Source organism: Hypanus sabinus, chromosome 3, assembly GCF_030144855.1.
Source record: "Hypanus sabinus isolate sHypSab1 chromosome 3, sHypSab1.hap1, whole genome shotgun sequence".
NCBI lineage: Eukaryota > Metazoa > Chordata > Chondrichthyes > Myliobatiformes > Dasyatidae > Hypanus > Hypanus sabinus.
The window spans coordinates 63,894,952-63,952,632 of record NC_082708.1 but is presented as its reverse complement, the minus strand read 5'-3'; the positions used below and the strand labels follow the sequence as shown (position 1 = coordinate 63,952,632).

The window sequence follows — 57,681 nt, the reverse complement described above, 5'->3', positions numbered from 1 at the left end:
TGAGATTTGAAAGTGGTGGAAACACTCTGAAAAAATTCAATCTGTGGAGAGAAAAATAGAATTAATACTTCAGGTCAATAGCCTTTCCCCAGGGTGCCCGACCTGAAAATCTGTTTAGCTCACTCATTAGATGCTGCCTGATTTGCCAAGTATTTCATCCTTTTACTTCTCATCTGCCTATTACTTTTCCCTGGGTCCTCTCCTCCCCTTTCTCCTACGGTCTGCTCCCCTCTCCTTTCAGATTCTTTCTTCTCCAGCCCTTGACCTTCCTCACCCACTTGGCTTCACCTGTCACCTTCCAGTTAGCCTCTTTCCCCTCCCCCCACATCTTTATTCTGGCATCTTCCCCTTCTCAGTCCTGATGAAGGGTCTCTGCCTGAAACATCGGCTCTTTATTTATTTCCATAGATGTTGCCTGGCCTGCTGAGTTCCTCCAGCAGTTCGTATCGCTCTGGATTTCCAGCATGTGCAGCCTTTCTTGTGCTTTCCACCTTTTATTGTTTTTATTTTGGATTTAAGGTTGCTGCAGTATTTTACTTGCAAATTTTTCTGTGACTTGACAGAACCAAAGTTTGTGGGGGAAGTACACGTAAACAAATGAACTGTTTGGATCTGTTTAACATAACACACACAGTCCTGCCGAAGGGTTTCGGACCAAAATGTCAACTGTACTCTTTTCCATAGATGCTGCCTGGCCTGCTGAGTTCCTCCAGCAATTTGCGTGTGTTGCTCGGATTTCCAGTGTCTGCAGATTTTCTCTTGTTTGGGATCTGTTCAGTGACTTCATTTGGAAACAAAGATGGTGTTTTTTCTGTGTTCAGACAATTGGCCTGATAAAAGCAAAAAAATATATAACAATGCCAGTGGTCAGGATGTAAAGTAGCTTTTCTGGAGTCTTACTGCATATATCCACCTTCAATAATACCTGCCCAATATCAGAGCCATAATTCATTTTAAAACTCTTCCTACTAAGTTGCAAACAAGCTTATAAATATATAACTCATATAAAAATTATCTAGAGATTCTAACAAAGAATTGAAAGTGCTTTAAACACCATATAACCTATGTTACTAGGGAGTAAGCTTACAGAGATGCAGGTGGATGCTCCACTAGTGTCCTGGATTGAGGACTACCTGTCCAGTTGTGAGACTGCAGAGCTGTGTATCAGACACTCTGGTTACAGGGGCACCTCAGGGGACTGTCCTGTCCCCCATCCACACCTCAGAGTTCAGATACAACTCAGAGCCCTGACACCTGCAGAAATTTTCAGATGATTGGGCATTGTGAGCTGTATCAGCCGGGGTCAAGAGGCTGAGTACAGGAGAGTGGTGTACAACTTTATTGAGTGGTGTGGGGTGAATCACCTTAACATCACTAAGACCAAGGAGTTGGTGGTGGACTTCAGGAAGGTGAAAACACCCGGCATTCCCATCTCTATCAAGGGAACGGCTGTGGAAATCGTCTCGGACTACGAATACCTGGGAACTCACTTAGACAATAAACTGGACAGGACTAAAATTACAGGCTCAGTACAAGAAGGGACAGAGCCAAGTGTACTTCCTGGGAAGGCTCCAGTGATTCAATGTCTGCAGTACTGTGCTGCAGGTGTTCTAGCACTCAGTGGTGGCCAGTATTCTGTTCTACGCTGTGGTCTGCTGGGGCAGCAGAGTGAGAGCAGCTGACACAAGAAGATCAATAAGCTCATCGGGAGGGCTGGTTCTGCTCTGGGGTGGAACTGGACTCCCTGGTGGTTGTGTCTGAGAGGAGGATGAGGCAGAAGCCACAAAACATTATGGGCAATCCCTCTCACCCCCTCCATGACATATGGGACAAGCAGAGAACCTTTAGTAACAGACTGAGTCCACCGAGGTGCACCACTGAATGTCACAGGAGATCCTTTCCCCCTGTGGCTTAAGACTCTACAATTCCTCCTCATGAAGTATAAAGTATATGCTTTCATTGCACATCTGTATTTTGCACTATTACTTTTTATTGCACATTTTGAATTTTTTTGTATTTTAAATTATATTTCGTGCAACAATAATTTCCTTTAAGTTTTATCATATCTTAAAGAGGGAAGAACATTTTTCTTTGAAATTTTTAAGTTTTTCTTGGAACTGAAGCCTCTCGTACTCCAATATGCAATGGGCCATACACTCAGTAGCCACTTTATTAGGTAGCTTCTGTACCTAAAAGTGGCCTCCGGGAGTACATTCTTGGACTTCTGCTGCTGCTGTTTGATGTGTTGTGAATTCGGAGATGCTCTTCTGCACACCACTGTTATAACACGTGGTTACTGCCATCTTCCTGTCAGCTTGAACTAGTCTGGCCATTCTCCTTTGATCTCTCTCATTAACAAGTCATATTCACTTACAGAACTGCCCCTCACTGGATGCTTTATTTTTTCACAACATTCTCTGTAAAATTCCCAGGTAACTGCAGTTTCTAAAGATTGTCAAAATCCTCTGTCTGGCACCAACAATCACTCCATGGTCAAAGTCACTTAGGTCACATTTCTTCCCCATTCTGAAGTTTGGTCTGAACAACTGAACCTCTTGACCATATCTGCATGCTTTTTTGCATTGATTTGTTGCGATGTGATTGGCTGGTTAGATTTTGCATTAAATGAGAAAGTGTACCTAATAAACTGGTCTCTGAGTGTATTTGGAACAGACATCCTAAAAGCTGATCCTAATGAAAAGCGTATCTCTTTTGTAAAATGCATAACATTAATACAGGTATGAGGAAGAAATTAGAGCAAACCTCTAGATACAAAAAATAAACAATGCCAACATAATATCCATAAAGGTGTGTTTATTTAATAAAAAGTAGAGTTAGTAGTTCAAAAGCAGATTGCTAAAGAATCTCTAAACTGGTAAGGACTTTAAAAATTTGTCTAATTATCCCGTCAAATAAGTAAGAACTCTGGCAACCGTACACTATGTTTTAAATAAGGACACCTTAGTACTAGTTGATTGGTAGCATCTTAAAATAACTTAGGCTGTAAATAAATGTATTGCCAATGTATGTATCTAAAATTATAATTTGGAATTAGTTAAAGTAGAACAGCTTTCACAAGAGCTGCATTAACTCATGACCTGGATTATCAGCTTGTGGAAAAAGCACGCGCCTGCTCCTCAACTGACTAATGGAATAATCATTCATTCAATAGAATATTCTTTTTCAATCCCCCTCTTTATTGTCCCTCACAGACAGCTTTTGGAAAATTGTCAATATATGTGATTTATTGCTAGAAATCTTACCTATGCCAAAAGATTGTAAGATTCTGTCCCACTCCAGATGTACTTGGTTCTGTACTTAGTGGCATGCAAATATTCGGGCACCCCGGTCAAAATTTGTTATTGTGAATAGTTAAGTGAGTAGAAGATTAACTTTGACTTTTGGAGATCAGTTCAAGATGAAACATTTGTTTCAACATTTTAAGCAAGATTAGTGTATTATTTTTGTTTTGTACAATTTTAGAGTGAAAAAAAAGGAAAGCACCATGCAAAAGTTTGGGCACCCCAAGAGATTTGAGCTCTCAGATAACTTTTACCAAGGTCTCAGACCTTAATTAGCTTGTTAGGGCTATGGCTTGTTCACAGTGTTACGTACCCATGACATGTGACAGTGGTGTACTTGTCAAGTGACAGGTGTTGAAGCTATACTGGACTTGAGGTAATGGTCTTGTGATGGTGGAGTGATGTCATTTTCCCACCAGTAGAGGTCATGTGACAGGTTTTTTTTTTACAGGGTATAAAAGGAGGACCCCTCCCTGTGAGGAGGGGCAGTTTGTGGCTGGATTTGCCATGTTGACTTCATGCCACTGCCTGATTTAATATTATGATGCAGTGTGGTTGGAAGATGGAGTTTTATTTAATGCCTAAAGTTTAAAAGGTCATTGCCAGCAGTTTCTTTATAATACTGCTAGTTGAGATTCAGTGGAGAGTGAAAATCAGAGTTCGGGAGTTAAAAGATCGAGGAAAGTCGATTTTGACAGTGAAACAGGTTCAACTTTGTTTGATTCTCATTTGGAAGGAATTCGCTGACTGTCGCCATGTTAATCCCTGTGAATAGCAGAAAGGATTGGGAACAGTTTTGTAAAGGAAAGGTCAGTGCCTTTAAGCCGTTTCATTTTTCACCTTCGTAAATTCTTCGTGGGAAAAGTAGTTCGACTGGGAACCAAAGCAAGACGACGTGAAAGAGAATTTAAATCGTCTTAAAAAGTCTCTCCCTTAAATGGACTGTAAGCATTTTGAACTTTTGCAATACCACTTTGAAGAACTGTTTTTGCAACATTGCTTTAAGAACTGTTTAAGCTGCTGCACAGCAATTGATTTCCAGTTACGTGAGTGGTTTGTTTACTTTTGGGGGTTTGTTTTTCAGTGTTTAATAAACGTGTTATTTGTTTATAAAAACCCCTGCCTCACTCATATTTATTGTTGCTGAATCTGTAACAACAGTCATCGTTAGGAAACGCCAGGTGATGCAAATTTCAAAGCTTTATAAACACCCTAACCCCTCAAACCCTGTCTCAAAAATCAGCAGCCATGGGCTCCTCTAAGCAGCTGCCTAGCACTCTGAAAATTAAAATAAATTATGCCCACAAAGCAGGAGAAGGCTATAAGAAGATAGCAAAGCATTTTCAGGTAGCTGTTTCCTCAGTTTGTAATGTAATTAAGAAATGGCAGTTAACAGGAATAGACAATAGGTGCAGAAGTAGACCGTTCGGCCCTTCGAGCCTGCACCGCCATTTTGAGATCATGGCTGATCAATTACTATCAATACCCTGTTCCTGCCTTGTCCCCATAGCCCTTGATTCCCCTATCCATAAGATACCTATCTAGCTCCTTCTTGAAAGCATCCAGAGAATTGACCTCCACTGCCTTCCGAGGCAGTGCATTCCAGACCCCCACAACTCTCTGGGAGAAGAAGTTTTTCCTTAACTCTGTCCTAAATGACCTACCCCTTATTCTCAAACCATGCCCTCTGGTACTGGACTCTCCCAGCATCTGGAACATATTTCCTGCCTCTATCTTGTCCAATCCCTTAATAATCTTATATGTTTCAATCAGATCCCCTCTCAATCTCCTTAATTCCAGCGTGTACAAGCCCAGTCACTCTAACCTTTCTGCATAAGACAGTCCAGACATCCCAGGAATTAACCTTGCGAATCTACGCGGCACTTCCTGTACAGCCAGGATGTCCTTCCTTAACCCTGGAGACCAAAACTGTACACAATACTCCAGGTGTGGTCTCACCAGGGCTCTCTACAAATGCAAGAGGATTTCCTTGCTCTTGTACTCAATTCCCTTTGTAATAAAGGCCAATATTCCATTAGCCTTCTTCACTGCCTACTGCACCTGCTCATTCACCTTCAGTGACTGATGAACAAGGACTCCGAGATCTCTTTGTATTTCTCCCTTACCCAACTCTACACCATTCAGATGTAAATCTGCCTTCCTGTTCTTATTCCCAAAGTGTATAACCTCACACTTATTCACATTAAACGTCATCTGCCAAGTATCTGCCCACTCACCCAGCCTACCCAAGTCACCCTGAATACTCCTAACATCCTCATCACATGTCACACTGCCACCCAGCTTAGTATCATCAGCAAATTTGCTGATGTTATTTTTTATGCCTTCATCTAAATCGTTAACGTAAATGGTAAATAGCTGTGGTCCCAATACTGAGCCCTGTGGTACCCCACTAGTCACCACCTGCCATTCAGAGAAACACCCATTCACTGCTACCCTTTGCTTTCCTATCTGCCAACCAGTTTTCTATCCATGTCAATGCCTTCCCCCTGATGCCCTGAGCTTTGATTTTACCCACCAATCTTCTATGTGGGACCTTATCAAATGCCTTCTGAAAATCGAAGTACACTACATCCACTGGATCTCCCTTGTCTAACTTCCTGGTTACATCCTCAAAAAACTCCAACAGATTAGTCAAGCCTGATTTACCCTTGGTAAATCCATGCTGGCTCGGCCCAATCCTATCACTGCTATCTAGATATGCCACTATTTCATCTTTAATAATGGACTCTAGCATCTTTCCCACCACCGATGTCAGGCTGACAGGTTGATAGCTCTCTGTTTTCTTCCTCCTTTTTTAAAAAGTGGGATAACATTAGCCAATCCTCAGGAACTGATCCTGAATCTAAGGAACATTGGAAAATGATTACCAATGCATCCACAATTTCCAGGGCCACCTCCTTTAGTACCCTAGGGTGCAGACCATCTGGACCTGGGGATTTGTCAGCCTTCAGTCCCATCAGTCTTCTCATCACCGTTTCCTTCCGAATGTCAATCTGTTTCATTTCCTCTGTTACCCTATGTCCTTGGCCCATCCATACATCTGGGAGATTGCTTGTGTCTTCCTTAGTGAAAACAGATCTAAAGTACTCATTAAATTCTTCTGCCATTTCTCTGTTTCCCATAATAATTTCACCCAATTCATTCTTCAAGGGCCCAACATTGTTCTTAACTATCTTCTTTCTCTTCACATACCTAAAAAAGCTTTTGCTATCTTCCTTTATATTTCTGGCTATCTTGCGTTCGTACCTCATTTTTTCCTCTCCATATTGTCTTTTTAATTAAGTTCTGTTGTTCCTTAAAAACTTCCCAATCATCTGTCCTCCCACTCACTTTAGCTCTATCATATTTCCTGTTTTTTAATGCTATGCAATCTCTGACTTCCTTTGTCAACCACTGTGGCCCCTTCCCCCCACCCCCTTGAATCCTTCCTTCTCTGGGGAATGAACTGATTTTGCACCTTGTGCATTATTCCCAAGAATACCTGCCATTGCTATTCCACTGTCTTTTCTGCTAGGATATCAGTTCAGTTAACTTTGGCCAGCTCCTCCCTCATGGCTCCATAGCTTCCCCTGTTCATCTGCAACACTGACACCTCCGAGCTACCCTTATCCTTCTCAAATTGCAGATAAAAGCTTATCATATTGTGATCACTACCTCTTGTACAAGCTGTTCCAAGAATGCATCCCGTAGGCACTCTACAAACTCCCTATCCTGTCGTCCAGCACCAACCTGATTCTCTCAGTTCACCTGCATATTGAAATCCCCCATAACTACTGTGACATTACCTTTGCCACATGCCAATGTTAACTTCCTATTCAACTTGCACCCAATATCCATACTACTGTTTGGTGGCCTGTAGACAACACCCATTTGGGTCCTTTTGCCCTTACTGTTCCTCAGTTCTATCCACACAGACTCTACTTCTCCTGATCCTATGTCCCCCCTTGCAAAGGACTCAATCTCATTCCTCACCAACAGGGCCACCCCACCCCCTCTGCCCACATTTCTGTCCCTACGATAGCACGTATACCCTTGTACATTCATTTCCCAGGTCTGATCTCCCTGCAGCCATGTCTTCGTTATCCCAACAACATCATAGTTACCCATTCACACCTGGGCTTCAAGCTCATCTGCCTTATTTCTGACACTTCGTGCATTCAGATATAGAATTTTTAACCCATTTCTCTTCTCTCTGTTTGAGTCGCTGCCTATTGTGCTTAACCCAGCTCCCTGAACTCCCATCGGGCTATACGCCCCTAGAATTTTGTTGTCCTTTCTAAATTTACTTATTCTTTCAACACATTTAACTCCATGTTCCGTCAGACCATCCCTCTGTACATGAGTCCTCCTTATCACTTGTTCCGCCCCACCTTCCTCTACTACACACTTAATATTTCGGAACCGTGTAGTCCCCACCTGTCCTTTATTCTTCTTCTCGCTATCCTCCCTCACATTCTGGATCCCCGCCCCCTGCAAATTTATTTTAAACCCCACCAAGAAGCACTAGCAAACTTCCCTGCAAGAATGTTAGTACCGCTCCAGTTCAGGTGTAAACCGTCCCTTCGGAACAGATCCCACCTTCCCTGGAACAAAGCCCAATTATCTACAAACCTGAAGCCCTCCCTCCTGCACCATCCTCTCAGACACGTTGAGGTCAATTTGAGGTCTGGAAGACCAAGAAAACTTACTGAGAGAACTGCTCATAGGATTGCTAGAAAGGCAAATCAAAACCCCTGTTTGACTGCAAAAGACCTTCAGGAAGATTTAGCAGACTCTGGAGTGGTGGTGCACTGTTCTACTGTGTAGCAACATCTGCACAAATATGACCTTCATGGAAGAATCATCAGAAGAAAACCTTTCCTGTGTCCTCACCACAAAACTCAGCATCAGAAGTTTGCAAAGGAACATCTAAATAAGCCTGGTGTATTTTGGAAACACGTCCTGTGGATTGATGAAGTTAAAATAGAACTTTTTGGCTGCAATGAGCAAAGGTATGTTTGGAGAAAAAAGGGTGCAGAATTTCATGAAAAGAACACCTCTCTAACTGTTAAGCAGAGGGGTGGATTGATCATGCTTTGGGCTTGTGTTGCAGCCAGTGGCACGGGGAACATTTCACTGGTAGAGGGAAGAAGGAATTCAATTAAATACCAGCAAATTCTGGAAGCAAACCGTCTGTAAAAAAGCTGAAGATGAAAAGGGGATGGCTTCTACAACAGGATAATGATCCTAAACACACCTCAAATTCCACAATGGACTTCCTCAAGAGGCACAAGCTGAAGGTTTTGCCATGGCCCTCACAGTCCCCCGACCTAAACATCATCGAAAATCTGTGGATAGACCTCAAAGAGCAGTGCATGCAAGATAGACCAAGAATCTCACAGAACTAGAAGCCTTTTGCAAGGAAAAATGGGAAAAATTCCCCAAACAAGAATTGAAAGACTCTTAGCTGGCTACAGAAAGCATTTACAAGCTGTGATACTTGCCAAAGGGGGTGTTACTAAGTACTGACCATGCAGGGTGCCCAAACTTTTGCTTCGGGCCTTTTTCCTTTTGTGTTATTTTGAAACTGTAAAAGATGGAAATAAAAAAGTAATCTTGCTTAAAATATTAAAGAAATGTGTCATCTTTAACTTAATGCCTTTTGGAAATCAGGACATCTTTTACTCGCTTAGCTATTCACAGTAACAGAAATTTTGACCAGGGGTGCCCAAACTTTTGCATGCCACTGTAAGTGCTAGTCCTGAAGGTGTCTGTGTTGAAATTTGATTCCTTGGTGCTATATTTTGAAGAGAACTGGACAGGAGACCAGCCTCAGCAAATCTCAAGGGCTGCTCTGATGCTGCATGCAGAAGCCAGTACTGGTCAACAGGTGTCACTGTAGAACAGATTAAAAGTTCTGAATTTCCAATTACATATTTAACCTGTTTGTGTAACCTTACCTGTTGCATAATTTTCCTCCACACCCTCAGCCAGCTGAGTTCATGGATCAGTCCCTGAGGTGACTGTTAAAGCAATCCCTTCTGTCTCGAGCTGTCTGCAATTAGGGCACAAGGCACCTGCGTCTCTTTCTAAAAACATTAATATTGTGACTATGAAAGTGTCACAATATTCCTCTTTCAGTTCTCCTCCCAAGGCCCCTTCATCCTCCCTTCTCCATCTCTTCCTCCCCCATTTCTGCACTTTTATTCTTCCTTGTATCCATTCTCCCTGTTTGTTTCCTCATCTTACCAGTAGAATCTGTAAATGAGAACCAACCAGAAACATTCAGCCCAAACAAAATATTTTGAAGATGCATTTAAAATTACAGCATTGAAGTTATGAAGTAAAGCATTACAGTAGATATGATCATTAAATTGGTAAAAGTGTAGATTTAGCTATTTTCATCATTGTTATTATATTATGCATATATAAATCTGAAATTATGCCATTTATTCTGTATCCAAATTGAAAAGTTAATATTTACCACAATTCACTGTGCTGACTCATTAGGTTCACACAACAATTGTGTAGCCTGACACAGAAATAATGCTTCAATTATTTTTAAACTCTAATATAAATTATCCAAGCCATGGTAAAATTCAGGATTTAGTAATTTCTGAGGTGAAAAATAGGGTGTAATTTAATCCAGCCTTTAATCTGGAGTTGACAATAACCTTGAGCCAATGGAAGATAATTGGGTGGAAGGGGAGTGCTTGCTGGGGTGTTGCTGTCTGTGGTTTAAGCTGCTCCTATCAGGAATGCATCGCACAAACACGCCTCCACTGCTCAGCATCTGTTTATTCTTTAATGCTTTTCTCCCTTTAAATGGTTCTTCAATATTTTCTTCCTACAGAAGGAAAAGGAAATGATTCAAGCTGGACATAGATAACATGGTATAATTTGTAATGATCATTTCTAATAAATATTGGTGAAGAAAGTAAAGACAAAGACCTCATCAACAGATAGAAGAACCTGGAACTGTTATCAAGCAGGAGCCTCTTGATATATAGTTGACTCCTAATACTCACAAGCTGGCGTCATAGAATGGTCAGCACAGAGGAGAAGGCCATTGTGTCAATGCTAGCTCTCTACCAAAAAGCAAATTTGTTCCTTTTTGTTTGGGAAAAAAAACTATAAAATTCAGAAAACTCCATCCCAAGCAACTCAGCAAAGTCCTCAGATCTGAGACAGGATCCATTAAGGGGGAGCTGTCCCTCAGATTATGCAACCAAAGGTTGACTGTCACATTGAAATATGTATCAAGCAACAAATTGGACACATCCATCAGCATTCTGTCAAGCGAGTAGATTGCAAGGATCCAATGCAAATATATTCATAGAGAAATTGTGTGATGTGCAAATAATGATTCAAGAACATCAAGCAGCATCGAGGACAGAATGAAGTAAAAGAAAATCAAATCCACTTTCTGGCAGGCACCAAACTTCAAAGCACATTTTATTATTAGAGTACATATATGTCATCATATGCAACTCAGATTCATTTTCTTGAGGGTATACTCAGCAAATCTATAGAATAGCAACTATAATCATGATCAACCAGAGTGCAGAAGACAAAAAACTGCAAATGCAAATATAAATAAATAGCAATAATGAGATAAGAGTCCTTAAAATCTCAGAAGCCTTGCTCTTTAGCCTCTGCCTGTATACAGGTAGGAGGAGGTCATCTCAGTGATTCTAGTTGGAATGCAGTCTGGGCAAACAACGGCAGGTATTTCTCATCTTAGTAAAGCAGAGGTCTGGTGATAATTGGAATTTTACTAGGTATTGATACAGCAAAAGATTTAGAGAAACCTGGACTGTGCAGGAGTTGAAATTTGCAAAGAGAAGGCATAAAGAAATGAAATAATGGAAATCCTAAAGACGTCATAAATATATGGGAGAGCAAGAGGAATAGAGAATAGGGAATAGAGACTGTCACAAACAAAAAGACAATGAAGGCAAAAATAGATGGGAAGAGTGTGGTAGTGTGGTTGGTGGCCCTAGTAACAATAGGCATTGAGAGAACACTGGCTAAGCTTATACATCGAATCGTGTGGGTGTTGGAGGTCAATTACCTTAGCCCAAAGACATCACTCAAGGATCCCTTAAAGTGATGTCCTAGGCCTAACTATCATCAGCTTCGTCACTACATGTTCCTTCCATCACAAGTTCAGAACCAGGATGTCCAGTAATGATCACACTACTCTCCATTCATTTCACAACTCCTTAACAAATTAAATAAACATGCCTAGAGAATATTCTAGAGAAGACAGGATGGGAAGAGGTATAATCAAGATAGCCGTGGAAATCAGTAGGTCCATAAAAGTTGTCAGTAGACAGTTTGTCTTCAGAGATGAAATCAGAGAGGTTGAGAAAGGGGAGGGAGGGAACATAAATGGAATAAGTAAATTTAACAGCAGGGTGGAAGTTGGAGGCAAAGCTGATGAAATTGACAAGCTCAGCATGGGCGCAAGAAGCAGCACCAATGTAGTTGTCAATGGAGCACAGGAAGAATTGGGGAGCATTACCAGGGAAGGCCTGGATCATGGACTGTTCCGCACAGCCATTGAAAAGGGAAGTAATGCCAGTGGATACACCTTGAGTTTTGAGAAAGCTGGAGATGCCCAAGGAGAAATCATTCAGAGGGAGGACTGTTTCTGCTAGATGGCAGAGGGTGGTGTTGGAGTGGAACTGGTTTGTTCTTTAGTTGAGAAAGAAGTGGAAAGCTTTAAAGCTTACTTGATAGGGATATAAATGTATAGGGACTGGACATCCATGGTGAAGATGAAGTGGTCAGTTCCAGGGAATTGAAAGTTTTTGAGGAGATCAAGAGCATGTTAAGTGTCATAGATGTTGGCAGGAAGGGGCGAACCACCTACATCGAGGTATGCAGACGAGTTCAGTGGGACAGGAGCAGGCAGAGACAATGGGCAGATTTGTGGTATCAAAGTAGATTGCGAGGTAAACAGCATCTTGGAAGTAAATAAGTTACCAGCCCCAGATGAAACATATATCAAGCAAGGAAAGAGACAATGGATTCACTAACCACTATTTCCATGAGTGCTGTGGTAAAGGATCAGTGCTATGTAGGAATGGAAAAGCATAGTATTACATACTGTAGGTGTAGCACAGCCATTGTACTGGTGGATTATAAGATCTAGAAGAGGTGAGAAGCAGAGAGCTTACCAATCAAATCTGGAATCAAACAAGGCTTGTGTTTTTTTTAATTATGTGTTATCATGAGAAAGACATGAAAATAAGCAGAGTGACAATTCCTGGTTGCAGATCCACTTTAGTCAAATCCTTCCTGCACACGGACGACAGCACTGCATTTTGCTGAGAGCATGGTGGGTCCACAGATGGTTGGTATATGTGTCCAGCTTGAAGCAGCCTCAGTGAATCAGAGTCAATCATAACTTGAGTGAGGCCACGTCCTTTCACATCAGGCCCAGCTCTTTGATTACCTGTGGGTGCTGGGAAGTCAGTTTGGAGGAGTTGGGACATGCAGCAAGAATTAGCTAGAGCAGATAATCAAGGTGAAGCAAAAGTTTGGAATGTGTTGGAGGCAGGGAAAGTAATGCTCGGAGGAACTTAATTATCAGGAGTAAGGTGCTGTCAGTGTTGCTGCACATGGCACAGGTGAGGACCAAACTCCACTCCTGCAGCATGGCAGTCATCCAAGCTATCCTCTATTTCACCTGGCAATCAAAAATGTATCTTTTCTGTAGGTAGGTAAGGTACATACCTCCAGAGAAAGAGGGAAGAAGCTTACCAAACTCAGCCCTCATTTTGGTGGCCACTTGTGTGTGAGGCTGCATCCAGATGGGCTGAAGGCCAGGAAAAGTGTCACAATGTACCAAATTTGACTCGTGCTCAGTGTTTTAAGGGATGGGCCGCTGAAAATTTCAATCTGCTAGACCACGGCACACCGCCATTCCCTCAAAGATATTTCTGTGAGAAAACAGTGGCACCAGTGGTGAAGCAGTTCCAGTGACCAGGGTTCCATCCAGACCTGCAGCCATTGGTATGGAGTTTATACTTTCTCCGTGTCAGTATGGGTTTCTTCCCGCTGCTTCATTTTCCTCCCACATCCTAAAGCCATGCAGACTGTTCACTGTAAATAGCCCCAGAATTTGGGGAGCCTTTGGGAATGTGTGGAGAAAAAATAAATGTAGAATTAATATAAAATCAGAGCTTCACAATTGGTACTGACTCAGAGGGATGAAGGCCCACCATGCTTTATGACTCGATATCTCCATGGAAAGTGAGAGGCTATACCCAGTGCAACAGCCCTTCACACTTTACACGGATGGCAGGATTGGGGATGAAGCATTAGGGACATTGACATTTTGTCAGTGAACCTATTGAATTATCGGTGTAGACATGCCCCAAGGGTATCATTATAGATTTTATGGATTAAAAACATGAAGTATACTTTTGGAAAAGAATATAGAGAGGAAAATCAGCACTGGAAAAAGGACAGAGATTTTCAAAGATGTTATCAGTCTGAAATATTACAGCGACAAAAATTTACTTAGTCTAAGGTTGCTTTCACTAAAATGAGGAGAGATTAAGTTGTGTCAAATTATAAGGCACCTGGTTATAGTGAATGAGGAGATGGTGAAAGCTGCAGTCTCCATCATGGTCACAACTCAGTCTTAGGTGGTTTCTTTTTTTGTTCATAGGGATCGCTCTTAGGACAAAGTGGGGCTGCCCCAGTACATCCTTGTTAACACAAATGTCACATTTCAGTGTATTTTTCAATATACATGAGATATACAAATCTGAATCTGCTTACACTAAGCAGACAATGTCAGCAGTTCCAGGCTTTGGCTCAGAGAACAGAGACACGTTGAGAAGGTATTTCACCCATAAGTGAAGGTTATCTGGAACTTGCTGCCTAAAAGGGTGGTAGAGGAAAAAGAACATCCTGCGTTAGAAAGTATTTGAAAGTGTACTTCCTGTGTTGGAATGAAAAGGCTACAGGCCAACTTGTTAGGCTGAAGAGCTCTTTTGACCAACATGGATATAGGAGTTAAATAGTCTCTATGATACAAATTCTCATGACTATATTGTGAAGTTCTTCCACATCTGGTGAGAATGGAAATGAACGGTAACAGCAGGAAGAAAGTAACAAAACCATTATCATTCACGATGAACCCAAGCAAACAACTTGGATGACAACTTTGTCCAGGTGACAGAAATGCTTTTCGTCACCTCCATAATCTGCCTAAAAAAGAGGGGGGGGGGGGGGAATCACAAGAACATGCTTGAGTTGTGAAAAGCAGAGCACTGCAGCTCCCTTTCCTCTCTCTGCTCCTTAAAATGTGTGTGTTTAGTTGCATTTCCAGTTCAAACAGTCATCAACCTGAAATGTAAACTGTCCCTCTCCCTTCCCCCTCCCTCCCATTCCTCCACCTTCCCTACAGATGGTGCCCAACTTGCTGAGCATCCCCAGCATTTTCTGTTTTTGATTTCAGATTTCCAAGACCTGCAATCTTTTCCTTCTCAGTTCCTCTGTTGGCTTAGGTTCTGCCTAAACCTCTTGCCTCCCTGTCTCGTGACAGCCTCAGTTCAGAAGTGAATGGAGGTACTGAGTGCTAGAGAAGAGATGAGAGTGATTGTGGAATATTCCCTGGGTTCACTGCTAAAATTAAATGTTCTTTGCCAAAAATTGAAAATCCAGGATTCTTCAATCACGATGAGTCAATCAACCCACTCACCACAGAACTGCTGGCAATCTTCATCTTCTCCAAACATCGATTCAAATGACAGATTTCAGTGTGGCAGTCGTCAAGTTGATACTCCAACTTCTCGCGTCGTAGACGTTCGTACTCCAGTTGTGCCCGCAGTTCCTGCAGTAGCCTGGACAAAGGCAAGTTACATCAACACACCATTTAAAGTGCTGCTCCACACCCAACATCCAGGAGTGTGTTCTGGCACGTCCTTAGAGTTACAGGAGAAGTAACTTTGCTGAAAAGCCCACAACAACCGTGTGAACTGTAAACTCTAAGCAAGTGTCGCTGTGCAATCGTGGGCAGAAGGCCTGACTGATTTTCCTTATTGATGTCATCTAACACAGCACAAAACGTCCGTGCCTTGTAGAGGAAAATGACGACAGGAAGAATGGGAAGTGTGGACGAATCTCAAATCCAAGACCCCAAATACAACTGGTCATAGATTACAAACACAAGAAAGTCTGCAGATGATGCACAAAATGCTGGTGGAACGCAGCAGGCCAGGCAGCATCTATAGGAAGAAGCGCTGTCAACGTTTCGGGCCGAGACCTTTCGTCAGGACTAACTGAAAGATAGTAAGAGATTTGAAAGTAGGAGGGGGAGGGGGAAATCCAAAATGATAGGAGACGACCGGAGGGGGTGAGGTGAAGCTAAGAGCTGGAAAGGTGATTGGCAAAAGTGATACAGAGCTGGAGAAGGGAAAGGACCATGGGATGGGGGACCTAGGGAGAAAGAAAGGGGGAGGGGGGCACAAGAGGGAGATGGAGAACAGGCAAGGAGTGAAGGGCAGAAAGAGAGAAAAAAAAAGGAGGGGGAGAAATAAATCAGGGATGGGGTAAGAAGGGGAGAAGGGGCAGTAACGGAAGTTAGAGAAAGTCTGCAGATACTGGAAGTCCAAAGCAACACACACAAAAGTTGATGTTTTGGGCTGAGGTGGGGGGAGGGGTGAAACACAAAGGTGAGAGGTGAATCCAGGTGGATAGGAGGGGTCAAGGGCTGAAGTGTAAGGAATCCTATAGGAGTGTGAACCATAGGAGTAGGAGAAAGTGTAGACCCAGGGAGAGGTGATAGCCATATGAGAAGAGATAAGAAGCCAGAGAGCGGAATAGAAGAAGGGAGGAGGGAAATATTCACTGGAAGCACAAATCAATATTCATGCCATCCGGTTGGAGATGTCGAAACAAAATGGGGATCAGAATTAGAATGCTTTGCCATCAGGAAATTCTGCCTTTGGCAGGTGGAGAGGAGGTGCTCAGTGAAGCAGCCCCCCCCCCCCCCAATTTCCGATAGGTCTCACCGATGTAGAGGAGGCAGCAGCGGGAGTGCAGGATGCAACTGGCGACCCCAGCAGACTCGCAAGGGAAGTTCTGACTCACCTGGAAGGACCGTTTTGGGCCCTGAACGGAGGTGAGGGAGGAGGTGACTTGGCAGGTGTAGTACTTGGGCCACTTGCAGGGATAAGTGCTGCTAGGGAGATTAGTGGGGAAGGGTGAATGGACAAGGGAATCGTGGAGGGAGCGATCCCTGTGGAATGTTGGGGGGGGGCAGGTAAAGATTATGTTTGGTGGTTGGATCCCTTTGGTTATGGCGGAGGGTGACGTGGTGGATGCTGAGGCTCATGGGGTGGTAGGTAAGAACAAGAGGACCTCTATCACTGTTAAGGCAGAGGGAAGATGGGGTGAGCGTGGACATGCAGGGAATGGAGGAGATATGGGTGAGGGCAGTATCAATAGTGGAGGAAGGGAAACACCATTCTTTGAAGGAGGTGGTCATCTCTGATGATCTGGAATGCAAAGCCAAATCCCGAGAACAATGCAGCGGAGACAAAGGAACTGAGAAAAGGGAATAGCATTTTCACTTTGAGACAGTGTGGAAAGAGCTACAGTCAAGACAGCCGTGGGAATTGGTAGGTTTATAAAAGAGGTCATAAATCAGTTTAATTGCTCACTCTAAGAAAACATCAAAATGCACCTTGTTTTGAGAACAGGGCTAGATTGTAATCTTCCCATAACCCTAAGAACAGCATTCTTGCATTATGAATTTATACTTAAGTGAATTCAATTTAGCATTTTCAAAAGTATGGGATTATCTGATGACTAACGTAGTTCTGTCCAACAGAAATGTGATAATAATGTTTCCCAGCCTCTTTACACAGCAGTGATTTGTAGCACTGCCAAATGACACTAACTGGGTCCAGTTTCTGCTAAAGCACTTTTTAAACACATTAATGACTAAATGATCTGTCCTTTAACTAAAAAGATGTTGATTGGGACAATTAAGTCTTCCACAAAGTGAGATCATATTGTACCAGAGGGTCCACACTGTCATACCTTAAGCACTTAGGCCACGTCAAATGTTAGTTTAGGTTACTTTGAAGAACAGAGGCACCATTTCCACACATTTCGATACGAGGGGTGATTGATAAGTTCATGGCCTCAGGTAGAAGGAGTCAATTTTAGAAAACGTAGCACATTTATTTTTCCTACATTTACACACTTAGTCCAGCAGTCGTGGAGCATACGGATCCCTTCTTTGTAGAAGTCAGTGTTTAGAACCTCCAGAAGTGGTCCACAGCATGGGGTGATTGATAAGTTCATGGCCTAAGGTAGAAGGAGATGAGATATTAACATAAAACTTTCTGCATTTTCACTCAGAGTTGAACTACATGTAACGAGAGCTGTATGACTCATCTCCCTCCACCTTAGGCCATGAACTTATCAATCACCCCTGCTGTGGACCACCTAGAGGTCCGGGACGCTCTCATTACATACACGTGCAGTTCAACTCTGAGTGACAATGCAGAAAGCTTGAAGTTAATAACTCATCTCCTTCTACCTTAGGCCACAAACTTATCAATCAGCCCTGCTGTGGACCACTTCTACAAAGAAGGGATCTATATGCTCCACGACCACTGGACTAAGTGTGTGAATATAGGAGGGGTCTATGTTGAAAAGTAAATGTGCTAGGTTTTTTTAAATTGACTCCTTCTACCTTAGGCCACAAACTTATCAATCCCCTCTCGTATTTTGGTTTAAAATTAATCTAGTACATTAGAATTGTCTGTTGCCAAAATAACAGTAGCTGACACTTTGTTTCTAAAAATCCTAAAACAAAGGTTTCATTCTTTCCAGAATAATCATTAACTCAATTATTGCTTAAGATCTACAGTACTTTTGGTTAGATTCTGTGGACAGAAAACCTCACTGCAGGTTTTCCAAAATCTAAAAACTTACAAAATCTGAAGTGTTTTTTAGCACTGTCATAGTGTCACAAGTGGAAAATTCCACAAGACACTGGGAAGTTCTGAGAAATGACCTCACATATGCAAAGAACAAAACTCAAGGGGAAAATAGAAGAACACTGCATAAAGCGAAAAGTGAAGCTCTCAATCGTGTATTGAAAAAGTGGTTTCATCAGCATTGGAGTGAACATAAGCTGCTTAACAGTATGCTGATCATGAAACAGGCAAAGATCTATCATGATGAACTGAAATTGAATGTAATTGTGAATAGTAAGGAGGCTGCTGCAGAAATTTAGGAGAAAGCACAGCATTAATTTTTTAAGTACTTGTGGTGATAAAGCGTATGCTGATCATGAAGCAGCAGGGAAATTCATTGATGGGTTTGCCACGATCATTGCTGATAAATCTGACATGCTGTACAGCTGCATCAGTACATATGTGTGCTGGACAAGTGCAAGCCAAAGACCGTTCACCAGTAGCACATAAATTTCGTATCAGGAATGACGGTGATGCCAAACAGCCACTGATGTCCACCTGGGCAGCCGAGGTAGTGATAGCTTACCTTTCTGATGGTTCAATGTACACATTACTGCTTCATGCACAAAATTATTTAAAATATTATGTAATGCCCTGGTCCGTATGTTTACTGTTATGCTGTATGTATTTCATTTAGCAGCTCTGTAAGAGCAGTCTGTTCTGTTTTCAGCTTGTCTGGTTATTGTTGAAGATAAGGGATGAGGAGAAACGTGTGCCATCCAATTAGGATGGTCGGGTTAAGGGGAAGCTTCTCTGGTGAGGGGATACCAAGACTGGGCTTGGGGCTTTTGTTCAAGAGGAGATGAAGAGGGTAGACACAGAAGAGGTTTTAGGATTCAACCCGGAACTGGACCATGATTTAACGAAGTCAGGGGCGAGATCGACTGAGAATCAGTGAGAATCTATTTCACTGTTTCATTAAAATGGGCCTTTTTTTTGTTCTTTTCTTTACTAACCATTTAGTCAAATTAAGATTCATAAATATAATCTTTTAATTGTATGCGGTGTACTGTCTGTTATTTTGTGGCACTAATGCCGGAGGTTGTCTTCCTTAGACTTATGCAGCCAAGGAAACCAACGGGTTTCAATTATATAGAAGCACCTTCAGAATGCACGTATATGCTGTATATGTAATGAAAATAGATGTTGTGCTAAGACTTGGGTCCCATTCCCATGGTATCTCATTACAGTTACAAATATTCCAAAATCTGAAAAATTTCCTGCCCCAAGCATTTCAAATATGGGTTGCTCAACCAGTATTAAATTTTCCAAATAGTAATTTCATTGGGCAATTCAGATCCAGCATAGCTTTCTGGTACTGATACTGAGTGACATTATCCACTGACAGTGGCAGTTCAAATATTAATACTAACACAAGTACCTTTCAGCTTCTTTTTTCTCCTTTTGTTGGAGCTGATCCTCTTCCAGCATACCTCCAAGTTGCTTGTAGTTACTTTTGGCGATTTGCAATAACCGCTCAAATTTCTCAATCTTCTTGTATGCCCTCACTGCATTATAAACATGAGTTATTGATTATTAGAAAAAAACAATATTTTTCTAGAGTGTTTTACTACAGGAATATAAAATGGGACAACACTGGAAATAGAGCTTAAAATACCAATATTTAAGAAAAATAAATAGAAGAGATTTCATCCTGTGCTTTTAGCACTTCAAGTATAATATATTGAAGGCTACATATTACACTCAGCTACCAAAATTAATTTCTATTAAAAGATAACAGAGCCAGATTCTAATAGCAAAGCTCAAAAAACATACACTAATGTGGCACATTTTCAGTGTATTCTGCTAAGGGTGTGTTTCAATAGGTATATTTTATGTCAGAGAAACGTATACAATATACATCCTGAAATTCCTTTCCCTCACAAACATCCAGGAAAACAAAGGAGTGCCCCAAAGAATGAATGAGCTAAGATGTTAGAACCCCACAGCCCCCTCCCCATGCAGAAACAACAGCAAGGCAATGATCCACCACCCCCACCAGCAAAAAAGCATCAGCACCTTCCACCCAGCGCTCAAGTGTCTGACCCTTATGAACTGTATTTTCACTATTGGGATTTCTCACTACAGAAAAGAAATGGCACAGTGAAGAGTTCATTAGTGCCACTGTGTATTGTATGATGCTGTTTTACTGCTCTTCTCATGTTTCTTCTGCTTGAACCAAAACAGGGATGTGCATCATGTTGACAGTCAATTCAACTCTTGTGTTACATTAAAATAGCATTGAATTAACTGCACCAGTACCCACAAACATGGACAGAAGATGCTAACTGAAAGAACTCAAATCTCATGATCGTTTGGAAGTTTAAATTCAGTTAATTAAACGGGTCTTGAAGGAGAAAATTAAGATGAAAACTGGGACCATGAAGTTGCTGTCAGAGCAACTGATTTTGTTCACCCACTTCAGTATATGATTCAAATCTTCAGACCAAAGTGGGTGACTCTTAAATTCATTCTGAAGTTGCCTAACAAGTTACTCCAGAGCAACTAGAGATGGGAACTCAATGCTAAGCTTGATGGTGATGTCCAAGTCGCAGGAATGAGTAAAAATAATCAGGGTCCTCATCACCTGGGTGTTTGTTCTGTGGAGAGTTAAACTGGATCTTGCTGGAGCTATTTCAGGATCTAAGACAAGAAGTGGGTATGAGAAGAAGGTAGAGGAGGATATATAACCTGCAGAAAATATTTTGTGGCCTTTGTTACAAAGTTGGCCAAAACTGCTTATACACCTTTTTTTATTTTCTCCCTGTTCAACACTCATTTTAGCTACCGTCTACCTCTTCAACAGAACTTGGAGAACAACAATCTGTGCAGAACTGTATCTCCTTCTGTTCTTGTTGCCATGCACTGTGCAGATTTATCCACTGCTTAATACAAAACACACAAACTTACTTCGAGCTTCCCTTCTCTGAGAAGGACAGTGGTTAATGCTGTCTTGATTATCCGTACTCCTCTCACTGCCATGTTGGTCAAAGAAACTGGGATTGTCTTTATTCAGCTCTTCATCTGAGACATCGTCTATGCCTCCTCCCAAGAGTTTAACAGCAGCCAGTTGGGAAAATCTACAATGTTCAAGTTAAGTGGTTAGTTTGTGCTGAATTGGCCCCAGTAGACAGGAGTGAATTTCATGTACCATGCTAAGCTCGTCAAATTTATCAACTTTGCCTCCAACTTCCACCCTCCCCTTAAATTCTCTAGGTCCATCTCTGACATCTCTTACTCCTTTCTCGATCTCTCTGTCTCCATCTCTGATTGACTAGCATCTGTTATAACCTACTGATTCCCATGGATATCTTAACTATACCTTTTCCCATTTTTCTCCTGAAAAAAATGCTACTCCTTTTCTCAGTTCCCTCGTCTTTGCGGAATCTGTTCCCAGGATGAGGTGGAGACAAAGGAACTGAGAAAAGGCAGTAACATTCGTACAGGAAACAGGGATTAGAGAAGTCCTCCTTAACAGGGATAGAGTTCCCCTTGTCCTCACCCACCACCTCCTGAGCCTCCACGTCCAACACATCATTCTCTGCAACTTCCGCCATCTTTAATAGGATCCAACCACCAAACCACAGGCAAGAGAAAATCTGCAGATGTTTGAAATCCGAGCAATACACACAAAATGCTGGAGGAGCTCAGCAGGCCAGGCAGCATCTATGGGAAAAAGAGTATAGTCGATGTTTTAAGCCAAGACCCTTCAGCAGGACTGCAGAAAATAAAGCTGAGGAGTGGATTTAAAAGGTGGGGGGAGAGGATAGAGAACAACCAGGTGGTAGGTGAAACCTGGAGCAGGAGGGATGAAGTAAAGAGCTGGGGAGCTGATTGGTGAAACGGACAGAAGACTGTGGAAGAAAGAAAAGGGGGAAGGAGCACCAGAGGGAGCTGATGAGCAGGCAAGGAGATGTGAGAGAGGGAAAAGGGGATGGGAAATGGAGAAGGGGGGGCGGGGTTGGAGGGCATTAACAGAAGTGTGAGAAATTGATGTTCATGCCATCAGGTTGGAGGCTACCGAAACGGAATACAAGGTGTTGTTCCTCCAACCCAAGTGTGGCCTCAACCCAACAGTGGAGGAGGACGGACATATCGGAATGGGAATGGGAAGTGGAATTAAAATGGGTGGCGTCTGGGAGATCCCGCTTGTTCTGGTGGATAGAGCTCAGATGCTTAGTGAAGTGGTCTCCTAATCTACGCCAGTCTTACCGATGTACAGGAGGCCACACCAGGAGCACCGAAAATGACCGCGACAGACTCACAGGAGAAGTGTCACTTCACCCGGAAGGACTGTTTAGGGCACTGGATGGTAGTGAGGGAGGTTTAGGGCAGGTGTAGCACTTGTTCTGCTTGCAAAGGTAAGTACCGGAGGTGATCTGTGGGTGGGAGGGGAAATGAATGGACAAGGGAGACGCATAGGGAGCGATCCCTGCAGAAAGCAGAAAGTGGGGGAATTGGAGAGGAAGATGTGCTTGATGGTGGGATCCTGTTGGAGGTGGTGGAAGTGTGGAGAATTATGTGCTGGACGCGGAGGCTGGTGTGGTGGCAGGTGACCAGCAAACGTAGCCTTACATACCCCTCCCCCCACTCTCAGCTTTCTGCAGTGATCACTCTCCCTGTGATTCCCTTATCCATTCATCTCTCCCCACTAATCTCCATCCTGACAGAACTACTGCAGCTGCCCATTCACCTCCTCCCTCACCTCCATTGAGGGCCCTAAACAATCCTTCCAGGTGAGGCAACACTCCACCTGAAAATCTGTTGGTGTTGTCTACTGTATCCAGTACTCCTGATGCAGCCTCCTCTATATTGGTAAGACCCATTGTAAATTGCGGGACTGCTTTGTCGAGCACCTCTGCTCCATCCTCCAAAAAAAAAATGAATTTGCTGGTGGCCAATCATTTTAATTTCTATCTCCGTTCCTCGTATTCCATTTGGATAGCTTCCACCTGATGGCATGTATATCGATTTCTCCTTCCGGTATTTTCTTTTCTTTTTTTCCCCACTTTGGCCTCTTACCTCTCTCCTCAGCTGCCCCCAAATGCCCCTCCTTCTTCTGTGATTCACTCTCCTCTCCTATCAGTTTCCTTCTGTTCCAGCCCTTTACCTTTCCCATCCACCTGACTTCACCTATCACTTCTAGCTTGTGCTCCTTCCCCTCTCCCAGTCCTACCCTTATATACTGTTGTCTTCCCCCTTCCAGTCCTAATGAAATGCCCTGGCATTTATTTATTCACTTCCATAGATGCTACCTGTCGCACTGAACTCCTCCAACATTCTGTGTGTGTTGCTCTGGATTTCCAGTATCTGACAAGTCCCTGCGTTTTAGAGAATTTCACCTGCAGTAAATGTACAACCGAATGCAACATAAATCTGTTATTAGATACACACTTTTAAAATAAGGACCAAGAACAGATCTAAGGTCAGTAGAACCATAAAATCTGTTTCTAATTTCAGCTGGCTCTCTGAAATATTCAGAGATTTTTTTTCCAACAAGGTAAATGTTCGGATTTGGGATATTCCCCTTTTACCTTCAGATCAATTCAATTTACATTTCACAAAACAGTTGCTGGAACAAAAGAAGTTTACTGTGAGTGCTTTTAAATGGATTTTATATTAGAGGGAAATCCACACAGGCTCAACTTGCATCAGAAGACTGGCAGTAAGGAGATGATTATTTGTTTTACATAAAAACACAGGCTTAATGAGCAGCCCATTCCCTGTGCGTAACCTCAGCTGTTTCTTTCATTGACTGTATCCAGGGCAACAATCCCTTTAGCAGCACCATGAGGCTAACAACCTGGGGTCCTGCCAGAAATCCCAGTTCAAAATAACAACCCTTAATTATCTTGTCTGCAATGAACACCTGCCACTGTCAGCGTCTGGAAAGGTCTACCTGAAAGTGGCTTTCTCCAGGTAGAAAGGGGGAGTGTTTCCCTGGAGACCAGGCGTCATTCCCTGTTCTGTTTGGCCATACATTTAAAAATACATCTGGGATCCAGAGCAACGACTTACTGAATGAACACCCCAGCTGCTGGGTGGCAGCACAGTGTTGTTGGGGTGCAGAGGAAAGCATAGTGGTGCAGCAGAGACTCTTTTGACCCCGATGTTGAGTACTTTCTGTGTGGAGTTTAAACATCCACTCTGTGGCTGCATGGGTTTCCTCTGTGTGCTCTTGTTTCCTTCAACATCTCAAAGAATGCAGGTTGATAGGGAAATTGTCCCTACTGCATAGGCTGAGTGGTAAAATATGAGGGAAAATGATGAGAACATGGGCAGAATGAAAATAAGGAACTAAGGCTGGTTTAGTGTAAATGCATGGTTGATGGCTGGCACAGATTCAGTGGGCCAAAGGGCCTGTTTCCAGGATCTACATCTCCATAACTACTGGCCAGGTTTGGTCTCCGCTGAACATATGATGGGTTATAGTGAAGGCTACAAACCACTCGCATTTCCATTCTCAGCATCATGTTGTTCCCTTAAAATGGCTCTGTTTGGTAAAGCAGAGGTTCCATTCCCTTAACGTTTCCTGAAAGCACGAGTTTTAACTATTTCTATATCTCCCCTCTTACATTATGCTAGAATCTTACGGTATTAACCATGGATTTTCAGAGTTAAGGTCTACAATCATTTGAAATCCCATTTACAAAGACAGTACTAATGTATAATTTTAATTATATATAATTTTTCCAGATATAACTCAAGCCACTTTTTACTATGTTGTCTTTCATGGTGAAAGTTTTTCTATTAATTTGCAAAAATACTGGTGTAAAACAAAAATATTGAAAGCAACACACACAAAATGCTGGAGGGACTCAGGTCAGACGGCATCTATAGAAATGAATAAACAGTCAACATATCAGGCTGAGGCCCTTCATCAGGACAAAATTTTGAAATGTGCTTCATGTGGTAACAAATAATTCCACACACTATTTGTGTATTTTCTCATTTCCATTTTAACTATGTAGCAGATTGTGCTTGCTCTATAACTACCGTCAATGCGGTATGTTAGCAGACTGCAATATACCACATTTCCTTTGAAATTTTGAACATAATAGACAACACACTAATAAATCAAACTGACTAAATATCCCATCTGTGATACCTTCTGCAATATGGATGCTCCATTTGCAAGTCCAACCACAGCTCCAATTGCTGCTGTTAGACAGAAGTTGCAGCTGGATGCACTTCTGTCAGGAATTGTCATTACGGACATTGGAAATGTCCCTCTTCTCTCACATTGTGCAGGAATTATATTCTACTACCCTAACTCCCAGATCCTTCACTGCCAGTTTAATATGAAGAGATAATAAAATTTAACTGAGCACTACTCATCCTCCACACCAAAACCATGTTGAATAACGTGGCCATTCCCAAGGTGACCATTCTCAATGTACCCGATACTCCATTTATACCCACTCTCAGCAATGCCACAGCTGCTGCTCGTCCTGTTGCTGCCTCGAGGCAGAGCAGATTCAGACTTCTCACAGTCACTCTTTTCATACTGTACCTCACTCTTAACGATCCCAGAAGATCACTTCCCAAATTATTTGTACTTGTACTTGTTTACTACATAATATTTGTTTCTCACTATATTGCCTCTTCTAATTAGGGAGAATTAAATGCAGGTCATCTATGCTCATCCAACAAGAGTTAAACAGAACTTGCTGCAGCTTCAATTCTCTACACCACTTTACCTCCCCTTCACATCCTATGCTATTCCAAAGAAGGAACTACCCCTGATCCTTACCTTAGGAACATTATGGCATCCATCCTCCACACCAAGTTCAACAACTACAGCTAAGGATTCTGCTATGGCCATTTACATCTCCTCCAACCCAATTTTTGTGGGTTTTTTTTACTTCTCCCAATGCTTGCACTAATATTTTTCACCTAATTTCTTAGATGGTTTGAAAGAGAGGTTAAAGAAGCTACCTATGTCAAACTGGAAAACCCATCCCTAAACAGAGGGGTGGGGTACGACACCTCCCATCAGACTTGCAATGCAGTCCTAACATCTCTACCCCGGTGTTTCCACCACAGTTCACACCTCCATCATACAAAGATAAGATTAATGACCCTCTCTTTACCTCTATGACTCTTAATGACCCTCATGTGATTGCTATACCTTTGAGCAACTCACAGACAACACAGCAAGTCCAGTTGCCTTGATTTACTACTGCTTGATAGGCAATGACCTGGATGACTTAGAACCTTTATTGACATCTAATTTCTTCTGCTTTCTACCCTTTGTTCTTTCCTCCCTTCTGCACATCCCCTGCATCTTAAACTTTGATGTAAGTTTTGAGTTTTTAAACTTTGAGGGAAGGTCACTGACTCTAAACATTAATTGTTCGCTCTACTGTTGTCTGTACAGTTTCTGTCCTCATTACCTCTTAGCCACATCCAGCGGTGTCTCTCCAGCATCATTTTTAATATGGTGGTCTCCTCCCATTTCTATAAGCCATTGCAGGCAGCCAAGGTGACCTTGCCCAGCAGCTAAGAATTAGAATTGCAAGTGGCAGTCAGAAATATTTCAGTTCAGCCAATAAGAAAAAAGAAACATTTCAATTGGTTACAGGATTATTTATTGCTCATGATACTTTCATTATTGCAGCTTTCTCTTGTATATTACATCATTGGTTTTCAAATCAGCAATAAAGAAACCCATTGTTCATAGCCTGCAGATGAAAACTCTTTCAGCAAAGTTTTTGGAGAAATTCCGACAGAAGTTGAACTTAAAACAAAAAACTTGCAAGGTTGCTTTTGTTGCCTGGTAATTATTTTAAAAACCAGCTGTTTTCACATGCAGCTGTGAAGCCTCCCAATATCTGGCTAAAATATTATGAAAATGCAAATAAAATGGTACTGTCTGCTAAATAGGAATAACCCCAATTAAACTATTTACTGAACAGCCATGAGTGGTTCTACCATTTACACAGAGGCCCTGTCATGTAGTAAACCTTACCTGTGTATGGCCTAGCAGAACAGGCACATTTTCCTACCCCACCCCACTACCCATCTTCCTCATCCAGCATGTTTTTCTAACTAACCATCCCTATTGATAAACCTGCTGGCTGATACCCTCTCAGCACATGTTCTCAGTAATTCTAAAGCCAGCAAACTGCCTCCGAATATCCATAACTGATACATATTAATAAGGTCTGTCCACTTAAATGGAAAAACTAAATCTCCTCCAGCAGCTCAAATATCCAACTGGATCTTCATCCAGGAATTAAAATTCCTCCTTTGTACATTTTGTAAATGAATTAATTTATATCTGGTTTAGTATGAATGCTTATAGGTTACATGATTGCACCAAAAAATAATAGACTGCTTGTTTCAACTTTCTATTACTTACCTGAGGAGAGAATTGTTCTAACAACACCCTCACACACTCCAATTTGTACAGGAATAAGAAATGGTCCATCAGACCCTCAAGTCTACTCTGTCACATAGCTGACAAATGAAAGAAAATCTGCAGATGGTGGAAATCCAAGCAACACACACAAAACGCTGGAGGAACTCAGCATCTATGGAAAAGAGTACAGTCGACGTTTTGGGCTGAGAACCTTCATAAGTCCTGACGTCATAAGACCCTTGGCCTGAAACGTCAATTGTACTCTTTGCTTGGATATGACAAAACTGATCTGTACCTTAACTCCATTATTCCACGTTCCTCAGTAATTCCACATAAGAAAGATCTAAAACAGACTTGGACCTTCCAACTGACCCACCACCTGCAGCCATCTATGTGACTAAATTCTAAATCTTCAGTAACCCTACATCTGAGATTATGTTACCTGATTTAATTCCTCAGTAATTTTGTTCTAACGTAAGAAATTAGTTCTTGTCATTGATGGGCCCACTGGAAGAAATAATTTTTTTTGTATCTACCATTTCAAATTAGTTAACCATTTCAATCATACCAACATTCAATCTTTCAACCAATAGGGAGTGCTATAATACTGTCATAATACTGGTGGCCCACTTAGATCCCAGATACTTTTAACCCTCTATCCTTGTGAATTTGTACAGTATCCACTCCAGGACCAGTCTATCTTTCCCAAGCTTCAGTGGCTAAAACTATGCATGATGCTGAGTTGCCAGTTGACCAATGGTCAGTACAACTGAAGGATAACTTAGTCAATTTTTAATTCTGATAGCATACCTACTTGATGTTTATGGCATCATATCAATTTCTGCAGTGGTCACAATACCAATGAAGGAATTTCTCAGCAAGTTTTTGTGAAAAACCACACAAGCCCTGAAAGTAAGCATTCACGCTGCTGTGGGAAGTAATTCACATTTAACTCGATCGACGTCAATCATTAACATGTATGTCAAAAAGTTTGTCTGTCTGTTCATCCAAATGGAACAAACATCCAGATTATTCCCACAGCAATAAACTCTGAAATATTTCCCTGTAGGTCCTCTGCAACTGCAAGGAGGCCTTAGATACTTCATTTTCTGACTAGAACCGGCAACCTTCTTACTAGATGCCCTGATACGCCACACACTAAGAATATACGTCTCTGTGCATTAATGTACACGTCTCACTTCAGTATTTAGTATAGAATAGTTTAAGTAACAAATAGCAGTAAGTCTTTTCTTCTGTTAAGATCACTCTTAAGAATTAGTGAAGCATGTATTCAAGTAATAAAATGTATGGAGTTCCTGCAAGTTATTTTAGTCAGGCAGTGCTAAAAATACCTTGTTCTTACTTTATCATTGTATCAGTTCCATGGGACAAGATCAAAATGAAAATATTTCAAAATATAAACTGTTACTACATGAACCAAATGCTCCTGTTATAAAGATAGTGGAAGAATTCATCTCAGAGAATTAAGAATTAACCTACACTACTTCTATCCAAGGAATGCGAGATGCTGATGATGTCTGTTGAAATGGTAAATTCTTGCTTCTTGGATCCCACCTCCAAAGCTCCAACCATGACACATACCCTATCTCTGACTGTGTCCTTAGAATCTACGCAGATCAGCTGGCAAGGGCATTCAGGGACATTTCTAACCTTTCCTTGCTTTGATCTGAGGTTCCCACCTGCTTTAAGAAGACAACTAAAAAAACAAGATAATTGTTACCACCTATCGGCTCTTACACCCACCATCATATTATGCTTCAAGAAGCTGGTCATGACATGCCTTAACTGCAACCTCCCAGACCCCCACCATCAAGATCATGCTCTTTTCTCACTGCTGCCATTGGGAAGGAGGTACAGGGGCCTTAAGTCCCACAGGAACAGTTATTGCCCTTCAGCCAGTAGGTCCTGAACCAGTGTGGATAACTTCACTCACCTCAACAATGAACTGCTTCCACAAGCCAAGGACTCATGTTCAAGGACTCTACAACTCACATTCTCTGTATTATTTACTTTTATTTTCACAGTTTGCCCTCTGGCACATTAGGTGTTTGTCAGCCTTTGAGAGTAGTTTTTCACTGATTTTATTGCATTACTTTGTTCTACTGCAAATGCTGGCAAGAAAATAAATCTCAGGGCAATATATGGTGACACATATGTAGCTTGAAAATAAATTTACTGTGAACTCTGAGCCACAACCCACTGCATTTCAACTAATACTGAAACAGGTCTACGGCAGATGCCATTTCCTGCACCTCTCACTCATCTTTGGTGCATCTGGACTGTGAAGACACATACGTTAGACTGTTGTTTATTAACTACAGCTCCATCTTCAATTCTATAATTCCAAGCAAACTTGTCTCCAAACTCCTAGACCTGGGACTCAATGTTTCCCTTTTCAAATGGACCTTTGACTTCCTGACCAACAGACTGTAATTAGTGAGGATAGGCAGTAACACCTCAGCCATGATTATTCTCAGCACCGGCATCCCAGAATGCTGTGCCCTCAGTTTCCCACTCATGACTGGGTGGTCAATTCTGCTCTAACTCCATGTACTACTGTCAGGTAATGCCTCCATAGTAGACATATCTCAAATAATGATGAGTTGGAGTACAGGAAGCAGACAGACAGTCTAGTGACATGGTGTCATGACAACAGCATCAATAGCAGCAAAATAAAAGAGCTGGTCATTAGCTTCAGAAGGAATGGTAGGGCACATGCTCCTGTTCACATCAATTATGCTGTTTATATCTTTTAGGAAACATCTTAAAAGCTATAAAAGAGAACTTAGAGAGGGAATACCCAAGCTCGATGCCTTAATAAATATAACTTGTTGACCGATTAAATTTAGTGATACGCAAAATTAGAAAGACATGTTTGTCTTTGGAGGTCTATAGGGTTAGCGTACCTACAGATATGGAAAATGACTAGGCCACAGGCGAATTTAAAAATGATCTAGTATCTTAAAAATAATAACTAATACAAGAGAGAGAATGCGATGGGCTGCTCAGACCCCTTTGCCTACCCCTCTATTCAGTACTTTCACTGTTCTTTTATCTCAGCAGCTGCCTGCAGTAATCATATATTATTTGATACAAAGGATATAATTAAAATGAATAAGTTTGCAAAGTAATGTTTTGATCATTTTCATCTTGCTCCCGAAATTATTTCTGCCTCAGCAACATCCCCAAAGCTCAAAGAGCACACATTCAGAATTATGTAAAAATTGTCACTTCAACCAACCTCAGCTGCCTTCAAATTACTTTGGTGACAACTTTGTTGAACAGTGGGCAGATTTCAGCTGAATAGACTTTCTTGATCAGTTTAGTATTTTGGAAGGCTTGTACCTTCACCAAACAGCACCAAAATAAAGGATGCAGAACTAAAAGCCCTGTGATAATGATGTGCAGTAAGCACCAATTGACCAAAACGATTTTTATTGACAAGTCACGTTGTTGGACAAAGGATGGAAGCTGACCTTTATGCATGGGGCTGCAGCCTTTATCATCTCGCTCATTGATGTTAATAACTCCAGATTCCACTAGCTGTCGCAGAGCCTCGAGATCTCCTTTGAAAGCACTCACATGAGCTGGAAATGCAAGATCTGAAAATGGTAGCAAAAAGGAAAAGATTACCTGCAAACATGATTTTAAACATTTCAGAAAATATCACCTTCCCCACTTAGCAATTACCGTTTGGATTTTTTTTTCCTCTGAAGAACATACACTTTCCTCCTTCTCAAGCCATCCACACACTTCAGCTGCTCCTGCACTCCCAAACTCTTGCCCACTGTTCCAGTACCTCAACACACACTCCCTCTGCTCACGTTGTGCAACACATGCCTACTGTTACTATCAATTATTCGCTTTGCATACTTTCTGCATCATCCGAGTGATCCCGCTCGTGTTCCACAGCTGCGATGTACTGTACTATGTTGTCCTTGTAGAACCTCTTTGCAAGGTCGTTGGGGGTTTCACCTTGGTCATTCCTCGCTGTCAACACCTGTGTCGTGCTAACTCCTTGACAGATCAGAAACTTAAAGCAGTGCAGATGCCCCTCCATCGCTGCAAGATGAGCTACAACGGGCAAAGAAAGATACATTATAGCTAGATAACCTTATTGTCTGGATAGAAATTATTGTAGAAACAATTTTGTATGTAATAAAGTGTTCAATGATCCTTTGTATTTTAACCCTGTAGTTGTTTGGCAAAATTTAACTTGGATCGGTTGTGGCAGAGATTTTCGGAGAAAGCTGATTTGAGTCACTCGGGAGTTCAGTCTGCCTTACACAATGAAATCCAGATCCAGATTCTTCGTTTTCTTCCTCTTTGTGCCTTTAGTGGCTTGAACCTCAACAATAGCATTTTTAAAAATTCTGACAGGGCCACATTAATGAGGCATTTCCCCACCAAAAAAAGGTGAACTTGCAGAGTAGGCCCATCCTGGTATCAGTTGGAAAGCAAAGGAAATCCAGTGCCCCCACTGACATTTTAAACTTCAACACACTTGCTCTTAAACCTCACATGTTCAGCAGCACAAAGGACCAGCACCATTTGTAGGGATCATTAACTAGTTATGTTTTAGTTTCTGGTCTGCCATCCACTATTGCATCTCCTATCAAAGGGAAACAGGTAGAGACAGATTGTGTGCTAGGACTGAATTTGTCCTGAACTTGTCTTCATGGTGCCAGTATGTATGTATGCGCGCACGCGCACGCACGCACACACACACACACACACACACAGTTGTTCCCTTGTTCAAGAGAGGGAGTAGAGATAATCCAGGAAATTATAGTCTGACTTCAGTGGTGGGCAAGTTGTTGAAGATCCTGAGATGCAGGATTTATGAGCATTTAGAAAGACATAATTAAATTAGCGAAAGTCAGCATGGCTTTGTCAAGAGTAGGTCATGCCTTATGAGTCCGATTGAATTCTTTGAGGATGTAACAAAACACATTGATGAAGGTAGAGCAGTGGATGCAGTACAAACGTTTGTACATATGGATTTCAGTAAGGTATCTGATAAGGTTCCTCATGCAAGGCTCCTTCAGAAAATAAGGAGGCATGGGATACAAGGGGACCTTGCGTTGTGGATCCAGAATTGGCTTGCCCAAAGAGTGGTTGTAAAAGGTTCATATTCTGCATGGAGTTCAGTGACCAGTGGTGTTCTACAGGGATCTGTTCTGGGACCCCTTCTCTTTGTGATTTTTATAAATAACCTGGATGAAGAAGTAGAAGGGTAGGTTAGTAAGTTTGCTGATGACGCAAAGGTTGTTGTGGATAGTGTGGAGGGTTGTCAGAGTTTACAGCGGGACACCGATAAGATGCACAACCGGGCTGAGAAATGGCAGATGGAGTTCAACCCAGATAAGTGCAAGTGGATCACTTTGGTAGGTCAAATGTGAAGACAGGATATAATATTAATGATAAGATTCTGGACAGTGTGGAGAATCTGAGAGACCTTGGGATCTGTGTCCATGGGACACTCAAAGCTGCTGCGTAGGGGGACAGTGTTGTTAAGAAGGCACATGGTGTGTTAGCATTCATCAACCGTGGGATTAAGTGCAAGAGTCGGGAGGCAATGCTACAGCTATATAGGACCCTGGTCAGACCCCACTTGGAATACTGGTCGCCTCACTACAGGAAGGATGTGGATACTATAGAGAGAGTACAGAGGAGATTTCCAAGGATGTTGCCTGGATTGGAGGGTGTATCTTATGAGAATAGATTGAGTGAACTTGGCCTTTTCTCCGTGGAGCGACGGAGGATGAGAGGTGACCAGCTAGAGGTGTTTAAGATGATAAGGGGCATTGACCGTGTGGATAGTCAAAGGCTTCTTCCCCTTACTTGAAATGGCTAACATGAGGGGGCAGAGTTTTAAGGTGCATGGAACTGAGGAGATGTCAGGGGTAAGTTTTTCCACACAGAGAGTGGGAGGTGTGTGGAATGCACTGTCGGCGACGGTGGTGGAGGCGGATACAATATCTTTTTTTTTAAACGAGCCTGTTAGATAGGTACATGGAGCTTACAAAAATAGAAGGCTACATGCTAGGGAAATTCTAGGCAGTTTCTAGAGTAGGTTACACGGTCGGCACAACATTGTGGGCCGAAGGGCCTGTAATGTTCTGTAGATTCCCATGTTCTATGCTCTACCCACACACTACTTCGCAGGTGCGGCATGTCAGCACAGTTTAATGCCAAAAGTAACAGGTGTCACACTCCCATCAATGCTGTGTGCAAATATTGGCAGTGATTCACGCAGATCATTACACAATGCCCTGCCAGCCTTCATTTAGTGTTAGTGAGTTCTCCCAGTTATGTTTGAAGCAATCAGGCAATCCAAACAGTGGCTACTGGGTGACAAAAACAGCCTATATCAATGTTATAAACCCATAAACTTATGTACATGATGAAAGCCATGCCAGCACACGATGTGTGATTAAGTACATCACTGGCAGAGGAAGGCAGTCAGGGTGACAAGTGCTGAACATGGTCCAACGATCCCCATGGACAAGGACAGACGTCATTGGGCCCAAAGGATAAAGGCCTCTGACCACCCCCCCCCCCCAATATTCGGTGGGTCCAGGTCAGTGCAGAACAGGTCCAGAAGCCAAAGGTCAGTCGGCAGGTCAGGAGGCACGTGGATGGTCAGCAGATCCTGATGTTACAATCCAGTGACCCCCGAGGATGGAAATTGGGTCGGCAGGCCCCAAGGATGAAGACCCGTGGTCCCCGATGGGGTTGGGGGTTAGGAAGGGGTTTGTTTTGCTGTTGCTGCGACTGTCTCATACATTGGCTGTGTGTTCTGTTAAACACTGTGGGCATGTTATATTGGCACAGGAAGCATGGCAACACTTGCAGGCTGCCCTCAGCACATCCACAGACTGTTTTGGTTATTTGTGCAAACGATGCATTTCACTTATGCTTTAATGTACATATGACTAATCTAATACTGCAAAATCTCTGTCTGGTTGAAATGCCCTGGTGGGCCACTTAAGAATTCAATACCACAGGTGTTAAGGTTAATGGAGGTCTACCAAATGCTGTACAGCCTGACCATTACGAAGGCTGGACTGTTCTCATCATGAACACCTTGTTCTGCACTGTTTCAAAGCTGGCTCTCGGTCCCTTGACTGCCATCTTTCTCACACCTCAAACAGCTTTTACGTTGATCTTTGTCCTCTTCTATCCCGGTCGCTCAGCACCCCCACCCTCCCTTTGCTGACAATCGAAAGACATGCTCAATGGTGACATCACATGTAGGTGGTGCACACTGGTGGGACGTAATGGCAAATTAATTGAAACTGCACCTGGCCTGAGCGATTGCTCTGTAAATGTGTGTCCAAAGCAATTAGGTTAATGTGATTTAAGCATGGCTGGATGAGGGTTTGGTCCACTGCTTCATTTTTGAACGTGTGGCGGTCAGTGGATTGTAATAAATCTAATCAGGGTCTGTCTGAATTTCTACGCCCCTCCTTACCCTGCAATGCAGAGGCCAATTGTACTGTAATCAAATCCTAATCGGAACGCTGCAATTTGGCCCAATAGGTCCAATGGACTATAATGGACTGTTGTTAAAATTATAAGACAAGTGCAAAGAAGGCTTAGAAGAACTCTGTGAGGACTCGAGGGAAAGGCTGGCCAGGCTATATTACCTGGTACGTGGGAGATTGAGAGGAGATCTCATAGAGGTGAATAAAATCATGAAGAACCTAGAGAGAGTGATTGCACACTGTCCTCTTTCCCAGGGAACTTGAATCAGAAATTAGAAGGCAAAGGTTTAAGATAAGAGAAAGTCTTAGAAAGGACATGGGCCAACTTCATTCAGAGGGTAGTGCCTACATAGAATAAGATGCCAGAAAACGAAGTGGAAACAGGTGCAATAACAATATTAATAGGACAAGTATATGGACAGGAAGGGCATAGAGGGATATTAGCCAAACGGACTACTTTATGTTGGTACAGACAAGTGGGGTCAATGTGTCTTTTTCTTTGCTATGTTACTGTACGACTCTAAGAGCAGGAATAAGGGAAAGAGGAAGAAGGCAGAAAGTAGACAGATTATTTCTGCCCAAAATGTTCATGAAGAACTCATGAAATAAAAGACAATTTACTATACCTGGAGCTCCCATTCACCAACAGTCTCACCCCTTACCTTCTTTTCAAAATATAATGCCAAAAAATAAAATCACAACATTCCATTTTGTTAAAAAGTTACTTCTTGACTGCTGTAAATTTCCTTAGTCTGGTTTCTCTGTATTTTGCCTCTCAGTTTGCCTGGACATTGCTAACCAAATGGTTGCAATCTGGCTAGTGGAAAGGTCCTGCAGGTGTGGTTGAAGTCACTGGTCTGGCTGCACTGTCAAGAAGCTTTGGAGAATTGTCGTTGTACGTTTTAGATGCAGTCACAGTGCCTTGGTGATGGAGGAAATGAATATGTAGGTTATCAAGCCAGCTATTTTGTTCTATATGGTATCAATATTTTTGACTGCTGCTAGATATTATAATTTCTGACTTGTACATGCCAGTGATGTACTTAATGACAGTTCAAATAGAAGAGGGAGATGAATCAATCACCCATAGCATTACCATTCTTTGATCAGCTCTCTTATCCACACCTCCTTTGCAGCTGGGCCAGTTAAATTTCAGCTCACTTTCATGCTGGGCTGTAGGGTCTGTATCATATCACTGAACATCAAATAGAAAAAGTTGGATTCTCTTAATGGAGATTGTCACAGTCCAACAATGTACCAAATGGTAGGTTAATTGGTCATTGGAAATTGTCCCATGATTAGGCTAGGGTTAAATCTGGGGTTCACTGGGAGACACAGCTTGAAGGGCATAATCCATGCTGTATCTCAATAAAAAAATAAAATAATGTGCTTTTAACAAAAGCCTTACAGATTAAATTGTAGTCGAATAACTTCATACTTGATTGGTACTTATGAGAATTGAGCATTTCTTACCAGTGGCAACTGAGAGATTAGAGCACTGCATACCTGGTAAGTTCCCATCCTGATCCACTTCATTCACATCTGCTCCCCACCTGGCCAGAAGCTGCAAGCAGCCCAGCCTTCCATGGAAGGCAGCGTAGTGGACTCCTCTCCAACTGTTTTTATCGGCTGGATTAGTATCCTGAGTACAAACAAATAGAAAAAAAGTTGACTTACAGCTCCGAAATCAGTATTTGCAGACTGTGTGTTGTATGAGTATTCATATCCCAAATTCATGATAAAATAAAATTATATAGGCCTTTCCACTTTGTTCAGCATTCAAATTATCCAATCATTTTAATGTCTCAACAATGTAAATTGAATTCAGCAATAACAAAAGCAAATAATTTCATCTGCTTTTATTATTATCTCTGTGCTGTAAGTTTGTCTTTCCATTCAGATTTTTGATATTCACAAGATACGTTTGTTATCCATCCTTAACTGCAAGCGGGCTGAAAGGCTTGCTACCTTACCATGGATTTAACACCATACTTCACCGAGACCTGCTGAAGGTTTGAAAATGAATAGCCAACAAGATGGGTTTTTAATGATAACCTGTTTCTGTCTCATGGTCACCTTTACACTGTTTTATTATAATTATCTCACATTTATTGATGATTAATATGGCGGAATTCAAATTCACATCTCTAGATCAAAGGTACAAACGAATGCCTCAGGCAACCAGACCAATCATGTAACCATCATGCTACTGAGTTCCCAAAAATTCCCATCCTCCTCTTGAGACATGAATATTATAGACAATAGACAGTAGGTGCAGGAGTAGGCCATTCGGCCCTTCTAGCCAGCACCGCCATTCACTGTGATCATGGCTGATCATACACAATCAGTACCCCGTTCCTGCCCTCTCTCCATATCCCTTGACCCCGCTATCTATAAGAGCTCTATCTAACTCTCTCTTGAATGCATCCAGAGACTTGGCCTCCACTGCCTTCTGGGGCAGAGCATTCCACATATCCACCACTCTCTGGGTGAAAAAGTTTTTCCGCATCTTTGTTCTAAATGGCCTACCCCTTATTCTTAAACTGTGGCCTCTAGTTCTGGACTCATCCATCAGAGGGGACATGCTTCCTGCCTCCAGTGTGTCCAATCCCTTAATAATCTTACATGTTTCAATCAGATCCCCTCTCATCCTTCTAAATTCCAGTGTATACAAGCCCAGTTGCTCCAATCTTTCAACATATGACAATATAAACATATTGATCAATCCTGACAGGTAATTACCACACCGCTGCGAAGAATCATCTGAAGAGTGAACGAGTGTCCATGTGAAGCAGCCAGGTGCAGTGGCGTACAGCCTCTATCATCCTTCACTGTTAAGTTTGCACCATTTATTATCAAGGCCTGAGGAGAAAATCAGAGTCAGCTTAGACTGCTTTCATGATAAAACCTGAAATCATCTTCAGACTTCACAACGCAGATACAATGTTGAGAAACATCACTTCTGGGAGTGAGGCTAACTCAGAGAGGTAACAAAGAGTTGCAAGTTAAACTCTTGATGAACATCCTTCAGAATGATAAACCATAATCCAAATTTCAAAAGATGGATTTTGTGGGTATTTATGGATTTTCACACTGACCACCATTCATTCTGACAAGATGTAGTGATAACTTAAGTTGCAGTTACCCAGATTTGCCTCCTGGGGAAAAGAACAGAGGAGTATTAAGTCAAGTTTATCAGCATCTATATGATCTTCCACGTTGCTGTTTATAAACAATGTTTAAAGATCAAGGATGCTGCTCTATTATGGCCAAAAGAGATATTACCTTCATTCCCTCAGTCTGTTCAATTTTGAAATGAAAATTTTGATGTGAAGACTACTGCACTATTTAGTCACCTGTCACCTCCCTCTAGTACTGTAAAACACCAAAATCATTTAATTATTTATTTTAGTTCAGAAGAATATAAACAATTGAGCTACTTTACCTGCATACAGGCATCATGGCCCCTAATGGCTGCAATGTGGGCTGCGGTCCAACCCCTGGGAGTTACATTTGTCATATCCGCACCATGCCACAGCAACCAATGCAGGCACTGCAACATACCAAATAGATCATAAGTATCCTGCTCCTTTAACAGTGCCAATTTACAAAGATCTGAACAATTATTACAATTAATTACAAATACCAAGCTGGCCGAAGAGAAAATAAAGTATTATTGCAGGACCATAATGAATGAGCAAGTGCAACAGGCAGTGAAGAGGGCAAATGGAATGTTGGCCTTTATTACAAGGGGAATTGAGTACAAGAGCAAGGATGTCCTTTTGCATTTGTACAGGGCCCTGGTGTGACCACACCTGGAATATTGTGTACAGTTTTGGTCTCCAGGTTTAAGGAAGGACATTCTGGCAATTGAGGAAGTGCAACATAGATTCACTAGGTTGATTCCTGGGATGGCAGGGCTGTCTTACGCAGAGAGATTGGAGAGATTGGGCTTGTACACGCTGGAATTGAGGAGATTGAGAGGGGATCTGATTGAAACTTTTAAGATAATTAAAGGATTTGATAGGATTGAGGCAGGAAATATGTTCCAGATGTTGGGAGAGTCCAGTACCAGAGGGCATGGATTGAGAATAAGAGGTCAGTTATTTAAAATAGAGTTGAGGAAGAGCTTCTTCTCCCAGAGAGTTGTGGAGGTGTGGAATGCACTGCCTCGGAAGACGGTGGAGGCCAATTCTCTGGATGCTTTCAAGAAGGAGCTAGGTAGATATCTGATGGATAGGGGAATCAAGGGATATGGGGACAAGGCAGGAACTGGATATTGATAGTGAATGATCAGCCATGATCTCAGAATGGCGGTGCAGACTCGAGGGGCCAAATGGTCTACTTCTGCACCTATTGCCTATTGTCTATTGACCTTCTATATCATACTGTATCTCAAAGCTTTCACTTTCTTATTCATCTTCAGCTTCTCAGTGAATGCATTTAAAATATGTAACACTAGCTTTTATTTCCACTCTTTGACAATGTTAGGCAGAAACACTGAAAACAGAAGGCACTCAGTAATTGGAAATGAGCAAGATACTAGAATAAGTACTATTAGGTTATCAGCTTGCTTTTACTGTGAAATATGGTAAGAAACGGGTTATGTGGCCATAATAAAACTGGCAGCATCTGTGAAGAGTTAATGTTTATTTCTTCTACAATGACCTGCAATAAGTTTTAAGATGGACAAAAAGAGAAGAAATAAATATAACAAAAGGCAGATGAGAATGAAATATAAAAGGAATGGTAATACTAGGTAGTAATGGGACTGTTAACCTTATTTAGGACAACTTTAAATAGCTCCAAATCTCTAGCCATTTAGTCACAATCTCTGCATTTTCTTTTGTTTTCATTTATGATCTTCACATGGCTTTGCTGAAACTTCTGTCAGTTTCTTTCTGACCATATGTTGTGCATTTAATATTCCAAGAATATTCGAGAATGAACTAAATGCACTTTCCCAAGATCAAGATGCACAAACTAGAAGAAAGGAGTCCAGAGTTGTCAGAACCACTTCCTGCAGTCTCAGAGTCATCTCCTACAACCACCATGGAGGAGGGCCCAGAATCTGAGTGACATCCTTTGTCAAGAAAGGCATTAACAGTAAGAAAGCCTCCACAGCAATTAAATTTTTAGGCTTGAATAGGACCATTTAAAATTTACTATGCTGTGGATGCCTGTATGATATTGTATTATATAGTACAGTCTGTATATAGTTGAGATGCATGCTGTATTAAGTTAGAGTTTAAAGCCAAGCAGAGAGGAATGCTGTGTATTTAATACTTCAATAATGTTTGAGTAATCCTGTCTATATATAGTGTTTGATTAAGCATTCTTGTTTAAGTAATTCGTTATGTGTTACATGTATAAATATGTGAATTACATACCGGTACATCATCACTCTACCACATGATACATGCACGTGTCACTTAAAGTAAACTTAAAGTAAAGTTAGCCTCACATTTCAGACTCCCATATCTTCCTTTGAATTAGTTTAATGTTTTGAAGTTACAAAACATAAAAACATGGTACACAGGATTTTCTGGAACACAATGAAGGGGGAGGGGGACTGAAAATCAAGGGCATCCAGGTCACTGCAGCTTGAGAAAGATGAAAACAACTTGCTGTCAGCCAAATGCAGAGCAGCAGACCATGGAACACTCTTGTATCCCTGGGAAACAATCCTGCTAAACAATGTCATTAACAGCAAAACAATTACTCCCTGCATCTGGCAGCAACTCTCTCCATCTAATTACCTGCTTACCTGAACCCAGGAAAATGAGCCCATAACCATTATATACAAACTGTTGCTAAGCTGTTATATGGTGCCTCAATTAAAACCATAGGACACAGGCGCAGAATTAGACTATTCAGCGCACCTGAATGCTGCACTATTCAATCATGGCTGATTTATTTTCTCCTCAACACACATTTATCTGCTGATACACTGGCAAATAACGTTTCACCTCTAAACTATCAGAGAGTGCTGCCCATTGCAATGGAGTAAATTTGTGAATGGGATCCACTTCATTAATGCCGGCTCCATTTTTCACCATCGACTCAAGTTCTGCCACGTTGCCAGCTTTAACAGCATCATGAATACCAGCGAAGCACCTCTTCCTGGCATCTGTTAAACAACATTTGAAAATAAAATTAACACAATGGCAATTGAGAATAACAACATCATTTCAATATTACTGGGCTCCTTGGCACGTATAAAATATAGGAAATAACAAGTGCCTCTCTCATTTCTTTAGAACTTTTCAGGAAGGGTGGACGAGTACCAGAAAAAGCTTGAAAATAATTGAGGAACAGTAGAGGATGTAAAGGCCACTCATGGATTTTTAGCAGTAGTAACGCAACAAGAGATATATTAAGCAACACACACACAAAATGCTAGAGGGACTCAGCAAGTCAGGCAGCATCCATGGAGGGGAATAAACGAGCAATGTTTTGGGCTGAGATCACGAGAGGGGAGGGGGCAGAAACCAGAATAAGAAGATGAAGAGGGTGAGGGGGAAGGTAAGGAACACCAGCTGGCAGGTGATAGGTGAGACCAGGAGAGGGGGTAGATGGGGGAGAAGGGATGAATGAAAGGCAAAAGAGACAAAGAGCTGAGGAAGGAGGAATGTAATAGGAGAGGACAGTGGATCATGGAAGAAAGGGAAGGAGGAGAGGAGATGAAAGGAGACGAGAAGGGGGAAGAGGGGAGAGGGAAAACCAGACGGGAATATAAAAAGGGCAAAGGGCAGAATCTCCCAGAAGTTAGAGGTTATGCCAGGTTGGAGGGAACCCAGACAGAGCATCATGTGTTACTACTGATACATGAGTAGAACAATTGAGAATTTCAACATCACTGATTTCCTTTGCATTTATAAAACACAGATTATATGTAAAATAATTGCCTATTCGATTCCTTCATTGTCAACATTTTAGCTCTTCCACTTACTGCCTCCCATTTTCTTACTTCAACCCCTCTCCCCCAGCCATCCACTTGGATTCGCCTACCAGCTTGCACTCCTTCCTCCCCCACCTTCAAATTTTGGCTTCTGTCCAATTCCTTTACAGTCCTGTTGAAGGGTCTAAACCAGAAATGCCAACTGTTCATTCCCTTCCATAACCGCTGCCTGACTTGCCGAATTCAGCATTTCGCAGCACCTTGTACGTGTTGCGCAGATTTCTAGCATCTATAGAATCTGGTGCTTTAGAGATATATTAATGTAGAGATCAGGGAAACATTCAGCAGTAAATCCAAATCAACAGTGAAATTTTATTAATTTTCACAGAAATAAATGAGGTGGGAGAAAAGAAATTAACTCAAGTAACAAATCCACTCAGTTTATTGATCAATTTAGCAGTATCCTGGAATAATTAGTTTCAAAAACAACAAACAATAACGTCATGCTTGATTTAGTAAGAAAAGGAATGAATGAATTGTTAAGTCATCCGCAAGAAACAAGCTGTGAACTGGGTATTCTAGGCTGAACTTGATACCTAATTTGAGTTGGAGAAGTTGGGTCAAAAGTCAGGTTTTAAAGGGATTACGAAATCGATATGAAAAATAGACAGAGGGGAATATTCAAATAAGGTACAATATTGAACCAGCGCATATCCGAGGGTTGCATAGTGGTGCAGCCGTTTGTACCGGGGCCTCACAGCTCCGAAGATTCAATTAATTTTACGTATCGCATAAATTGCACTCTGAAGCCTGCCATGGTTACTGTCGCATTTTAAACTGAAGTTCAGCATCGCATTCTGGAAAATCTCATCAGGACCCTCTGCGGACCAGCCAATTTATTTCTTTCGTGTACACTTTTTGAATTTTCTGTTTTTAAAATACTAATAGCCCGTATTTTCATTGATCCATAACTGCAGCGAGACTCAAGACAGGAGCTCAACAAGGGTGTATCATAAACCACATCTAACATCAAGTCGCAAAGTGAGCTATTTAAAAAGTAACATACCATTAATCAAAGACGCAATTTTTTAATGAGCGGCGATAATGAGAATTAAGTAATTTCAGACCTCCTTTATCCAAACAGAGACTTAAAGAAATAACTTGTAAGAAAAAGCAAGTTGCTTCACCAGTACAGCGTCGCGTTACAAATCATAAAACATATTTAAGACACATCGCTTCCAGTCAGTAGCATTAGATAACTCAATGCCTCACTTCGCACGGATACCCCTATGATTTCCCCTGGGTAACTTTACCTAGAGCGGTGCCGGAATCTACCGGCATTGCTGCGCTCAACCCCGATGAACCAGGCGGAGACGCAGATTGATTAGCAACGGGATAAACTTCCGGTGTTACCCAGCTCAATTACGAAAAATAACGCTTTAATTTCCGGAGGAAACGGCCTTTGAATTGACTTTGTTATGGGAAGGAAAATTATTATGGTAGGTTAACCATCTTTATTGATGGATTAAAAGATCATTTAACTAGGAATGTTGGTGTGGCTGTTTTAGTGCCTGAAATACAGGTAATGATAAAGAAACGTCTTACTAGCCATTTATCAGTAAAAACAGCAGATTTGGTTGGCACCATTTTGGTCTTAGAGTGGGTGGAGGAAATTTGTCGTTGCAAAGTTGTAATTTGTTCAGATTCTTTCCCGGTTTTATTAGTCTTAAAACGGGTCGTTCCAGCAGTAGGGCAGATTTACTTTATTTCATATTCAAAACATTAGTTTACTTGTCTCTTCTTATGGGTCCCTGTACACAGAGGTGTGGATGGGAATGAGCAGGTTGATTGTTTGGCTAAAAAAGCTCTTAAAAGTTCAGCTGTGGATATCGATCTTCCACTTAGCAAATCAGAAGCTAAGGAGTTGGCGCGGCTAAGAATTAGAGGATAAAACTTGTGGGATATTGGGATAAGGGGAGACACCTTTACAGAATATATAAAACAGTTGGATTGATGGGAGAAGGGGTGAAACAAGAAGGGAAGGAATTATATTGACGTGACTTTGATTTGGGCATACTGTGCTCAATTATTCCTTGTATTTTGTTGGAAAACATCACTGGGGTGTCATTATGAAACAGCTGAAGAATTTCTGTTACAATGTGGAGCATGTAAGGTTAAAAGTGATCAAATGGAGGCTGCACCACTGTCTTTGGAGGTTGATAACTTTCACTCAAAAGTTTTGGAAGTGACTTTAAAGTTTTATTTTCCAACTCTCCACACTCCAGTCCAGTTGGTGGTGGTAATGCACCTTTAAGTTGGACTGCCAACTGCCATTAAAAGTCAGAAGAAGAAAAGTGGGAGAACAGGGGAGCAACGTTTGTCGACAGACTGTTAATTTTCCCTGGAGAAAGTAGGGAAAAACAATAGCAAATGGGAGGTCAGTAGAAGGGAAAGAGAATATGGGTTCAGGGAGAGGGAATGAGTAAAGAGTTTGAAGGGTATGTGTGATTGTGAAACAAAATGGCAGAGACAATATAAATATTTATTTATTTATTTATCTACAACGTCATCTCTCTGCCTCCTCCACTGCAAGGTCTACCCAGTTTGTCACTTACCTGAAACAGACCACCCAGGCAAGTTTCCTCTGTACACTCCAATGCAATCACATCCTTCTGTAATGTGGTGACCAGAACTGTACAGGTATTACAGGCCATAAACACATAGATTTAGTTGGTTATTAGCATCTGAAATACATTATGTATTATTTTGGTACTTAAATATGCAAATGATGGGACTCTAATGTGCACAGTGTTTCCACTGGATCCAGTAGTTGATTTCTTGTACAGAAATGATATTGCTGTGTTAAACTTCAAAACAGTTTGCTGACAAAGACCATGCTGTTCTCTTTGTGCACGTGGTGAATAAAATGTGATTGAGGAACAAGTGTGAGTTATCAGAATCCAGCTAGTTGGCAATGTCAAAAGGACAGAGAATTGTCAGTTTATGGGCTTGTAGTGTTTTCTTATTACTAAGCCATTTACTGAAATGGAGGTAAAAGAGCTGACAAAATCCAAGGAAGGATTGGATATGGATGGTGTATGTGAAAGTGAGAGCAGGCTGGGAATTGGTAACTGATTTTCTTGCGAGCAGGAAAGTAATGCATGTGAGAAGAGATGAAGTTGATGGTGTGAGTAGAAGTGAAAGTAACGTTCTGTCTTATCCCACAAAGGGAAAAGCACAACTAGAACCCCTATTTGTAACAAAGACTACTTATTTACTTGGAAGAAGTGAATGATATCAAAGAAGAAATGTTCAACATTGGAACAACTTCAACCAGGTAGGGGGTAGTATAAATGGTGCACTAGTTCAGCCTCAAGAAAGAAACCACTGGAAGTGCAGAGGGATTGAACAACCATGATGAAAGTGAACCAGCTGGGACCAGGGATCTATAAAATTTTAATGTCGTAGAAGATATAAAAGTACTGTAAATCTAAGTGGGAAGAGGCTGGACCACAGTGGGTAGAGTTAAAATAAGAAGAAATTAGTTTTGTGAGCACCAAGACCATATCCCAACAGGACAAGTCCTGCTTGTGGATTTGACAAAGGAGGTGATTGTTTGTGATGAGGACTATGAGGTTGGGGAACCTGAAGGGAAGCATCTGAAGAATTGAGATCACCGACTGCTTGCGAAACCACGGAGTGATGTAGTACAGTGAGATCACCGTATGAAAGGTTGTCAAAGAATTTTCTACAAGGCTTAAACACCTTACAACAGCATTTCTGGTTTCAGGGAAGCTTAACATTTGCAAGGAGAGTGGGAAGTAAGTGGTTTACATCACTTGCAGTGAAAAAATGGAGAGAAAGGGAATAGACCAGATAGATTTGGAATTTTGAAGGGTGAAAACATTGAGCAGAGAGATGGAAAAAAACCATGCAGATGCTGAAATCTAAAGCAATACCAGAAATCTGGAGCAAACACGAGGAAACCTGCAGATGCTGGAACTTCAAACAACACACACAAAATGCTGGTGGAATACAGCAGGCCAGGCAGCATCTATAAGGAGAAGCACTGTCAACGTTTTGGGCCAAGACCCTTCGTCAGAACTAACTGAAAGGAGAGATACTAAGAGATTTGAAAGTAATGGGGGGAGGGGGAAATACGAAATGATAGGAGAAGAGGGGAGGGGGTGGGATGAAGCTAAGAGCTGGAAGGGTGATTGGGGAAAGTGATACAGAGCTGGAGAAGGGAAGGATCATGGGATGGGAGGCCTCAGGAGAAAGAAAGGGGGAGGGAAGCACCAGAGGGAGATGGAGAACAGGCAGAGTGATGGGCAGAGAGAGAGAAAAAAACAACTAAGTATGTCAGGGATGGGGTAAGAAGGGGAAGAGGGGCATTAACAGAAATTAGAGGTCAATGTTCATGCCATCAGGTTGGAGACTACCCAGCTGGTATATAAGGTTTGGATTCATTTTGACAGTAGAGGAGGCCATGGATGGACATATTAGAATGGGAATGGATCTATGGATCACCCCAACCCTTCCCTCTCCACTGACACTACCAGCCTCCCTCCCCCCTCTGACCCCATCTCTCATCCATGCCGGGTCTTTACCATTCCCTCCGACCTTCAACTCTCTGAGGCAGAACGCTCTGCCCTCATTAAGGGCCTCACCTTTGTCCCCCTTCGCCCACACTTCAGCGAGTTCCGCAAACGCCATGATGCTGAACTCTTCTTCCACAGGCTCCGTCTCCAAGCTTACTTCTTTGACAAGGACTCTCCTAGACCCACCGATGACCCCTTCTCCCGTCTTCAACCTTCCTCCTCTTCATGGACACCCCGCTCTGGTCTTCTGCCTGTTCTGGATCTCTTTATTGCTAATTGTGGACAGGACATCAACCGTCTCGACTTCACCACACCCTGTTCCAATTCCAACCTCACTCCTTCCGAACTCGTTGCTCTCCACTCCCTCTGCACCAATCCCAACCTCACTATAAAACCCGCTGATAAGGGGGGAGCTGTTGTTGTCTGGCGTACTGACCTCTACCTGGCCGAGGCACAGCGCCAACTCTCTGATACCTCCTCTTATTTACCCCTTGATCATGACCCCACTAAGAAGCACCAGGCCATTGTCTCCTATACCATCACCAACCTTATCAGCTCTGGGGATCTCCCATCCACTGCCACCAACCTCATAGTTCCCACACCCCGAACTTCCCGTTTCTACCTCCTACCCAAGATCCACAAACCTGCCTGTCCAGGTAGACCCATTGTCTCAGCTTGCTCCTGCCCCACTGAACTCATTTCTGCATACCTTGACTCTGTCTTATCCCCCGTTGTTCAATCTCTTCCTACCTATGTTCATGACACTTCTCACGCTTTGGATTTTTTCAATGATTTTAAGTTCCCTGGCCCCCACCGCCTTCTTTTCACAATGGCCGTCCAGTCCCTATATACTTCCATCCCCCACCGGGATGGTCTCAAAGCTCTTCGCTTCTTTTTGGATTCCAGACCTAACCAATTCCCCTCTACCACCACCCTCCTCCGTCTAGCACAGGGGTGGGCAAACTTTTTGACTTGTGGGCCACAAAGGGTTCTAAAATTTGACAGGGGGCCAGACCAGGAGCAGATGGACGGAGTGTTTTGGTAATACACCTCATAAGAGAAAATAAAATATCATGGGATATGTAGAAAACATGTGCTTTAATTTCAATTGAAAATGAACATTACAACAAAATATCTGTCTTTGAAGTCCCATGGTATTTAGCTATTTATTGAAATGACTTTTAAAACACCGAAAATTAAATGAATAAAATATAGCTTTTTTTTAACAGTAACAGTTATTATTTTAAAGCTCTGAAAATTCTGTTATACTTCCAGATATTATCATCATCACTCTCCTCCTGACTGTCTTTATTTCAAAAACGGTAGGAGATGCAGGTCCACTTGTCCTGCTCCTTCTTATTCAATTGTCCCGTGCCAAAACTCAACAACGACCAGCACAAAGACAGAACAGTGACAGCGCGCCAGTATGCGGAGCGCGTTATTTGATCTGGAGCGCATTTTTTATTTTGAGAACGTACGTGCACCTGCGCACTACTCATGTCCATCACTTAACAGAAATGACATGTAACATGTAAGGCTTATTGAAAAAAATATTTTCAAATGCATTTTTTACATAACACAACGAAGAAACTTATTTTTAATTTCAGTGGGAACAGTGTTGTTGGTCTCCCTTTTTAGCCAGCGCATCAAAGTCTGGATTTAGTTTTGTTGTGGCGATTCTCAGGATGGATCTGAGGTGTTGGTCAGTTAACTTGGATCTGTGGCTGGCTTTGTTGATGTTCATGACGCTGAACGCCTGTTCACACAAATAGGTCGAGCCGAACAAAGAGTAAAGCGCAAATGTGGAGTAATACGCTGCACCTCAACAAAGGTCAATGTATATAGAGTGCGTCATCTATTGGGAAAACGCCAGAATTGCGGGGAAAAACGTTAACAAGGTTTATTAATATAATTTCATCAAGTTCTGCGGGCCGGATTAAAAAGCTTAACGGGCCGCAGTTTGCCCATGCCTGGTCTAGCAGAATTAGTTCTTAATCTCAATAATTTCTCCTTTGGTTCCTCCCACTTCCTCCAAACCAAGGCTGTAGCCATGGGCACCCGTATGGGTCCCATTTATGCCCATTTAAGCCTTTTTGTTGGCTTTGTGGAACAGTCCATGTTCCAAGTCTATAAGGGTATCCGTCCCCCTCTTTTCCTTTGCTACATCAATGACTGCATTGGCGCTGCCTCCTGCACATATGCTGAGCTCGTTGACTTCATTGACTTTGCCTCCAACTTTCACCTTGCCCTCAAATTTACCTGGTCCATTTCTGACACCTCCCTCCCTTTTCTTGATTTTTCTGTCTCCATCTCTGGAGATGGCTTATCTACTATAAGCCTACAGATCCTCACAGCTACCTGGACTATTCCACTTCCCACCCTGTTTCTTGCAAAAATGCTATCCCCTTCTCACAATTCCTCCGTCTCCGCTGCATTTGCTCTCAGGATGAGGCTTTTCATTCCAGGACGAAGGAGATTTATTCCTTTTTTAAACAAAAGGGCTTCCCTTCCACCATCAACTCTGCTCTCAAACGCAACTCTCCCATTTCCTGCGCATCCGCCCGCCAGCCCACTCGGGATAGGGTTCCCCTTGTCCTCACCTACCACCCCACCAGCCTCCAGGTCCAACGTATAATTCTCCGTAAGGGTCTCAGCCTGAAACGTCAACAGTGCTTCTCCTTATAGATGCTGCCTGGCCTGTTTCCAGAAATCTGGAAAAACTCAAGCAGTCAAGCAACATTCAGGGCAACTCTACGGTCAGCAAGAACCATGCTCTCCCATGCCATCAGGAAGGCAAAGCATGAATAAATCCACAGACACCTTTGTGATACCAGGGACTTGTGATGTATGTAGCAAGGTATAAGAACTTAAGACCATAAGATATAGGAGCAAATTCTGCTCCTCAAGCCTGCTCCAGCATTTCATCATGACTGATCTAATTTTCCTGTCAGCCCCAATCTCCTGCCTTCTTCCCGTATCCCTTCATGCCCTAACCAACCAACCAAAAATCTATCGACCTCTACCTTAAATATACATAAAGACTTGAGCTCCACAACTGTCTGTGTCAAAGAATTCCACAAATTCACTCTCTGTATAAAGAAATTCCTCTTCATCTCAGTTCTCTGCCCCTCTATTCTCATGCTGTGTCCTCTAGTCTTGTACTCTCCCACCATAGGAAACATACATTCCATCAAGGCCATTCATTGGTCAATAGGTTTCAATGAGGTCACCTCTCAATCTTCTGAATTCTAGTGAATACAGGGCCAGAACCATCAAATGCTGTTCATAATAAACAAGTCATTCAATCCTGGAATCATTTTTTGTGAACCTCCTTTGAACCCTCTCAAGTTTCAACACATCTTTTCTAAGAGACCAAAAACTGTTCCCAATACTTCTGATGAGACCTCACCAGTGCTTTACAAAGTCTCAACATTACATCTATGCTTTTATAATCTAGTCTGACATCGCATTTGCTTTTCTCACCAGACACAACTTGCAAATTAACCTTTAGGGAATCCAGCACAAGGACTCCCGAGTCCCTTTGCACCTCAGTTTATTTCCATTTAGAAAATGGTCAATCCTTTCATTTCTTCTCCCAAAGTGCATGACTATATACTGTAATCCATCTGCCATTTCTTTGCCATTCTACTAATCTGTTTAAGTCCTCTTGTGGACTCCCTTCTTCCACAAAATTACCTGCTCCTCCACCTATCTTCATATTGTCTGTAAACTTCGTAACAAAGCCATCAATGCCATCATCCAAATCATTGACATATATCAAACTGGTCCCAACACAACTAGGGAACACTGCAAGTCAACCAGAAGAGGCTCCTTTCATTCCCAATCTTCACATCCTACTAATCAGCCACTGCTTTAGCCATGCTAGAATCTTCCTGTAATACCATGGACTCGTAGCTTGAGGCACCTTGTCAACGCCCTCAGAAAATCCAAGTCCACATCAACTGATTCCCCTTTGTTTATCCTGCTTGTTATTTCTTCAAAGAATTCCAACAGATCTGTCGGGCAAGATTTTCCCTTGAGGGAACCATACAGACTATGGCCGATTTTAAAATGTGCCTCCGAGTACCCCGAGACCTCATCCTTCATCTTCCTAATCACTAAGGTCAGACTAACTGGCCTATAGTTTCCTTTCTTCTTCCTTTCTCCCTTCTTGAAGAGTGGTGTGACATTTGCAATTTTCCAGTCTTCTGGAACCATTCCAGAACCTAGTGATTCTTGAAACATCATTACTCATGCCTCCATGATCTCTTCAGCCACCTCTTTCAGAACTCTGGGGTGTACAGCATCTAGTCCAGGTGACTAATCTACTTTCAGACCTTTCAATTTCCAGAGAACCTTCTCTCAAGTAATGGTAACTTCACATACTTTATAAACCCCTGACATCTGGATCTTTGTCTTTACTGTTAGTGCCTTCCACAATGAAGACTGATGCAAAATACTCATTCAGTTTGTCCACCATTTCCTTGCCTCCATTACTACATCTCCAGCATCAATTCCCACTCTTGCTTTTCTTGTACATTTTATGTCTCTGAAGAAAGTTTTGGTATCCCCTTTACTATTATTAGCTGGCTTTCTTTCATGTTCCAGCTATACCTTGATGACATTTTTTGTTGCTGTATGTTGATCCTTAAAAGCTTCCCAATCCTCTAACTTCCCACTAATTTTTGGTCTATTATATGCCCTTCTGTGTCTTCTACATTCTACTTTTCTTGGTAGCCACTGTTATGTCATCTTGCCTTTAGAATACTTCTTCCTCCTTGGGATGTATATATCCTGTGCCTTCCAAATTGCTTCCAGAAATTTCAACCATTGCTGTTCTAACGTCAGCCCTGCCAGAGTTCTCTTCCAGTCAATTCTGGCCAATTCCTTTTCCTTGCCTCTGTAATTCCCTTTACTCCACTGTAATACTGATACATCTGACTTTAGCTTCTTCTCAAATTGCAGGATGAATTAGATCATATTATGATTACTTTCCCCTAAGGGTTCTTTTACCTTATGCTCTCTAAACAATTCTGGTTCATTGCACAATGTTCAATCCAAAATAGCTGGTCCCCTAGCGGACTCAACCACAACCTGCTCTAAAAAGCCAGCTCATAAACATTCTAGAAAGTTCCCTGCCTGGAATCCAACACCAACATAATTTTCCCAGTCTACCTGCATTTTAAAATCCCCTATGACAATTGTAACATTGCCCCTTCAGCATGCATTTTCTACCTCCCGTTGTAATTTATAGGCAACATCCTTACTACTGTTTGGGGGTCTGTATAAAACTTCCATCAAGAACTTTTTACCCTTTGCAGTTCCTTAGCTCCACCCACAATGGTTCAACACCTTCTGGTCCTATGTCACATCTTTTTAATGATTTGATTTCACTTTTTACCAACAGAGCAATGCTGCCCTCTCTACCTTCCTGCCTGTCCTTAATACAATATGTATACTTGGACATTAAGCTCCCAGCTGTAACCTTCTTTCAGCCATGATTCAGTAATGCCTACAACATCATGCATGCCAACCTGCAACTGTGCTACAAGTTCATCTACATATTAATTATGTATAATGTGCACATTCAAATATAATAGCTTCAGGCTTGTATTCACCATTTTCAATTTTGTCTGCCATTTACTTTGCAACTCGTCCTGCTGACTGCAGTATTGCCCTATCAACTCTACACATGGCCTCTCTTTGTAAACCAGTTACCACATCCTCAGCACTATCGTCTGCATGTGAATTAGATGAGAAAACCAGGTATTTGGTTATGGGAACAGACAGGAGTTTCTGTGGACAAGAATGAGATTCCAGGATGGTACGTTGTATTTCAGGTGCCAGGGTGAGGGACATTTTGGATCAAGTCCATATCATTCTTAAGTGAGAGGGTGAGCAGCCAGAGGTGGTGGTCCATGTAGATACCAATGACATAGATAGGAAGAGTGATGAGATCCTGCAAGTTGAGTTCAGGGAGTTAGATACTAAGTTAAAGGACTGGACTTCAAGGATGTGATCTCAGGATTGCTAACCATGCCACATGGGGTGAGGCAATACAGTTTAACACATGACTAAGATGATGATGCAAGGGGGAAGGCTTCAGATTTTTTTGGACCTTTACTCTTCCAGGAAAGATGGGACCTATACAAATAGGACAGTTTTGCACCTGAACTGGAGAGAGAGATCGATACCCTTGTGGGAAGGTTTGCTAGTGCTGCTCATGGGGGTTTAGAATTATAGGGAATAGTTAACAGAATGCCAGGGCAGATACTGGGGTGGTTGTGGGGAAAGATGTTGTCAAACCTACATGAAAAAAAATACAGTAATCAAAAAGTTGAGCTTGGTGGAAATAATGTTGTGTCTTACCTCCTATTTCAATGCAGTGAATATTATAGGTAATGCTGATTAGCTTTGAGCATGGAGCAACACATTGAATTGTGATATTGTAGCAATTAGTGAGACTTGGTTGCAGCAGGAGCACAACTGGCAACTCAATGTTCTGGGGTTTCTGTTTTAAAAATGGAACAGTGGGATTAAACTGCAAGGGGTTGCATTACTATTCGGGAAAAGATGTCCTAGCAGTGCTTATACATGGACTGGAATGCTCACTACTGAGGCTGTGTGGGTGGAACTGAAGAATAAGAACAGGATGACCACATTGATGTTATTTTATTAAAGACTACCCAATAGTCAGGATTGAGAGAAGCAAATTTGTAGATAGTGGTTTGCAAGGTTGTGATAGCAAGTAATTTTGACTTTTCACATATTGACTGGGACTCCCATACTGTAAAAGTGCTGGATGGGTTAGTTTGTCAAATGCATTCAGGGAAGTTTCCTTAATCAATATTAGTACAGGTAAGAGTGTGATACATGATCTCCTATTTGGGAAATGAGACAGGGGAGTTGATACAAGTGTATATAGGGAAAAGCTTTGGATCTATGATCATAATTCCATTAGTTTCAAAGTAATTACAGAGGAGGACAGGTCTGGTCCACGGGTTGAGATTCTAAATTAGAGAAAGGCTGATTTAGATGGCATCAGAAAAAGCCTGGCATCTGTTGGGTTGATTTCTGGCAAGTGTGCTTGACAAGTGGAAGACCTAATTATGAGAGGGATAGATGGATAGGGTAAATGCAAGGAGGCTCCCCCCCAACTGAGATTTGGCAGGACTAGAACTGGAGGTAGTGTGTTAAGACTGAAAAGGGGACCTTCACTCAGAGGGCAAACAAGCTGCTAGTGGAGTAGGAGTTTGACATTCTTCATTCAGTGATGCTCTATACACCATTGTTGTAACATTATGGCTATTTTAGTCAGTCACCTTCATGTCAGGTTGAACTGGTTCAACCTCTCATTAACAAGGCACTTTCAGTCACAGAACCACCATTTTATGTTTTTCCCACACCTTTCTCCCTAAACTCACGAGACTGTTCTGCACAAAAATCAGTAGTTTGAGATGCTCAAACCATCCTGTCTGGCACCAATAATCATTCCATCAGTCACTTAGATCACATTTCTTCCCCATTCTTATGTTTGATCTGAATAATATCTTAAGTTTTTGCGAGGTCTGCATGCTTTTATCTACTTTGCATAAATGAGGTGTGCAGGTGTTCCTAATAAAGTGGCTACCCAATGTGTGTGTGTGTCACGTTTATAGTATACTGTGGTGCTTTCACGGCATTTATATACCAGTAGGTTTCTGACAAATTTCTAAATTCCTCTAATAGTCAAAAAGAACATGCCGCTACTTTTAAAATACTGCTTGCTGGTCTTGTAAAGCCCTCCATGAACTAAGAGCACTGGATATCATTATTTTAACAGTATATTTGTGCAAAGAATAACCACAAATTCTCCAGAACATCAGAAGAGGAAAATGTTAACCAATTTTTTCAGAATATACTGGATTAAAATGCAACAGATTTTTTGGGATAAAGAAGTTGACAGTAACTTATATTCATTTTAATATATTTATTATTATTAACAAAGATACATTAAGTCAATGTCATTATATACAATAAGGAATTAAATGAGCAAATAACTGATTAACAAAGCTAAGCAATACATCAATAAGAGAAAAAGTGTTAATATTTTTTTTGAAAGAAAAACAAGGAAATAAAGAACCCCTACTAACTGAAAAAAAACCAAAAACCCATTGGGAGCACAACCCCAGAGCTATACATCATACAAGCTTCCATAAAAAAACATCAATCTGCCAACTCAAATCCACTTAAAGAAAAATCAGAAGGAGGCCATATTAACTCAAATAAAATAATAGTAGTGGGCCCACCTTTACACAAAAATCAAATTGAGGATCGAAAGTTCGACTTCTGATTTTCTCCAAACTAAGACATAACATCTGAAAAAACCATTGTATCAAAGTAGGGGCAGAAACATCTTTCCATTTCAACAAAATAGCCCTTCTGGCCAATAATGTAACAAATACAATTACATGTTGGTCTGATGGAGAAATACCATGAATATATTGAGGGACTATACCAAATAAAACTGTCAATTTATTAGGTTGTAAATTAATTTTTATAACTTTAGAAATTGTAGAGAAAATAGACTTCCAAAAATGTTTCAGTACAGAATACAATCAAAACATGTTACAATGTGGCTGTCTCAGTTTTACGTGTCACACTATCAACATTAGGAAACATTTTAGACAGTCTCTCCTTTGTCAAATAGTAACGATGTACAATTTTAAATTGAATTAAAGAGTGATTGGCACAGATCGAAGAGGCAACCAACTTCAAAATCTGCAACCAATCTATTATCAGAGTCATGTTAAGTTGTCTCTCCCAATCTTGCTTAATCTTAAGTGAAGGGTAATTGTGCTGTTGTAACAATTTATAAATTTTCCCAATAAAACCCTTCACTAAAGGATTTATTTTTAAAATAATATCTAACAGGTCAGAATCTTGTATATATGGAAAATTACTCAAGTATTTTTGTAAGCAGCATCTGACCTGAAGATTTCACAGAAAATGTGAATATGTGAGAGTATTTAGTTACGAATTTCTCAAAAGACATCAATCGGCCAACTTGGAAGAGATCCATGAAGAAATAAACCCCTTTATTCCTCCAAAAAAGGTAGGATCACTTAAAGGTTTAAATAAATAATTTTGATAAATTGAACTAACAAGTTTAAATTTAAGATTAAAAAAGTTACAAAACTGGAACCAAATTCGTAATGACTGCTTAATCGCAGGATATAAAGTTAAATTAATTTTGGCCAGTTGTACAGGTAAAGAAGCCCCTAAATAATGAGGTTAAGTGAAACTGTTTCACAACATTCAATTTGTCGTGTACGTATTCTTTGATCCACAGCACCTGCAGTTGTATTTTTGTGTCAAGGGTTTGTTGATCTTCAACAGAAATTTGAGGAAAATCGATCTTTTGTAAAAAGGCATTCATTTTAGAAGAATCAACTGGAAACTGATATTTATAAAGCTCAATATAAAAGTCTTGAGAAATTTTATTAATATCTTAATAATTACATGCTAAACTACCATCTCCCTTATGAATTTTTAAATTTTATCTTTTAGCTCTAGCTGTTTTTAATTGAGATGCTAATAGCTTATTATTTTTATCTCCAAACACATTAAATGACTTTTTAATTTAAGCAAATTTATTTCAATAGATTAAGTTAATAAATTATATTGTGAATAAATCAATGTCAGGAGAGACTGCATAAATATTATCCAAGTCTTTAATTTGGTTTGGAAATCTTATCTAACTCTTTTAGTCTGTTTCTTAAGCTTAGCTGAATAGATTATCTGACCACGCAAATATGCTTTAAATGTATCCCATATAATCAATTTCGACACATCTCCAGTATTATTAAAAAGAATTTTTTTTTTAGAATTATCCGAGTCTCAATAAATTTGACAAAGTTCGGACTTAGTAATAAATTTTCTGGAAAAAGCCAAGGCAAATTTGTAATAGCGACATCACTCAATTCAAAAGCTAAACTTAAAGGCACATGATCTGAGAGCTATACCATCATATTCAAATTTCTGGACTTTGGACAAAAATCAGGAATCAACTAAAAAGCAATCGATTCTTGAATACGTTTTATTAACATGTGAAATAAAATAATAATCTCTATCATTAGGATGTAAATGTCTCCAAATTTCAACCAGGCCAGAATCAATTAAAAAAGCTATTAAGTGATGCAGAATGACTCGGAAGCCACTGATTGGTTGAACTCTTGTCAAAGGATTTAAACCAACACTTGAAATCACCACCCATTAACAACATATATTCATTTAAATCCAGCAATAAAGCAAATACATTTTTTTTAAAAAAGGATCATCTACATTAGGTCCATATAGGTTAACCAGAACAATTTTTCTATTACAAATTGTTCCTTTTAACAACTAAAAATCTACCATTAATATCTGACACAATGACTTCTTGGATAAATATTAGATTTAATTCGATACTCCCTTTGTTTTATTTTGACAGGCAGCATGAAAGTGAAGGCCTTTCCACATTTAAAAAAATCTGTTTTGACATGCGTTTCTTGAACAAAAATTATATCGGGTTGGAATCGATTGATTATAAAAATTTTCTTTTGCTTAATAGGATGATTCCAACCACGTACATTCCAACTTATAACATTAATCTGTTTGCCTTTTTTTTTATTAACACATAGATACACACGTATCAACGCAGGCTAATCAAAACTGGTCGTGATAAGTATAACCATATACAAAATATGCATGCTCTGGAACTCCGTAAGGGGAGAAAAAATACAAAAAATTTAAAATTTATCTTACAATTAATCCTATAAATCAAAACTAACCCCAAAAAGCCCAAAATTTGGAAAAAGGCTGAAATGCCACCCCATAGAGTAAAAGAGCTGCCCATTTTATAGCAGTGGTTTTAAAAAGCTTTCTTTAATTACTCCCCCGTTACAAATAAAAACATAAGGCCCTAAAATAAAAAAGCCCTGCAAAGGAAAAACATGGGCCAAAAGGCC

The 57,681-nt window shown here is 41.3% G+C and overlaps 1 protein-coding gene across 4 annotated transcripts; it reads right to left on the bottom strand.

Annotated features, from left to right (window-relative positions):
- Positions 1–699: 699 nt before the first annotated feature.
- LOC132391394 (ankyrin repeat domain-containing protein 42-like) lies at positions 700–43,476 on the bottom strand. Of its 4 annotated transcripts, XM_059964514.1 has the most exons (14): positions 43,406–43,476; positions 41,161–41,321; positions 38,637–38,744; positions 37,934–38,053; positions 36,698–36,833; positions 31,575–31,775; positions 31,178–31,303; positions 26,713–26,818; positions 21,227–21,396; positions 19,698–19,824; positions 15,025–15,166; positions 9,977–10,149; positions 8,833–8,889; positions 700–830 (listed from the first exon to the last, which is right to left on the bottom strand). In XM_059964514.1, exons 1-14 carry the CDS (start codon positions 43,431–43,433, stop codon positions 818–820), a joined length of 1,668 nt encoding a protein of 555 aa, XP_059820497.1. In that variant the 5' UTR covers positions 43,434–43,476; the 3' UTR covers positions 700–817. The 4 variants fall into 4 exon arrangements, with proteins under 4 accessions (XP_059820497.1, XP_059820498.1, XP_059820496.1 ...); XM_059964515.1 differs by lacking the exon at positions 8,833–8,889 and having other exon boundaries at positions 746–830; XM_059964513.1 differs by lacking the exon at positions 700–830 and having other exon boundaries at positions 8,773–8,889.
- Between the last annotated feature and the right edge of the window lie 14,205 nt (positions 43,477–57,681).

Bases quoted from the DNA above. Each gene is read 5' to 3' on its own strand.
- LOC132391394 (XM_059964513.1), bottom strand. From the start codon at position 43,433: ATGCCGGTAGATTCCGGCACCGCTCTAG. The intron at 31,304-31,574 runs GTATGCAAAGCG...TACCATTTTCAG, and splicing joins TCACTCGGATGATGCAGAAA to ATCTTGCATTTCCAGCTCAT. The intron at 21,397-26,712 runs GTAATGAGGACA...TGAACATTGTAG, and splicing joins CCGCTGGATGTGGCTAAGAG to ATTTTCCCAACTGGCTGCTG.